Consider the following 72,089-nt stretch of genomic DNA (forward strand, 5'->3'; position numbering starts at 1 on the left):
GTGGAGTGGTGGGGGGGGGTTACTGCACGTTTGGTTTCTTCACATTTACCAGCATGAATTATCTAAAACATCAAACAATTTGCAAAAGTGCCACTAACAGAGTTAGTGAATTCAATTGGCCTAATAGTACTTTACTAGTACTACTGTCAGTCTCTCCTCTCCTCCGAGTCCTAGCCCATTATTTTACCTCCCCAAAATACTTATCTTACCTGTGATTCGTGTTTGAGAATAGAGCTAGGCACAGTGCTGGCTGTTGAGAAGTCCTGTGAGTCACTTCTGACGTTTCCTCTTGAAGCTGCAAACTCCCAACTCCCTCAAGGATCAATTAAAAAATCCCTCCAGACAGAGAACCCTGCTCTAGTTTCATCCAACTCCTGACGAAGCGTTAGGTTCTCTAAACGTAAATTCTCCATCTCCACTGTCATTTTCTGCACTAACTGTGACAATTGCGAGACATCCATGAGGGTGAGTTTACCAATTCAAGAGGAAACGATTAAGGTAAGGCTTCGTCTACTGTTGAGAAGTCCTGTGAGTCATTTCTGACGTTTCCTCTTTAAGCTGCAAACTCCCAACTCCCTCAAGGATCAATTAACACAATCAGGAATACAACTCTGACTGAATCAACTTTTCCCTAAGGGAAAGGGGAAGTGGACAGAGAAACTAACAACATATAAATAAACATTGTCTTCTGCTGTTGTTTCTCGAAAAAGTGTTCCAGGCCGTAGACCTTTCTTAGTTGCGCTTCACAGGTTTTCACGCAATTCTGTTGTTTAAATTTAACATTTGTTTAAAATCTCAAACCAAACTTCTTAACACAGAATTATATTTAAAACTTCTGTAACTGACCATTGGTTTTGGTGGCCCTTGTTCACACTCTACTAGATATCAGAATTTGCTCAGTCTTTTCTCTATACCTTTTTTAAAAGGGGAAAAAAATCCACATTAGCAAAAGGCTTCACCTAATTAATGGGTTAGTTTGTTAATTAGTTTTAGTGAACCAAACAGGTTTTAAATCATGCAAACTTGTACCTGAAGACTTCAGCAACTCTTCAACTTGTTTGGAATCTGCAGTTAGGAGATAGTTAAAACAACAACCTACTCCTTTAAACTACTGCAAAAGGTTCTGAACTCAGGAAGTTATCTCTAAAAGAATAACCCTACTTAACAGAGTCTTTTGCTGGATACTATTTGCAACTTAATGAAATTACTTAACAGTTTTAAATTGCCTTTACTATAATTCCTTGTCTTAGCTTAGGCTTGTTTTTTCTTTCACAGGAGAAAAACTCTTCCCAATTGAGAAGCCTCAAACGCTAAAACCTCTCAGTCAGTTAATGAAATCTCCTTGCCTTTGCCAAGGCTTGTTTCTTCAGTCTGCTTAAATAACTGAATGTCTTTTTCTTAAATTCGTTGTACTCAGATTCAATTACCTTCTCGTAGAACTCTAGAAACGTTAAGGTCTATGACTTCTCCTTCAAAAGAGTTAATTAGCCTTACTGTACATTGTACTCGCTTCACCGTGCAGACCGCAGCCTCGAACTGCCTTCCAGCAGAGATAAACGTAACTTGATCTTCTTTCTTGCACGGTGAAAGGGACTCGGGTTCTCGGCTTCTGCGAAGCCACGAATCACACAGGAACTGACAGCTAGGGTGATGGCTCGAGGTGGGGCCAATAAATCAGGTTGAATAGAGGGCATACAAGAAGTCAAGGACTAAATAACGGCTTCAGGCGCACCGTCATAACAGGAGCAGAAGCGCTCGCCAGGGCAGCAACACGAGACAAAGCGCCAAACCGTTGGGCTTCAGTCTATTTATAAACAAACGCAGTCACGAGAGCAGCGCGAGCTCTCTCCTCATGTGGATTCTAATCTCGAGAGCCTGCGCGAGCCTCTCTCGAAAAATGAGCGCACAATCTTGATTGTTAACCCCTAAGACCTAACACAAGACTAAAAGTAAACAAGCATTGTTAATTGCAATTTCCTAAGCAGAATTTACATTGACCTAAAACAGAAAATCACCTACTTAAATATTTCCTAAATTACATACTAACATTAAATGGAACTGACAGTTTATTAAACACATGAACAGAACCTAAATCCCACTAGATGAAGTAAGACGACCAGTAGCACCCCTAACAGTTCCTCCCCCCAAAGGTCGTCTTATAGGTCGAGGTTTGTCAGGATGTAAAGCATGAAAAGATCTAACAAGTCTAGGGGCATGAACATTCTTTTCGGGTTCCCAAGATCGCTCAGAAGGATCATAACCCTTCCAATCAACCAAATAAAACAGAGAACCTCGAATCCTTTTAGAATCTAAAATAGATTTAACCTCATATTCAACATGATCACCAATCACCACTGGTGGAGGTGGATTATCAGGTCGAGTAGAAGGTTCAAAAGGTTTCAAAAGAGAAACATGAAATACTTGATGAATAGCATATTCCTCAGGCAAAACTAATTTCACAGACACAGGATTCAAAATTTTCTCAATTTGAAAAGGCCCTAGATACCTGGGTTTCAACTTCCTAGGACCCTCTAACTGAATGTTTCTAGTAGAATGCCAAACCAATTGACCCTCCTTGTACAAAGGAGAAGGTCTACGATGGGAATCGGCTGTTCTTTTCATAGTTTCCTTACTTTTAATCCACTGTTTTCTTGCCTTTTCCTGAATATCCATTAATGAAGTCAACCTGTCATTAACTGCTGGCATGAATTGCTGTTCCTCAGGTAAGAGAATAGGGAGAGATCTTGGATGTTGACCAGTGAGAAAATAAAAAGGAGAACAACCCAAAGCCGAATGAGTGGTGTTATTATAAGAAAATTCCGCCCAGGGCAAAACTTCATCCCAAGGCCTAGAAGAAGTTGTCAACAAACATCTTAAACCCTGTTCTACATGTTGATTAACCTTTTCAGTTTGTCCATCAGTCTGTGGATGAAAAGAAGAGGACAGAGCTAACTCAATTCCTAACTGTTTACTAAGCTGTGACCAAAATTTTGATATACATTTAGGACCTCTATCTGAAATAATCTTTGAGGGAAGACCATGAAGTTTTACAATATTAGATAAAAACACATTACTAAATTCAGCAGCAGATGGAATCTTGTGTAAAGGAATAAAATGTCCCATTTTAGATAACAAATCAACCACTACAAGAACCGTAGTATAACCATTAGATTTAGGAAGATCCGTAATAAAATCCAAACTGATCGTGTGCCAAGGTTGAGGAGGTATAGTCATTGGACGAAGTAAACCCATAGGAGCTGCATGTAAAGCCTTTTGTCGCGAACAAACTGGACAAGCCTTCACAAATTGCTGAATTGCAGGAATCACCTTTTCCCACCAAAAATGACGCTGACATAAATCCAAGGTTTTATTAATACCTGGATGAGCAGCAATTGCCAAATCATGATTCCATTGCATAACTTTAATTTGTAAGTCTTTTGTGGGAATAAATAATTTATTGTTGTGATAGAAAAGACCTTCCCTGATAGAATTCCCTTCCTTTGATAACCATTCATGAAAATTAAAAGTTTTCAAAACCTCCTTAACAGAGTCTAAGAAATTTTCAGAATGAACCTCTGCAGCAATTTTTTCCATGGGCAAAATACTTGGTGGTTCTTTAACAGAATTAATATTTTTTTCACAAACTAATCGAGAAAGTGTATCCGATAATAATTGCTTATTACCAGGTCGATACATAATTAAGAAGTCAAATTCACTAAAAAACTGTAACCATCTCATCTGTCTAGGAGTGAAGGCCTTAACAGAGGAATAAAATTGTAAATTTTTGTGGTCAGAATATACAGTGATAGTATGTTTAGCCCCCAAAAGATGATGTCTCCATTCCTGAAACACATCTTTAATAGCTAACAGCTCTCGTTCTGCAACTGTATAATTCTGCTCAGCTAATAATAACTTCCTAGAAAAAAAAGCGATGCGATGTAAATGACCAGAATTTGCATCCTTTTGAAGCAACACACCACCAACAGCTGTTTAAGAAGCATCAGCTTCCACAAAAAATGGCTTATCAGGATCAGGATGAATCAAGATTGGAGCAGAAGTAAAAGCCTTTTTTAACAAAGAAAAAGCTTGATCAGCTTCCTCAGACCAAGAGAAGGCTTTCCCTTTTTTTAATAGTTGAGTAATGGGAGTGACGATTTCAGAAAATTTGGAAATGAATCGCCTATAAAAATTGGCAAATCCAAGAATTCTTTGTATATCTTTAATTGAAGCAGGAATTGGCCAGGTTAAAATTGCATCTACCTTCTTAGGATCCATATGAATCCCCTCAGGTGACAAGCATTAGCCAAGAAAATTCACCTTGGAGGCATTAAAACACATTTTTCCAATTTAGCAAATAATGAGTGATCTCTCAGCCTCTGTAAAACAGATTGAACATGCAGTACATGCTCTTCAGTATTCTTAGAATAAATTAAGATGTCATCAATATAAACTATGCAACAGACATCCAACAAATCATGCAAAACCTCATTGATAAAATATTGAAAGCTGCTGGGGCATTGCAAAGACCAAATGGCATAACAGTATATTCAAAAAGAGCAAATTTCGGACAAAAAGCGGGCTTCCACTCGTCACCCTCCTTGACTCTAATCAAATGATAAGCTCCTCTAAGATCCAGTTTGGTATAAATACTGGAACCCTTAATTTGATTAAAAAGCACAGGAATCAAAGGTAACAGATATCTATTTTTTATTGTCGCTTTGTTAACAGCTCTATAATCAATACAAGCCCTCAAATCACCTGTCTTCTTCGCAACGAACAAGAGAGGAGACAAGACTGGGGAAGTGGAATGACGGATAAAACCTAATTCCAACAGTTCATCCAGATACTTCCTTAGATAATCATTTTCTGGTTCCGTTAAAGCGTAAATCCTACTACAAGGTAGAATAGCACCAGGTACTAAGTCAATCCTACAATCAAATATTCTATGCGGTGGTAATTTAGTTGCTTCAACAGGATCAAAAACCCTTGTAAAATCCCTATACTCAACTGGAAGTTTATTAATTTCAGGATTCAAAGAAGCACAAAAAAGAGGCATTACCGGGTCTCTGGTCTCTTAATAACAATGCAACTTACAAAATGAAGACTCTAAGGTAACAGTTCTTTTAACCCAATCAATTCTTGGATTATGTAATTCTAACCAAGGAATACCCAAAATCACTCCAAAGGTAGGTGCATCTATAAGATCAAAAAACACCTTTTCAGTATGCCCATTGTCTGCCACTAAAATTAATGGTTCAGTATTAAATTGAATCATCCCAGAAGACAGAACCGAACCATCAACAGCTCTTACAGACTCTGGTTCCTCCTTGGCAACAAATTTCAAATTTAATTTATGGGCAAACTCAATATAAAAAAAATTCCCAGTGGCCCCTGAATCCAAAAGTACAGGAATGCTATGTGTTTGAAGAGTAGTTAAAATAAAAACCATCCGAATAGTAAAATGTTTAGGAATATGCGTAGTTACATTTGTGACAAATTGGGAGATCTTAGAAAAAGATTTACTCGAAGAAACGATCTCATCTTTCCTCGAGAATTCTAGTTTTCCGACGGATTAGACGAAAAAGTTTCTATCACAAGGGCCTTCTTTTTAGCAGGTTTAACTGTACAATCCTTAGCAAAATGACCAGGCTTGCCACAGTACAAACACAAGTTACCCTTACGTCTTCGTTCTTTTTCCTCAGGGGTTAAAGGTCCTTTAAACCCTCCCGAAAGAACAGGTTCAACTAAGGTATTCTTAACTTCTGACTCTTTTTTCTCAACTCTAACTTGTGAACTTCTAAAATCACTTCTTGTTTTCTCATTTTTACGTTCACCTAAACGGTGATCAAGCTTAACCACAAGGTCTTGAAATTCCTTAAAATCCCCAGGCTGCTCAACAATGTGTGCAAGAGAATCTTTCAAATCATCCCTCAGACCTCTATAAAACAAAGAAATTCTTTTCTCTTCAGGCCAATGAGTTTCAGTCAAAAGTCTATTGAAAGTAGTGATGTAAGAAATGAGATCCTTGCTCCCCTGCAGAAGACTCAATAACTCATTATCTGAAGACTGAACAAAGGTATGCTTAGCAAATAAACTGGACATGGCTATTTTAAAATCTCGCAGATTATGAAGCAAGGGATCATCATTATCTATCAAAGGCATAGCCCAATTTGCAGCCACCCCTCCCAAATAAGAAATAATAAAAGCTACCTTAGCTGTGTCAGAATAAAAAATCTGATGTTTACACATGAAATGCAATTGACATTGGCTAAGAAAAGTTGCAAATCTACTATTATCTCCGGAAAATCTTTCTGGATTTGCTAAAGGGACAGGTGTCGGGGTGACTACTGTGACCTGACGTGGTTGACTTTCAGTCTGATCACCTAAAGCATGTGACTGACGAACCTCAGTTCCAAACCTAGTTGGCGCTAAGACTGGCTTTTTCTCCTTAATAGGATCCCTGTTATGTTATGTTATGTTATGTTAAAAGAATTTATTGAGCACGACTAACACCATTAGGTTTCTTGGCGCTTGTGCTGAGAGAGCGGTGAAGGAAACGTGAAATAGAATCTAAATATAGGACTCAGAGAAGAGGAGGGTTTTAAGGAGTGATCTGAACTCGGAATATGAAGGTGACAACCTGAGGGAGAGGGGAAGGGAATTCCAGAAAGAAGGAGCCAGAAATGAAAACCTAAGGCCACCGTGTTTCTTCCTCTTAAATCTGGGAACTGATAACAAGGCCATCTGAGATGACCGAAGATTACGAGGAGGAACATACGGGTGGAGGAGAGAAAGAATAAAGAGGGGGCCTTGGCCTGCAAGAGATTTTGAAATAATGCAGCCAAGCTTAAACTTACAGCGAGCGGATACCGGGAGCCAGTGGAGACTTCTTAGGAGAGGATGAACATGTTGATCTCTAGGTTGGTGGTAAATCAGGCGAGCAGCTTGATTTTGGATCAACTGGAGTCTCTTCAGTTGGTAATCAGGGATGCCTACATACAATGCATTTGCGTAGTCAAGCCTCGAAATGACTAACGCAAGCAAAGCCAGAGTAAGGGCTTCGGTAGTGAGTAGGCGGGAAATTTTTCGGATTTTCCTGAGTTGAAAATGGCTGGCGGACACTACTGCGCTGATCTGGGGTGTCATAGAGAGATCGTTGCTAATGACAACACTCAGGCTTTTGGCGCAATTAACTGGGGAAGGAGAACTACCCAGACTGGCAGGCCAATAGGAAGGCTGCCAAGGATTGGAAGGTCCCCCGACAAGAATTAGTTCAGTCTTGTCGGGGTTGAGCTTCAGATGGTTTGAGCTCATCCAATTACTAATGAAGCAGAGCGTATTTTGGAAAGTGGTAATGGAATCATCAGAGGAGTCAATAGTGAAAACCAGTTGAATGTCATCCGCGTAATTAAACGCGGTGACACTCAACCCGCGGAGGGAACGAAGTAAAGGGGCCAGGTACAAAATAAAAAGGAGGGGGGACAAAGAGGAGCCCTGCGGGATACCACAGGTCAGACCGACCTGGGTAGCAGAGAACTGGGACAACCTGACGGCTTGTTGGCGTTCAGTCAAAAAAGACTGGACCCAGGCCAGGGCGGTACCCTGGATACCAGCCTCTCTGACACGGTCGACCAAGATACCATGGTTGACCGTGTCAAAGGCGGACGATAAATCCAAGAGGACCAGGGCCTGACGGATGTTAGCGTCGGCCCCTCAGCGCAGTTCATCCATCACGGAGAGGATGACTGCCTCCGTGGAATGCGCAGGTCTGAACCCGGCCTGCTGGAAGTCCAAGACACATGAGTCTTCGACGAAAGTGCTGAGTGTGTGAGTTACATGCGATTCCAAGACTTTGCTAAGGAAAGGGAGAAGGGATATAGGGCGATAGTTGCTCATGATGGAGGGGTCTGCCGAGGGTTTTTTCAAGATAGCGACCACCTCGGCCTGTTTAAAAGAACAAGGGACCTCCCCAGTGGCCAGAGAGTTGTTTAGAAGGGCCAAGGGGGGTACAGGGCAGGAAGTGAAAGCTTCCCGGAGGGCCGAGGGAGGGCAACAGTCGCGGGGAGAGCCAGAAGAAACTTTGTGCAAGAGCAAAAGAAAGTTGGCTGTCAAGATGGAGAGGATCTGGGTTAAGATATGGGAATTGAGATAATTGGTGGGGTCGGTGAGCGAAGAGGGGGCTAACGGGGCTTGGGCAGAAATACTGGTTTTAATTTTAGCAATTTTTTCAACAAAAAATCCCTCCAGACAGAGAACCCTGCTCTAGTTTCATCCAACTCCTGACGAAGCGTTAGGTTCTCTAAACGTAAATTCTCCATCTCCACTGTCATTTTCTGCACTAACTGTGACAATTGCGAGACATCCATGAGGGTGAGTTTACCAATTCAAGAGGAAACGATTAAGGTAAGGCTTCGTCTACTGTTGAGAAGTCCTGTGAGTCACTTCTGACGTTTCCTCTTTAAGCTGCAAACTCCCAATTCCCTCACGGATCAATTAACACAATCAGGAATACAACTCTGACTGAATCAACTTTTCCCTAAGGGAAAGGGGAAGTGGACAGAGAAACTAACAACATATAAATAAACATTGTCTTCTGCTGTTGTTTCTCGAAAAAGTGTTCCAGGCCGTAGACCTTTCTTAGTTGCGCTTCACAGGTTTTCACGCAATTCTGTTGTTTAAATTTAACATTTGTTTAACATCTCAAACCAAACTTCTTAACACAGAATTATATTTAAAACTTCTGTAAATGACCATTGGTTTTGGTGGCCCTTGTTCACACTCTACTAGATATCAGAATTTGCTCAGTCTTTTCTCTATACCTTTTTTAAAAGGGGAAAAAATTCCACATTAGCAAAAGGCTTCACCTAATTAATGGGTTAGTTTGTTAATTAGTTTTAGTGAACCAAACAGGTTTTAAATCATGCAAACTTGTACCTGAAGACTTCAGCAACTCTTCAACTTGTTTGGAATCTGCAGTTAGGAGATAGTTAAAACAACAACCTACTCCTTTAAACTACTGCAAAAGGTTCTGAACTCAGGAAGTTATCTCTAAAAGAATAACCCTACTTAACAGAGTCTTTTGCTGGATACTATTTGCAACTTAATGAAATTACTTAACAGTTTTAAATTGCCTTTACTATAATTCCTTGTCTTAGCTTAGGCTTGTTTTTTCTTTCACAGGAGAAAAACTCTGCCCAATTGAGAAGCGTCAAACGCTAAAACCTCTCAGTCAGTTAATGAAATCTCCTTGCCTTTGCCAAGGCTTGTTTCTTCAGTCTGCTTAAATAACTGAATGTCTTTTTCTTAAATTTGTTGTACTCAGATTCAATTACCTTCTCGTAGAACTCTAGAAACGTTAAGGTCTATGACTTCTCCTTCAAAAGAGTTAATTAGCCTTACTGTACATTGTACTCGCTTCACCGTGCAGACCGCAGCCTCGAACTGCCTTCCAGCAGAGATAAACGTAACTTGATCTTCTTTCTTGCGCGGTGAAAGGGACTCGGGTTCTCGGCTTCTGCGAAGCCACGAATCACACAGGAACTGACAGCTAGGGTGATGGCTCGAGGTGGGGCCAATAAATCAGGTTGAATAGAGGGCATACAAGAAGTCAAGGACTAAATAACGGCTTCAGGCGCACCGTCATAACAGGAGCAGAAGCGCTCGCCAGGGCAGCAACACGAGACGAAGCGCCAAACCGTTGGGCTTCAGTCTATTTATAAACAAACACAGTCACGAGAGCAGCGCGAGCTCTCTCCTCATGTGGATTCTAATCTCGAGAGCCTGCGCGAGCCTCTCTCGAAAAATGAGCGCACAATCTTGATTGTTAACCCCTAAGACCTAACACAAGACTAAAAGTAAACAAGCATTGTTAATTGCAATTTCCTAAGCAGAATTTACATTGACCTAAAACAGAAAATCACCTACTTAAATATTTCCTAAATTTCATACTAGCATTAAATGGAACTGACAGTTTATTAAACACATGAACAGAACCTAAATCCCACTAGATGAAGTAAGACGACCAGTAGCACCCCTAACACTGGCTGCATGGCAAATGGCGATTATGGTTGCCCATCCATCCAGGACAGAAATTCCATTGTTGTGGCGGTAGTAGGAGTGGTACCGGCGGTAGTAGTAGTGGTACCACACTAGCAGTAGCAGCATATAAAAAAAAAGGAAAAAAATGAGACATTGAGTGGCCTGAGAGGAGTATTAGAAGGAACAGTATATTTGTAGCCTAAGCAATGCTGAAGATAAGTATGGGGAAAAAAATTTGCATGGATGATTATGGCTACAACAAGAACAGTGACACAGCAGCATAACAAGTCTTGACATGTAGGAGGATGATGTTGACGATGGATCCAATCGATGGTGGGCATGAAAATCAGAATTTATTTGAAGATACTTACTCATTGGTGTTTTTTTAAGCAGAATTACAATATCCTAGGATTCATCTAGCTGCCTTAAAATTGTTTTGAGGAGGTTGCTTGCACCTTATCCTCCCCAGCAAGTGTGTGGAATTATTGCTGTCATTTAGTCACACCTCAATGAAAACCACACAGCCCGGGGGAAGAGGGTTAGGGTTTGAAAATTGGATGGTAATGGGCTTTTTTGGGAAAGGTTTGTGGAGAAAGGAAAAAAAACATGGCATGGCAAACAACAAATGAAGAAAAACAAATCTTTGGATAAGAAGATATCCATAAATCTTTTAAGGGACATAAAGGAAGTGCATGCATGAAGTTGTTTGCTAAATGGATGGTTCGGTTACTGAAAAGTAGTACTAACTACAACTTACTAAGTAGTACTAAACTATTAGACAGTACAGGGCTGCTGTAATTACGCAATTTCACCCAGAGAGAGAATGACTTAGTAGTACATCACATTAGTTTTAAAAATAGCAAAGAAAGTTATGAAATAGCTGTAGGGATGAATTTGAAGCAGAGAGTCGCACTCATAGAAGTTCACAACAATAAGTTATTTAAAAGATAAGGAGAGGTGAAGAGGAAAGGATACTGTAACTGTATGTTGTTGTTGTCCTGTTCAATTTGGGAAGTTGCATGCATCCAGCCATTCCTCTTATTCGCGGTAGTCCTCCATTCCATCTGACGCTCCGTCGATCAATCTTGGTGACCAGACACACTGTCCACTGCCTGCCTGGCGGATGCGGAATTGCGAATTAATGTTGTTCCCATGGCACAAGGTAAAAGCCGACCTGCAATTGTTGATGGAAAAACAGGAAGGGATATTAAAAGAGCACTGAGAAAAAATATAAGGTACGGTGTGTAATGCAAAAATAACACTTTCAGAGGCGACAGTATTACATACAGGCATCATTTCTAAAGTGCGTACTCTGAGTCTCCTTTTCAAGGATAGTAATTGCACACAGCAAGCCAGGGCCATGCAGATGGGCAAGGCAGGCACCACTGAGTGAACCACCCTGAGGATGTAGCATACCTCTTTTACACAGACAGACAAAGCATATCTGATTTTACATGAACTGCTGTGTGGTCTCTGGCATATACTACACTGGCTCGACCACTCCCATACCACGACTAGACAGACATGTAGATCTGCTGTGGTTGTTGTTGACTTGTTTACCTGTTGTTTGCCACTCACGAAACGGCCATATTTCTTCCATAAACCGACAATGATGATGATCCATCCATCCCAGTGAGTGACTGTGTAAGAAATAAAGATAATATGTAACTTTAATCATCAAGACTCATCATCATCATGGTATGTTATTGGCAAACTCAATGTTGTCTACACACTGAGTCCAAGGACATTTTCCATACTGAAAAATGCAACGTAGTGGCTGGCCCCTGCAGTAGAAGTACAATTTGTATTATACAAGGTTACAGAGTACACGTGAGTTACATTTCGTGTGTTAAAGATTAAATAATAATAACAGAACACAGATAGGATTCACTTCATGCACAACAAACAAACAACAATTGCTTTCATCAGAGCCAGAGAGCCAGTGTTGTCCATCACTGCATGCCATCTTATCATTCATTACCTGTTCCACTTGTCATCATCTTATTTAAGTGAAGGGCCAAAGGGCAGCCTCTCGTGTCAATTTCAGAAGGTGCAGTCAGCATAGTGAGTCATTCCAGTCCCACTTCTTTTGAGGGGACTCGTGTATGGACTGAAGCGACAGTTTCTAGATTCTGCGTAATCCCGCCATCTGCCTTGAGGGAAATAGATAAGGGAGTCTGGAGGAGGAGGATAGAGGAGCATGACTGAGTTGTGAACTTCAGGAATGAAGACAGCGGCACCTTCAATATGGAAAATAAGACAAAGACAGTGCTGCAGATGGATTTGTTGTGATTAAGGTGTTGTTGTGCTAAAAGTTGCAAATCAAAGAAAGACACACAGAAATAAAAGTCAAAAAGGACGGAAGAAAACAAAAAGTAAGTTTTTCAAGCCTCGTTGTCAGGGAAGTAGAGCTCGTCCTCAAACTCTGTGAATTGAACATGGAGTAGGTCAGCAAACAGACACAAAATTAGACCTTTCCAGCAGTGCTCCCAGACCCCTAAACCCACTCCCAAAAATCTAGAACACCCCCAAACAGCCCCCCAAAAACACGCAATACTGCTACCTTGCAGGCTGCCAATGTAAGCCAATGGCAATAATGCACCTCAGAAACAGCGCCTAATTCCCCTTTCCCCTCAACCTAGACCAAACTGCTATTTAGACACAAAATTAGACCTTCCCAGCAGTACTCCCAGACCCCTAAACCCACTCTTAAAAATCTAGAACACCCCCAAATAGCCCCCCAAAAACACGCAATACTGCTACCTTGCAGGCCACCAATGTAAGCCAATGGCAAAAATGCACCTCAGAAACAGGACCTAATTCCCCTTTCCCCTCAACCTACGACCAAACTGCTATTTTGACACACAATTAGACCTTCCCAGCAGTGCTCCCAGACCCCTAAACCCACTCCAAAAAATCTAGAACACCCCCAAATAGCCCCCCAAAAACACGCAATACTGCTACCTAGCAGGCCGCCAATGTAAGCCAATGATTCAGAAAAGGGGGTGGTGATGAACAGAGTGTCTGAATTAAGCAGACATCTCTTACCCAGTCCAAAGATCAGGGCTTGATCCATCACCGTTATTTAGCTCACTGCCCCATCCAGCTCAGAACCTGGCTATATGCAAATTAGTCTGTCCCTGGCCCAGTGCATCATGGGAACAGGGCAGACCAAACTACCAAGCCAATTCTTCACCAGAAAGGAGACAAGCTTCCGGGGACCGGTTTCTGCCATATCAGGCGTCGTCGGCCCGGCTTGCTTGAATCCTGATGGAGCAGTGAGCAAGGGACTCATGTCTGAGTATACCCTTCCACGCTTATGGTGGACAAAATGATTCAGAAAAGGGGGTGGTGATGAACAGGGTGTCTGAATTAAGCAGACCACTCTTACCCAGTCCAAAGATCAGGGCTTGATCCATCACCGTTATTTATCTCACTGCCCAATCCCAGCTCAGAACCTCGCTATATGCAAATTAGTCTGTCCCTGGCCCAGTGCATCATGGGAACAGGGCAGACCAAACTACCAAGCCAATTCTTCACCAGAAAGGAGACAAGCTTCCGGGGACCGGTTTCTGCCATTTCAGGCGTCGTCGGCCCGGCTTGCTTGAATCCTGATGGAGCAGTGAGCAAGGGACTCATGTCTGAGTATACCCTTCCACGCTTATGGTGGACAAAATGATTCAGAAAAGGGGGTGGTGATGAACAGAGTGTCTGAATTAAGCAGACCACTCTTACCCAGTCCAAAGATCAGGGCTTGATCCATCACGTTATTTAGCTCACTGCCCCATCCCAGCTCATAACCTGGCTATATGCAAATTAGTCTGTCCCTGGCCCAGTGCATCATGGGAACAGGGCAGACCAAACTACCAAGCCAATTCTTCACCAGAAAGGAGACAAGCTTCCGGGGACCGGTTTCTGCCATTTCAGGCGTCGTCGGCCCGGCTTGCTTGAATCCTGATGGAGCAGTGAGCAAGGGACTCATGTCTGAATATACCCTTCCACGCTTATGGTGGACAAATTGATTCAGAAAAGGGGGTGGTGATGAACAGAGTGTCTGAATTAAGCAGACCACTCTTACCCAGTCCAAAGATCAGGGCTTGATCCATCACCGTTATTTAGCTCACTGCCCCATCCCAGCTCAGAACCTGGCTAAATGCAAATTAGTCTGTCCCTGGCCCAGTGCATCATGGGAACAGGGCAGACCAAACTACCAAGCCAATTCTTCACCAGAAAGGAGACAAGCTTCCGGGGACCGGTTTCTGCCATTTCAGGCGTCGTCGGCTCGGCTTGCTTGAATCCTGATGGAGCAGTGAACAAGTGTAGGAGAGTAGGGTCTGCAATCCTATGATCACCCAGATTTTTGCTTTTTGCTGCACTGGTTTGCGACTTTCCCTGGCTGTGGGCCTGCTAATCAGACCCACAGCCTAGCTGTTCTCTCTATCCAAATTGTACTCAGGTACTGAATTGGCACGGGGCCCTCTCCAAGTCCCTGTACCCAGGGCTGAGGTGCACCCAGAAGTCTCCCAGGGGCTGAAGCATGTATTGTGCCACCCCTGGACTGACTAACTAAACTGACACAACTGGCTGCACGACAGCTGGGGCAAGGTGGTGTACTCACCCTTTGCTTTAGATATAGTATACCTATATCTAACCCTAAGATGGACACACAGATCTCCTATCAGTCACTCCTATGGCAGGCCTTAACAATCCTGAAGGCAGAGTGCTTGGAATCGTGTGAGATGGTGCTCTGGCATGAGCTGAGCCTGTCTGCGGCTTTCGGGATCTATCCCTTAGCCGTTTCCATGATATCGCATACCATATACTCTTAAGTGCATTATAATCCTCGCGGTTATATGCCAACTCTGGTATCGCTTTATCAAAACATGTCGAGTAAGGTGTCATACGAATTGGAATACTAACCCCTCGCCAATTCTGGCGACGGGGTTAGCATTCCACCCTTCTAGAGGGACACGGCATGTATGTAACCCCTAACCCCGGTTAAAGTCAAACAGAGCCTCAGCTCCACAAAATGGATGCTGCCACCGAGACACAAGTCTGCCCTCCTGCTGCTGGGAGTCCTCCCAGAGCAGGAGATAAGGACAAAGGGTTTCCTGCCAGGGGCGGTGCCAGCACCGTCCCAGATAGGATTTTGTGTATCCTAGGTAGGCAGGGCTTCAGAGGAAGGTGACTGCAAGTGGCACCCCGGTGCTCACTATGCATAGGCCGGCTTGAACCAGTTCCAGGGACACTCCAGACACTGAGCTGGGGAAAAGCCCGCCAAGGAAGTGGGTGTAACCACCCCCCTCCTGGTCCCACCCATAGGGCAGGACTTAGTCGCGTGCCAGCCCCCTTTTCCCAGATAAAGGTAGGAGCAGGCCCCCTTCCAAATTAGATCATCTTTGGAATCAAGACACGACTTTCTGCGAAAGGACTTCAAGATTTCCTTCTTCAAGATTCTCCCTTGTGACTAAGGAGTAGTCACCCTGCATCCGCAGGCACCATCGCAAGAACACTGCGGTCTGCTGTAAGTCCTTCCTCCGGATTCCGACTGCCCAGCTCGACAAGACCCGGCTTCCTTGGCACCTCCGACCTCTACTCACCTCTACAGCCAAGCTGAGAACCGTGAGTGCGACGAGACCTCAAGGGACCGACTATTGCCAAGACTGCACGACTTCTGCACAGCAAGCCCGCCGAGGAATTTCCTGGCGAGTGCTTTGGGGTCCGAGAAGCCCCGACCCTGAGCAGCTCCAGCACCGAAGAGCAGCCCCCCAGCATCTCCACGATCGGCGTGGGGCCCTTCTGCTTTTTGCTGCTCACCGCGTTGTTTGGCTACTAGCCCGCTGGCTTGTGGCCTTCTGAACGACGCCCGACGACATCACTGCTGCTGGTCTGGTTGCTCCAGACTGGCCCTTGCTCCCTTCCAGAAGAGGAGCACCCCGGACCCTCCTGGTCCACTCAAGACGCCATTTTGAGTCCACCGCGTGGGCTTGAATTAGCCAAGGCTTTGTTGCCCAACCCTGGGTTCTTCGACGCCGACAGCTTCATCCATCGTGGGACAGCTCGCCTCTCCATCCTGGTCGCCGACAACGCCTCCTGGTCCGTGAGATCCGCAGAGCCAGCGTCGCCCACTCACCTAGTCGAGGTGACTACCATCCGGTGCCCTCCTGGTGCCCACTGACTACCGGCTAGTAGTCACGAACTTGGTCCCCTCTGCTTTCAGGTGTCATCCATCTTCCAGATCCAGGCTTGGATCAACTCGAACTATCTTCACTGGTCGCCTGCCAGCATCTTTCTTCCAGGCTCCAGGTCCGGCAACGAGGATTCCCGACGTCTTTTGAGACATATGCAGCTGCAGCCCCTGGGCTAGGTAACTTCGGCATTTCGGTGCCCCAGCATAGCCTCACTATCCAAGGGTCAGGATCCACTTTTGTTTTCTCCCTACCAGGTCAGGTTCGCCCGCGAACACTAACTTTAGCGTTACTAGCTACCATAGACTTTGTCCCGCATCCCGCGTGAGAGTGCACACTCTGCACCCGAGTCCCCTAGGCCTCCTAGAAGTAATCTAACGATTCCCTAGTCAAGTCCTAGCGATTCCAAAGCCTATTAGTACTGTACTTACCTGCTAGTAATTTCGCATTCCACTTTTAGAGTATATGGTTTTTCGTGCCCCTCGGGCATTTGTATATACTGTGCTAACTTAAGTATTTTCGTAGGAGATTTGTTGTGTGCCTAGCACCCTGTCCTCATAAAGAGTACAGGGTTGTTGTGATTCTAATAAATACACTGTTTATTTTCATAACACTTGTGTGGTGTCCTTTCACTGGGTGTTCAAGGGGTAATGTGATGGTAAAACAGCTGGCTTAACACGCCCTCTAGAGTCTTAGCCTTAGACTGCTCGTATCCATGCTACTAGGATAGCTGGTCTATAAGGTTGACTTACAACCAATCATCAATAAGGGTTGTTTGGACTGATACATAGTGATCACTAGAATAGTGAGCACTGCATATCAGGCCAACTTCTCACATTGGTGAGCAGCGGTTGGGATTTGAGCTTGCTGTTGTTTTACCACACATATCCTAAGAATATCTTGTGAAAGATCACATAAGTACTAAAGGTACATATAACTTAGCTTAGAATACTCTGAGTTCTACTGAACCAGCTGTTGTAGCTCCTAGGGCCTAGCACACCCTAAACTACAACTCTAGCAAGGGATCAGTAGGCAAACACATAGTGTAGGTAAGTGCACCACTTACACCTCACTAGAAAAGCATGTCTACCCAGGGAGAATCTACTGAGACTCCCCTGGTCAGTGTTGACCCTCCACAGGTCACTTCAAGATATGCAGCTCTCAGTTTCCAGGAGATGAGACAAGTCTGTACCTCCAGGAAACTGAAGCAGGGGTCTAACCCCACCATTCCCTTTCTGATAGGTCTCTTAGAGACATATGATGCCAGAAAGATTTCTCAGTTACATGAGAATATGCCAGCCTTAGAGGGAACCTCTGGGGATCCAGACCTCCCCAACACTGCTACTGCAGTTGAGGAGGAGGATCAAGAGGAACTCTCTGGGGATGAGGTAGACAAAGGTCTTGAGGTAGTCAGAAGGCTAACCAGGGCCAACTTAGACTTACTTGGGCTAGGATCTGGGGGACCCCCAGTACTAACCCGAAGTGGGCCTAACCTTGGAGTTAGGAGAGATAGATCTCTTTCTAGGGACTCCAATAGATCTCTGCACTCTAATGCCTCTTCCCAGAGGAGGAGGAACTCTCCACAGAGGAGAGTGACTTCCCCTCAGAGAATAGAGCATGAAGCTAGAATGAGACAGGCTGCTCTGAGGATTGAAAGGGAAGAACTTGCCCTGGCCAAAGAAAAGCTTGCTTTTGCTAGAGAGCAGCAGATGAGTGGGCTAGCTCCCACTGGTGGCAGCAATCTCCCAAGAGATAGAGAGAAGGGTTTAGATACTAAACACCTGACTAAAATAGTGCCCCCCTTTAAGCAAGGGGATGATATCCAGAAATGGATGGCTGCTCTGGAGAGGGCCTGCACTGTGCAGTGCATTCCCCGAAGTCAGTGGGCAGCTATACTGTGGCTCTCCTTTGATGGTAAAGGTAGAGATAAGCTCCTCACTACAAGAGTGGAGGATGCTAATGATTACCAGGTCCTGAAAAATGCACTGGTTGATGGGTTTGGTTTAACCACTGAGCAGTACAGGTTGCTGTTCAGAGACACCCAGAAAACTCAGTCTCAGGACTGGTCTGACTTTGTGGATTGTGCCACTAAGGCTTTGGAGGGCTGGTTGCTGGGTAGCAAGGTTACAGATTACACAGGATTGTATAATCTTATGATGAGAGAACAAATTTTGAACAATTGTCAGAACCAGTTGTTGCACCAGCACCTTGTTGATTCAGATCTGACCTCTCCCCAAAAATTGGGAAAGAAGGCAGACAAATGGGTCAGGACAAGGATCAAGCAGAACCAGAACCAGAACCAGGGTGGTCAGAAGAAAGCAGACCAGAAGGGTAATGCAAAGAATGAGCAAAATGCCCAGAAGTCTTCACCAGGTCCCCAACAAACCAAAGAGGGTGGGGGTCAGGCTTCCCAGAAGAAGAAGACTCAAGAAGGCCAGTCAAAAAGGTGGTGCCAGTACTGCAAAAGTAAGTCTCACTGGTTTAGTGAGTGCACCAAAAGAGGAGGACAAACTCCTGCCACTACAGCCCTTAAGGCAACTGCACCCCCTAGTACAGTCAGTAGTGGTAGTGTACCTCCCAAGGCATTAGTTGGGTTAACCTTGGGTACTGAGGGGTCTGACAACTTAGTTGGCACACTCACTCAGGCTGTCCTTGTCTGTAAAGGGGATATAGATATGTCCCCTGAGATAAGTCCCAATACTTTGGGCAAATACAGGCAGACACCTTTGATTAATGGCAAAATGGCTCAGGCCTATAGGGACACTTGTGCCAGTGTCACCATGGTGACACCTAACTTTGTGGACCCTGGACAGATCATGCCAGGTACTGATTTCCTGGTGACCAATGCCAGCAATGTCACTACTAGTCATAGTGTGGCAATTGTGGCTTTCTCCTGGGGTGGAGTGAAGGGACAAAAGAAAGTTGTAGTCAGTTCAGACCTCCCAGTTGATTGTTTGTTGGGCAATGATTTGGAGTCATCACAATGGTCAGAAGTGGAGCAGAGGACTCACATGGAAATGTTAGGCTTGCCAGCACATGTGCTTGCTGTGACTAGGTCACAGGCCAGAAGGTGCCCCACTGAACAGGTGCTGGATCCTGAAATTATGGACCAGACACCTTCCAAGAAGAAGAGCAGTAGGGTTAAGGATTTGCCTTCCCCCTTGCCCCAGGTTGAGGATCAAGTCTCTGAGGAGGCTGATCTGAGAGAACTGAGGGAAACTGAGCCTAAAGAGCTTGAACTTGATCAAGTTGAGTTTCTGGGCTCAGGGGGACCCTCCAGAGCAGACCTGGGGAAGGCACAGTTAGACTGCCCTTCCCTTGAACCCCTCAGACAGCAGGCTGCTGCTGAGGCTGCAGGGAATGCCACAGGTGCCCACAGGGTCTACTGGGAAGATGGACTCCTGTACTCTGAGTCAAGAGACCCCAAGCCTGGTGCAACCAGGAGGCTGGTCATCCCCTTGTCTCTGAGAGGTTTCCTTCTCACCTTGGCCCATGAAATTCCCCTTGCAGGTCATTTAGGTCAGACAAAGACTTGGGACAGGCTTGTCTCACACTTTCACTGGCCCCATATGAATGAGAATACCAGGGAGTTTTGTCGCTCCTGTGTCACTTGCCAAGCCAGTGGTAAGTCAGGTGGCACAACAAAGGCCCCCCTCATACCACTACCTGTGGTGGGGGTTCCCTTTGAAAGAGTGGGGATTGACATTGTTGGTCCAATGGAACCCCAGACAGCATCAGGGCACAATTTATACTGGTGGTAGTGGATCATGCCACCAGGTATCCTGAAGCTATTCCACTTAGGACCACTACAGCACCTGTAGTGGCAAGGGCCCTAGTTGGAGTGTTCTCCAGAGTGGGCTTCCCTAAGGAGGTTGTTTCTGACAGAGGTACAAACTTCATGTCAGGATATCTGACTGCAATGTGGAAGGAGTGTGGTGTGAACTACAAGTTCACCACACCCTACCACCCACAATGCAATGGGCTTGTTGAGAGATTCAACAGGACCCTCAAAGGGATGATTCATGGGCTACCTGAAACTCTTAGGAGAAGATGGGATGTCCTGATCCCCTGCCTCTTTTTTGCTTACAGAGAGGTCCCACAGAAGGGGGTTGGCTACAGCCCTTTTGAGCTTCTGTATGGGCATCCTGTAAGAGGACCCCTGTGTTTGGTGAAGGAAGGATGGGAGAGACCTCTCAAAAAGCCTGCCACCAACATAGTGGACTATGTACTTGGTCTCCGCTCCAGGATGGCTGAGTATATGGAAAAGGCATCTAAAAACCTTGAGGCCAGCCAAGAACTTCAAAAAGCTTGGCATGACCAAAAGGCTGTTCTGACTGTGTACCAGCCAGGGCAGAAGGTGTGGGTGCTGGAGCCAGTGGCCCCAGCAGCTCTGAAAGACAAATGGTCTGGGCCCCACACCATCATTGAGCAAAAGGGAGAGGTTACCTACTTGGTGGACCTTGGAACTCCCAGGAGCCCTCTCAGAGTGCTCCATGTTAACAGGCTCAAAGCATATGTTGACAGGAAGGACATGAGCTTGCTCATGGCCACAGATGAGGGACAGGAGGAAGAGAGTGACCCTCTCCCAGACCTGCTCACTCAGAATCCTGATGATGGATCAGTTGATGGTGTTGTCTTTTGTGGCAGCCTCACTGAAGATCAGCAACAGGATTGCAGGCAAGTTCTGCAATCCTTCAGACATATGATCTCTCTGACACCCAGCCAAACTGATTGGTGTACCCATGATGTTGACACTGGAGACAGTCTGCCTGTCAAGAGTAAAATCTACAGACAGCCTGATCATGTTAGAGACTGCATCAAAACTGAAGTGCAGAAAATGTTGGAGCTGGGAGTCATTGAGCCCTCAGATAGCCCTTGGGCTAGCCCAGTAGTTCTAGTGCCAAAGCCTCACACCCAGGGTGGTAAGAAAGAGATGAGGTTTTGCGTAGACTACAGAGGCCTCAATGCAGTCACTAAGACTGATGCCCACCCAATACCAAGAGCAGATGAACTTATAGATAAATTGGCTTCTGCCAACTTCTTAAGTACATTTGATTTGACAGCTGGGTATTGGCAAATCAGGTTAGCTGAGGAGGCCAAACCCAAGACAGCATTTTCTACCCCTGGTGGGCATTATCAGTTTGTGGTAATGCCCTTTGGTTTGAAAAATGCACCTGCCACCTTCCAAAGGTTGGTGAATCAAGTCCTCACTGGGCTGGATGACTTCTGTGCAGCATATCTTGATGATATTGCTGTCTTTAGCTCCACCTGGGAGGATCACCTGGTCCACCTGAGGAAAGTGTTAGAGGCTCTGCAAAAGGCAGGCCTCACTATCAAGGCCACAAAGTGCCAGATAGGGCAGACACAGGTTGTATACCTGGGCCACCTTGTAGGTGGAGGCCAGGTTCAGCCACTGGAGAGTAAGATACAGGCCATCAAGGACTGGACTCCTCCAATCACCCAGACACAAGTTCGAGCTTTCTTGGGCCTGACTGGGTACTATAGGAAGTTTGTCAGAAATTATGGGTCCATAGTGACCCCTCTTAATGACCTGACAAGCAAAAAGATGCCAAAGAAAGTTCAGTGGACAGCAAGCTGTCAGAAAGCATTCAATGACCTAAAGCAGGCCATGTGCACAGCACCTATCCTAAAGAGTCCAGATTACTCCAAGCCATTCATTGTCCAAACAGATGCTTCTGAGTTGGGTGTGGGGGCTGTTCTGTCTCAACTGAATTTTGATGGTAATGATCAGCCTATTGCTTTCATTAGTAGAAGGTTGACACCCAGAGAGAAAAATTGGTCAGCTATTGAGAGGGAGGCCTTTGCTGTGGTTTGGGCCCTGAAGAAGCTGAGGGCCTACTTGTTTGGCACTCACTTCACCATTCAGACCGACCATAAGCCCCTCTTGTGGCTAAATCAGATGAAGGGTGAAAACCCCAAACTGCTTAGGTGGTCCATTTCCCTACAGGGGATGGATTTTACAGTGGAGCATAGACCTGGTACTGATCACAGCAATGCTGATGGGCTCTCCAGGTATTTCCACTTAGAGCAAGAAGACTCACCTGGTCAAGGTTAGTTTATTGTCCCAAAGTTTGGGGGGGGGGTCATGTAGGAGAGTAGGGTCTGCAATCCTATGATCACCCAGATTTTTGCTTTTTGCTGCACTGGTTTATGACTTTCCCTGGCTGTGGGCCTGCTAATCAGACCCACAGCCTAGCTGTTCTCTCTATCCAAATTGTACTCAGGTACTGAATTGGCACGGGGCCCTCTCCAAGTCCCTGTACCCAGGGCTGAGGTGCACCCAGAAGTCTCCCAGGGGCTGAAGCATGTATTGTGCCACCCCTGGACTGACTAACTAAACTGACACAACTGGCTGCCCGACAGCTGGGGCAAGGTGGTGTACTCACCCTTTGCTTTAGATATAGTATACCTATATCTAACCCTAAGATGGACACACAGATCTCCTATCAGTCACTCCTATGGCAGGCCTTAACAATCCTGAAGGCAGAGTGCTTGGAATCGTGTGAGATGGTGCTCTGGCATGAGCTGAGCCTGTCTGCGGCTTCCGGGATCTATCCCTTAGCCGTTTCCATGATATCGCATACCATATACTCTTAAGTGCATTATAATCCTCGCGGTTATATGCCAACTCTGGTATCGCTTTATCAAAACATGTCGAGTAAGGTGTCATACGAATTGGAATACTAACCCCTCGCCAATTCTGGCGACGGGGTTAGCATTCCACCCTTCTAGAGGGACACGGCATGTATGTAACCCCTAACCCCGGTTAAAGTCAAACAGAGCCTCAGCTCCACAAAATGGATGCTGCCACCGAGACACAAGTCTGCCCTCCTGCTGCTGGGAGTCCTCCCAGAGCAGGAGATAAGGACAAAGGGTTTCCTGCCAGGGGCGGTGCCGGCACCGTCCCAGACAGGATTTTGTGTATCCTAGGTAGGCAGGGCTTCAGAGGAAGGTGACTGCAAGTGGCACCCCGGTGCTCACTATGCATAGGCCGGCTTGAACCAGTGCCAGGGACACTCCAGACCCTGAGCTGGGGAAAAGCCCGCCAAGGAAGTGGGTGTAACCACCCCCCTCCTGGTCCCACCCATAGGGCAGGACTTAGTCGCGTGCCAGCCCCCTTTTCCCAGATAAAGGTAGGAGCAGGCCCCCTTCCAAATTAGATCATCTTTGGAATCAAGACACGACTTTCTGCGAAAGGACTTCAAGATTTCCATCTTCAAGATTCTCCCTTGTGACTAAGGAGTAGTCACCCTGCATCCGCAGGCACCATCGCAAGAACACTGCGGTCTGCTGTAAGTCCTTCCTCCGGAATCCGACTGCCCAGCTTGACAAGACCCGGCTTCCCTGGCACCTCCGACCTCTACTCACCTCTACAGCCAAGCTGAGAACCGTGAGTGCGACGAGACCTCAAGGGACCGACTATTGCCAAGACTGCACGACTTCTGCACAGCAAGCCCGCCGAGTAATTTCCTGGCGAGTGCTTTGGGGTCCGAGAAGCCCCGACCCTGAGCAGCTCTAGCACCGAAGAGCAGCCCCCCAGCATCTCCACGATCGGCGTGGGGCCCTTCTGCTTTTTGCTGCTCACCGCGTTGTTTGGCTACTAGCCCGCTGGCTTGTGGCCTTCTGAACGACGCCCGACGACATCACTGCTGCTGGTCTGGTTGCTCCAGACTGGCCCTTGCTCCCTTCCAGAAGAGGAGCACCCCGGACCCTCCTGGTCCACTCAAGACGCCATTTTGAGTCCACAGCGTGGGCTTGAATTAGCCAAGGCTTTGTTGCCCAACCCTGGGTTCTTCGACGCCGACAGCTTCATCCATCGTGGGACAGCTCGCCTCTCCATCCTGGTCGCCGACAACGCCTCCTGGTCTGTGAGATCCGCAGAGCCAGCGTCGCCCACTCACCTAGTCAAGGTGACTACCATCCGGTGCCCTCCTGGTGCCCACTGACTACTGGCTAGTAGTCACGAACTTGGTCCCGTCTGCTTTCAGGTGTCATCCATCTTCCAGATCCAGGCTTGGATCAACTCGAACTATCTTCACTGGTCGCCTGCCAGCATCTTTCTTCCAGGCTCCTGGTCCGGCAACGAGGATTCCCGACGTCTTTTGAGACATATGCAGCTGCAGCCCCTGGGCTAGGTAACTTCGGCATTTCGGTGCCCCAGCATAGCCTCACTATCCAAGGGTCAGGATCCACTTTCGTTTTCTCCCTACCAGGTCGGGTTCGCCCGCGAACACTAACTTTAGCGTTACTAGCTACCATAGACTTTGTCCCGCATCCCGCGTGAGAGTGCACACTCTGCACCCGAGTCCCCTAGGCCTCCTAGAAGTAATCTAACGATTCCCTAGTCAAGTCCTAGCGATTCCAAAGCCTATTAGTACTGTACTTACCTGCTAGTAATTTTGCATTCCACTTTTAGAGTATATGGTTTTTCGTGCCCCTCGGGCATTTGTATATACTGTGCTAACTTAAGTATTTTCGTAGGAGTTTTGTTGTGTGCCTAGCACCCTGTCCTCATAAAGAGTACAGGGTTGTTGTGATTCTAATAAATACACTGTTTATTTTCATAACACTTGTGTGGTGTCCTTTCACTGGGTGTTCAAGGGGTAATGTGATGGTAAAACAGCTGGCTTAACACGCCCTCTAGAGTCTTAGCCTTAGACTGCCCGTATCCATGCTACTAGGATAGCTGGTCTATAAGGTTGACTTACAACCAATCATCAATAAGGGTTGTTTGGACGATACATAGTGATCACTAGAATAGTGAGCACTGCATATCAGGCCAACTTCTCACAGCAAGGGACTCATGTCTGAGTATACCCTTCCACGCTTATGGTGGACAAAATGATTCAGAAAAGGGGGTGGTGATGAACAGAGTGTCTGAATTAAGCAGACCACTCTTACCCAGTCCAAAGATCAGGGCTTGATCCATCACCGTTATTTAGCTCACTGCCCCATCCCAGCTCAGAACCTGGCTATATGCAAATTAGTCTGTCCCTGGCCCAGTGCATCATGGGAACAGGGCAGACCAAACTACCAAGCCAATTCTTCACCAGAAAGGAGACAATCTTTTTGTCCACCATAAGCGTGGAAGGGTATACTCAGATGTGAGTCCCTTGCTCATTGCACCATCAGGATTCAAGCAAGCCGGGCCAACGACGCCTGAAATGGCAGAAACCGGTCCCCGGAAGCTTGTTTCCTTCCCAGTATAAGAATTGGCTTGGTAGTTTGGTTTGCCCTGTTCCCATCATGCACTGGGACAGGAACAGACTAATTTGCATATAGCCAAGTTCTGAGCTGGGATGGTGCAGTGAGCTAAAAAACGGTGATGGATCAAGCCCTGATCTTTGGACTGGGTAAGAGTGGTCTGCTTAATTCAGGCACTCTGTTCATCACCACCCCCTTTTCTGAATCATTTTGTCCAACATAAGCGTGGAAGGGTATACTCAGATGTGAGTCCCTTGCTCATTGCACCATCAGGATTCAAGCAAGCCGGGCCGACGACGCCTGAAATGGCAGAAACCGGTCCCCGGAAGCTTGTTTCCTTCCCAGTATAAGAATTGGCTTGGTAGTTTGGTTTGCCCTGTTCCCATCATGCACTGGGACAGGAACAAACTAATTTGCATATAGCCAAGTTCTGAGCTGGGATGGTGCAGTGAGCTAAAAAAGGGTGATGGATCAAGCCATGATCTTTGGACTGGGTAAGAGTGGTCTGCTTAATTCAGGCACTCTGTTCATCACCACCCCCTTTTCTGAATCATTTTGTCCACCATAAGCGTGGAAGGGTATACTCAGATGTGAGTCCCTTGCTCATTGCACCATCAGGATTCAAGCAAGCCGGGCCGACGACGCCTGAAATGGCAGAAACCGGTCCCCGGAAGCTTGTTTCCTTCCCAGTATAAGAATTGGCTTGGTAGATTGGTTTGCCATGTTCCCATCATGCACTGGGACAGGAACAGACTAATTTGCATATAGCCAAGTTCTGAGCTGGGATGGTGCAGTGAGCTAAAAAAACGGTGATGGATCAAGCCCTGATCTTTGGACTGGGTAAGAGTGGTCTGCTTAATTCAGGCACTCTGTTCATCACCACCCCCTTTTCTGAATCATTTTGTCCACCATAAGCGTGGAAGGGTATACTCAGATGTGAGTCCCTTGCTCATTGCACCATCAGGATTCAAGCAAGCCGGGCCGACGACGCCTGAAATGGCAGAAACCGGTCCCCGGAAGCTTGTTTCCTTCCCAGTATAAGAATTGGCTTGCTAGTTTGGTTTGCCCTGTTCCCATCATGCACTGGGACAGGAACAGACTAATTTGCATATAGCCAAGTTCTGAGCTGGGATGGTGCAGTGAGCTAAAAAATGGTGATGGATCAAGCCCTGATCTTTGGACTGGGTAAGAGTGGTCTGCTTAATTCAGGCACTCTGTTCATCACCACCCCCTTTTCTGAATCATTTTGTCCACCATAAGCGTGGAAGGGTATACTCAGATGTGAGTCCCTTGCTCATTGCACCATCAGGATTCAAGCAAGCCGGGCCGACGACGCCTGAAATGGCAGAAACCGGTCCCCGGAAGCTTGTTTCCTTCCCAGTATAAGAATTGGCTTGCTAGTTTGGTTTGCCCTGTTCCCATCATGCACTGGGACAGGAACAGACTAATTTGCATATAGCCAAGTTCTGAGCTGGGATGGTGCAGTGAGCTAAAAAACGGTGATGGATCAAGCCCTGATCTTTGGACTGGGTAAGAGTGGTCTGCTTAATTCAGGCACTCTGTTCATCACCACCCCCTTTTCTGAATCATTTTGTCCACCATAAGCGTGGAAGGGTATACTCCGATGTGAGTCCCTTGCTCATTGCACCATCAGGATTCAAGCAAGCCGGGCCGACGACGCCTGAAATGGCAGAAACCGGTCCCCGGAAGCTTGTTTCCTTCCCAGTATAAGAATTGGCTTGGTAGTTTGGTTTGCCCTGTTCCCATCATGCACTGGGACAGGAACAGACTAATTTGCATATAGCCAAGTTCTGAGCTGGGATGGTGCAGTGAGCTAAAAAACGGTGATGGATCAAGCCCTGATCTTTGGACTGGGTAAGAGTGGTCTGCTTAATTCAGGCACTCTGTTCATCACCACCCCCTTTTCTGAATCATTTTGTCCACCATAAGCGTGGAAGGGTATACTCAGATGTGAGTCCCTTGCTCATTGCACCATCAGGATTCAAGCAAGCCGGGCCGACGACGCCTGAAATGGCAGAAACCGGTCCCCGGAAGCTTGTTTCCTTCCCAGTATAAGAATTGGCTTGCTAGTTTGGTTTGCCCTGTTCCCATCATGCACTGGGACAGGAACAGACTAATTTGCATATAGCCAAGTTCTGAGCTGGGATGGTGCAGTGAGCTAAAAAACGGTGATGGATCAAGCCCTGATCTTTGGACTGGGTAAGAGTGGTCTGCTTAATTCAGGCACTCTGTTCATCACCACCCCCTTTTCTGAATCATTTTGTCCACCATAAGCGTGGAAGGGTATACTCAGATGTGAGTCCCTTGCTCATTGCACCATCAGGATTCAAGCAAGCCGGGCCGACGACGCCTGAAATGGCAGAAACCGGTCCCCGGAAGCTTGTTTCCTTCCCAGTATAAGAATTGGCTTGGTAGTTTGGTTTGCCCTGTTCCCATCATGCACTGGGACAGGAACAGACTAATTTGCATATAGCCAAGTTCTGAGCTGGGATGGTGCAGTGAGCTAAAAAACGGTGATGGATCAAGCCCTGATCTTTGGACTGGGTAAGAGTGATCTGCTTAATTCAGGCACTCTGTTCATCACCACCCCTTTTTCTGAATCATTTTGTCCACCATAAGCGTGGAAGGGTATACTCAGATGTGAGTCCCTTGCTCATTGCACCATCAGGATTCAAGCAAGCCGGGCCGACGACGCCTGAAATGGCAGAAACCGGTCCCCGGAAGCTTGTTTCCTTCCCAGTATAAGAATTGGCTTGGTAGTTTGGTTTGCCCTGTTCCCATCATGCACTGGGACAGGAACAGACTAATTTGCATATAGCCAAGTTCTGAGCTGGGATGGTGCAGTGAGCTAAAAAACGGTGATGGATCAAGCCCTGATCTTTGGACTGGGTAAGAGTGGTCTGCTTAATTCAGGCACTCTGTTCATCACCACCCCCTTTTCTGAATCATTTTGTCCACCATAAGCGTGGAAGGGTATACTCAGATGTGAGTCCCTTGCTCATTGCACCATCAGGATTCAAGCAAGCCGGGCCGACGACGCCTGAAATGGCAGAAACCGGTCCCCGGAAGCTTGTTTCCTTCCCAGTATAAGAATTGGCTTGGTAGTTTGGTTTGCCCTGTTCCCATCATGCACTGGGACAGGAACAGACTAATTTGCATATAGCCAAGTTCTGAGCTGGGATGGTGCAGTGAGCTAAAAAACGGTGATGGATCAAGCCCTGATCTTTGGACTGGGTAAGAGTGGTCTGCTTAATTCAGGCACTCTGTTCATCACCACCCCCTTTTCTGAATGTAAGCCAATGGCAAAAATGCACCTCAAAAACAGGGCCTAATTCCCCTTTCCCCTCAACCTATGACCAAACTGCTATTTTGACACAAAATTAGACCTTCCCAGCAGTGCTCCCAGACCCCTAAACCCACTCCCAAGAATTTAGAACACCCCCAAATAGCCCCCCAAAAAAATGCAATACAGCTACCTTGCAGGCCGCCAATGGCAAAAATGCACCTCAGAAACAGGGCCTAATTCCCCTTTCCTCTCAACCTACGACCAAACTGCTATTTTGACACAAAATTAGACCTTCCCAGCAATGCTCCCAGACCCCTAAACCCACTCCCAAAAATCTAGAACACCCCACATTACCCTCCCAAAAACGTGTATTACCGCGACCTCGCACAGGCCTTAAAATAGTGCCAAAATACACTCTGAAACTAGGCCCAAAACACACCTTTTCCACCATGGATTTTTTTCAACCACTTGCAATCAAAACTACACATTCCCAACTCTCATCCCAGCTAAGCAAATCCACTAAGAACCACCTACAACACACTCCAATCGTACCCTGAAAACACACAATAATCAAAAATTTACTTGGGCGCATATGGCAGCGGATTCCCTTCCTCGACTTTGCCTAAACACAACCTTCCCATCAATCGATTCCTCCCAAATTTCCTGCACAATCACCAATTCCCCTCCCTACCACTCACAGAAGCCCTGTTCCCCTACCTCAACTGGAACACCCCAAACACACTTTCTCCTTGCGCCCCCAAACCGCCCATTAGATAACATGGCAAATCGCGCCTTTACCAAAAATTGCTGTTTTCAGCACTTCCACTACTTCGATCCTCTTGAAACTTACCTGGACACTTGTTCCAGCAATTCCCAAGAATCTCAGCAAGGCAGAACAAAATCAATCCACTGGAAGGTGTACGACTTTTCACCCAAACACACGCGCCCGCAAAAGACCAAAAAATGCCACAATTCGGCCAATTCTGGACCAAGAAATGCCAAACCCCCCTAAAACCTTGCCAACATCATTATGAACATGCCTGCATCGGGCCCTGAGCCCTAGACTCCGTAAAGCCTCCCAAATTCAACCCAAAAACCCTAGTAAACCACACTGAACCCCCAAAACAGCCCTAAACTCTAAATATAATTAGCACACAGCAGGCCAGGGCCATGCAGACAGTCAAGGCAGGCACCACTGAGTGAAGCAACCTGATGTAGCATACATAAGCTCTTCGACACAGACAGACAAAGCATATCTAATTGTATGCAGCAAGCCACATAGCCCCAATTTTGCATGAACTGCTGTCTGGACTCTGCCTGGCATAACAAAACTACACTGGCTCGACCACTCCATACCACGACTAGACAGACATGTAGTTCTGCTGTAGTAGTTGTCCAAGGACATTTTGCATATTGGAAAATGCAACGTAGTGACCTCTGCAGTTGAAGTACAATTTGAAATAAACAAGGTAAAAAAAAGCAGAGTAGACTTGAGTTACATTTAGTGTGTAAAAGATTAAATAATAACAGAAGACATATGATTCATTTCATGCACAACAAACAAACAGCAATTGCTTTCATCAGAGCCAGACAGCCATTGCTGTCCACTGCATGCCATCTTCTCATTATTCATTACCTGTTCCACTTTTTGTCCGCATCTTGTTCTGAAAGTGAAGGCCCACAGGGCAGCCTCTCCTGTCAATTTCAGAAGTAACTGTCAGCAATCAGCATATAGTCAGTAATTCCAGTCCCACTTGAGGGGACTCGTCTACGAAGACAAAGTCTCTTGATTCTGCGTAATCCAGCCATCTGCCTTGAGGGAAATGGATAGGGGGAGTTGGGAGGAGGAGGATAGAGGAGCATGACTGAGTTGTGAACTTGTGAACCTCAGGAATGCAGAATGCGCCACCTTCAAATCAATAAGGAAATAAGATGAAGACAGTGCTGCTGATAGACATGTTGTGATTAGGTGATCAGAGTTTTGTTGTGATAAAAGTTGCAAAACAAAGAAAGACACACAGGAATAAAAGTGAATAAGAACGGAAAAAAAAGGAAGTCATTTTCAGGCCTCGGTGTCAGGGAAGTAGAGCTCGTCCTCAAACTCTGTGAATTGAGACAGGAGTAGGTCAGCTAACAGAGAAGAACTTCCGTCACCTAAGTCGGTGTCCTCTTCTTCCTGCGTGGATTCACGTCTTTTGTAATCTGGTGGTATGAAGTGCTGATTCATCTTGATCATTGTTAACCTCTCCATATTTCTTGGTGAGAGGCGGGACCTTTTTGAAGTGACAATGGCATCAGCAACACTGAAAACTCGTTCCGAAGACACGCTTGCGAGTGGGCAAGACAAATAATTTATAGCCAGCCTGCTGAGCAGTGGCCAGTAAGGCCTTTTCCCATACCAATACACCAATGGGTCACGATCAATGTAGACCTCTTTTGGGTCATCCAGATAGGACTGCACCATCCACTCAAGGGCCTCCCTCGGTGGTGCTCCACTTTGCGTACCATGTGTTTCCTTTGCATCAACACTGGAGCGAGTAAACCCTTGCTGAGTTATCCAATCTGCTTCCGACAATATTATGGCTGGGCCTGGTGCAGGTGATGACGAGGATACTGTTGCTGCTGTTGGTAATGGCTGTGAGGGAAAGTGACTGCCTTCGGCCACAGAAGGGGACCTTGGCGCCGGATAGCCTGCTGCTTCAGTAGTACTTGTGGTGTTTCCTTCAATTTCCTGCCGCTCTTTTTCGAACCGAGTGGCTGACACAGCTAGCCAATGTTTGTACTTTGAAACATCTTCTTCATCAAAAGGAATGAATACTTTGCTGGTCAGTGCCTTTTTGTACCGTGGATCCAGAATAGTGGCACAAATGCAATGTTGTTCTGAATGTATTTTTTTAAGCCTTTCATTGACAAGTAGGCAACTTAATAAGCTCTCTGCCAACCGATATGCGGCTTGTTTGTGAACATCAGCTTTGAACGTTGAAGACACCGCCTTCAGTTGTTGCTCTTGCATGAACAACAATGGGATAGCTTTGCCCAAACTACAATCCTCCCTGCTAACTTCACGGGTGAAGCCCTCAAAAGGGCAAAGCATGTCTGTCAGGCTTTGAACTAGGTCCCATTCCTCCGGCTCTAGCCTCATGCCTTTCATAGGAGGAGACCTATGTTAAAGCTATTGACATACTCATTGATTACCTTGTAATGCTCAAACAGACGTTCAAGCATGTAGAAGGTTGAGTTCCAACGTGTTGCCACCTCCTAGATGAGTCCTTTGACGGGCACTCAACGGCTACGTTGAATGATCCTCATCTCCTTCCGGGCCTTAAAAGAATGGCAGAAATGTGTGCAGATTCTTCAGCAGGAGGTCAGTAAGTTGCTGACTGTGTTTTTTTCTTTGCAAGAAATCTTGCACAACAATGTTAATGCAGTGCGCCAAACACGGCACTCTGAAGTAGCCACCATCATGCATGGCCCTAACTATATTACTGCCATTATCCGTGGAAACATAACCAATCATGCGACTTCTTGGCACCAGCCACTTAGAGACCTTACTCTTAAACTCATCCAAAATGTTTAATGTAGTATGAGATTTCTCCATGGCAAACATGGCTACTGTTGCATGTTTCCGACTTGCTTGAAAAATTGTGGCAGGGGCAACACCTGTAAACATCTTTTCTCTAACCCTTGCAAAAGAAACCCAGTGTGCAATGAAGCACATGTAATCCACGGCTTGGCAGCTGGTCCACATGTCTGTTGTCAGGTGGATAGTGTGAACAGCACATTTCTGAAAAGCTGACCCAATCACTTCCAGCACATCTTCAAGTAGTGCTGAAACCGTAACTCTGGCAAAATAGGACCGGCTAGGAACCTTTCATTTAGGGCAGACTGTTGCCACAAATTCTAGAAAACCCACCCCTTCCACGAAAGAAAAAGGGAGAAGGTCCAGCGTTAACGTTTTAGCCAGGTTTGCGTTATACAGACGTGCCGTTGGGTGGTTGCGTTCAAATGGCGCCTCAGACCAAAACATGCTTTTAATGGTGGTCTGGACCGTTTTACGTGATGATGATGATCCAGATTTCATCAACCCATTTAGGCTCATTGATGTACTTTTTCGCATTGGTGTCTCTCCCAGACTCTTACTGTGCCTCATAGATGTTGCTGGGGTAGAGGGTGTGGACGCTACCACTGCAGTGCTGCTGCCAGGGGTACTGTGTGTACCAGAAGAAATATCTGTCACTTCTTGACCTCCCCCCTGCACGATCAGCCCCTCGTCATCATCAGATGCAATATCAATGGGTACATTTGGATTTCTTGTACTTTTGGCGTCGTGGATCTTACTTAGGTGTGCCTCCCAAGGAATAGTGTGGTGTTTTTGGAGATGACCTCTCTGGCCTCCAGTACCATAGTTCATACCAAGCTTACCCCACCTAACTACAGCTTTACAAATCAAACAAATGACTAGGTTTTCCCCTTTTTGCTAACACAAAAAAAGTCCCAAACTGGGGACTGGAGATGTCTGCTGGTGGTGGAGGTGCTACTTTCAATGCCAGATGAAGTGGAGGATAGGCGTGGCCGAATTTGACTCTGTTGTGCTCTTACAGCACCACTACTTGAGGTAATGGAGGTCGAGCTGATGAGAAAATAGGGAAGCTGTAGGTCGTGTTGGTGTAGTAGTTAACTGCATTGGTGGTGGTACCAGTGCCACGCCGCCCACATCACCCTCAGCAGCAATTCGGGATAGGGTAAAAATGTCTGTCTGCTGCATGCCCGCTGGGCCTGGAGTGACAACTGTGATGACTGGGTCGTCGTCAGACTGTTCATCAGCAGCAAAATACAACACTTCTTGTTCGTCGTCATCACCCATAAGTGGAAGCCTTGCGGGAACCTTCTTTTTAGGCTTAGCAACTTTTGTCGGCTGATGGCGTGCCTCACTCTCAGACTGCATTGGTGGGTTCCAATCAACATCAAGATCATCAGAAGGAAGGGGGCTTGAAGAAGAACTTGTAGTAGCCCTCCTTGACCTTTTCCTTGCTGGGGATCTGGAAGACAATGGATCATCATCAGGAAGAGTGGCTTCCTCGGATGATACCTCAGCTTCAATCTCGATTTCCTGATATGTCCCTACTTCTGGAGGAACAAGCATTGGGGGCAGTTGTGCAGCTTCATGCGCCTCTAGTTGCGCCTCTCCATGCATCTCTCAATGCGCCTCTCCTTGCGCCTCTCCTTGTGCCGCTCCTTGTGCCTCCACTTGCGCCTCCACTTGCGCCTCCACTTCCGCCTCTCCTTGTGCATGTACTTGCGCTTGTACTAGTTGCACCTGTGGCTGTTGTTGCGGCTGTGGTTGTTGAACATTCGTCAGATGAGTTACACCCTGCGTTGATTGGATGCTACTTTCTTGCGATGAGCCAACATCACTGGTCGATGGTGATTGAACAATTAAAGTGGCTGCCTCTGCAGCACTCATGGTCTTGGACCTAACTTGGCATGGTGGCACTGAGCCCAATGAAGCGGAGGTGCAGCTCCCAGCTTGGTCCACGGCAGACCCCGCTGCTGCAGGCGTAGTTTTGTTTCCCCAAAAAAGTGTCTGTAGGCACACCACTCTCCTTGGTCAGTGGCGCCACTTGCTTCTACTGCTCCTTCTTACTGGCAGTGGCACTGGCAACTTTCTTGGTGGAGGAGCTACGGCCACCTTTCTTTGGGCCCATCTTCTTCAGATCTCAGAACAGCAGGCCGCAGTTGCACGAGTTGCAGAGTTGTCTGTGGCCACACGTGACGTCACCTGACGTTGTGCTGCACACACCGCAGCAGGTGTGCAGCACAACTTCTTCCTTGCACTGATGATGAACGATGACTGATTTGTGGTTCTCTTGTGCACCTAAAAGCAAAGAAATCCAGAGGAACATCAGTTAAATAAATGTTGCATATGTCGTGCTTCAATTAATATTTGCAACTAGGCATTTATTTTTACAACACACCCAAAAACGGAAAGACCCAAAATAAAAATTGCAATTCTCATCAAAAATGGAAGTTTACATTAATAAAGGAGACACCCCACAGAAAGACTTGGTACATGCACCACTGAGTACACCTGGGCATAATGGATGAAAGCAAGGCAAACTGGGTGCAGGCCTGAGCACACTGCCTGGCTTCAAAATGGCTCCTTGAGCCTTGACCCCCAGCACATGGTCAGGCACTGCCTGTACCAGGCCTCAAAATGGCCCCCACCCACATGGTCAGGCCCCAACAACACCCCAAAAAGTCGAAAAACACACAAAAATCACCCCAATCCAATGCCATCCATGCCCTCAATGATGTTTAAATTCAAGACACCCCACAGAAAGACTTGGTCCATGCACCACTCAGTACACCTGGGCATAATGGATGAAAGCAAGGCAAACTGGGTGCAGGCCTGAGCACACTGCCTGGCTTCAAAATGGCTCCTTGAGCCTTGACCCCCAGCACATGGTCAGGCACTGCCTGTACCAGGCCTCAAAATGGCCCCCACCCACATGGTCAGGCCCCAACAACACCCCAAAAAGTCGAAAAACACACAAAAATCACCCCAATCCAATGCCATCCATGCCCTCAATGATGTTTAAATTCAAGACACCCCACAGAAAGACTTGGTCCATGCACCACTCAGTACTTCTGGGCATAAAGGATGAAAGTAAGGCAAACTGGGTGCAGGCCTGAGCACACTGCCTGGCTTCAACATGGCCCCTTCACCCCCAAAACATGGCCAGGCCCTGCATGTACCAGGCCTCAAAATGGCCCCCACCCACATGGCCAGGCCAAAACAACCCACCAAAAAGTCGAAATACACACAAAAACACCCCAATTCAATGCCATCCATGCCCTCAATGATGTTTAAATTCAAGACACCCCATAGAAAGACTTGGCTAATGCACCACTGAGTACCCCTGGGCATAATGGATGAAAGCAAGCTAAACTGGGTGCAGGCCTGAGCACACTGCCTGGCTTCAAAATGGCCTCTTGACCCCCACCCACATGGCCAGACCCTGCCTGTACCAGGCCTCAAAATGGGCCCCCACCCACATGGCCTGGCCCCAACAACCCACCAAAAAGTCGAAAAACACACAAAAAACACCCCAATCCAATGCCATTCATGCCCTCAATGATGTTTAAATTCAAGACACCCCACAGAAAGACTTGGCCCATGCACCACTGAGTACCCCTGGGCATAATGGATGAAAGCAAGGCAAACTGGATGCAGGCCTGAGCACACTGCCTGGCTTCACAATGGCCCCTTCACCCCCACCACATGGCCAGGCCCTGCCTGTACCATGCCTCAAAATGGCCCCCACCCACATGGCCAGGCCACAACAACCCACCAAAAAGTCGAAAAACACGCAAAAAACACCCCAATCCAATGCCATCCATGCCCTCCATGATGTTTAAATTCAAGGCACCCCACAGAAAGGTTTGGCTCATGCACCACTGAGTACCCCTGGGCATAATGGATCAAAGCAAGGCAAACTGGGTGCAGGCCTGAGCACACTGCCTGGCTTCAAAATGGCGCCTTCACCCCCACCACATTGGCCAGGCCCTGCCTGTACCAGGCCTCAAAATGGCCCCCACCCACATGGCCAGACCCTAACAACCCACCAAAAAGTCGAAAAACACACAAAAATCACCCAAACCAATGCCAACCATGCCCTCAATTATGTTTAAATTCAAGACACCCCACAGAAAGGCTTTGCCCATGCACCACTGAGTACCCCTGGGCATAATGGATTAAAGCAAGGCAAACTGGGTGCAGGCCTGAGCACCATGCCTGGCTTTAAAATGGCCCCTTCACCCCCACCACATGGCCAGGCCCTGCCTGTACCAGGCCTCAAAATGGCCCCCACCTACATGGCCAGGCCCCAACAACCCACCAAAAAGTCTAAAAACACAGAAAAGATTAAAGTGGCTGCCTCTGCAGCACTCATGGTCTTGGACCTAACTTGGCATGGTGGCACTGAGCCCAATGAAGCGGAGGTGCAGCTCCCAGCTTGGTCCACGGCAGACCCCGCTGCTGCAGGCGTAGTTTTTTTTCCCCCAAAAAAGTGTCTGTAGGCACACCACTCTCCTTGGTAAGTGGCGCCACTTGCTTCTACTGCTCCTACTTACTGGCAGTGGCACTGGCAACTTTCTTGGTGGAGGAGCTACGGCCACCTTTCTTTGGGCCCATCTTCTTCAGATCTCAGAACAGCAGGCCGCAGTTGCACGAGTTGCAGAGTTGTCTGTGGCCACACGTGACGTCACCTGATGTTGTGCTGCACACACCGCAGCAGGTGTGCAGCACAACTTCTTCCTTGCACTGATGATGAACGATGACTGATTTGTGGTTCTCTTGTGCACCTAAAAGCAAAGAAATCCAGAGGAACACCAGTTAAATAAATGTTGCATATGTCGTGCTTCAATTAATATTTGCAACTAGGCATTTATTTTTACAACACACCCAAAAACGGAAAGACCCAAAATAAAAATTGCAATTCTCATCAAAAATGGAAGTTTACATTAATAAAGGAGACACCCCACAGAAAGACTTGGTACATGCATCACTGAGTACACCTGGGCATAATGGATGAAAGCAAGGCAAACTGGGTGCAGGCCTGAGCACACTGCCTGGCTTCAAAATGGCTCCTTGAGCCTTGACCCCCAGCACATGGTCAGGCACTGCCTGTACCAGGCCTCAAAATGGCCCCCACCCACATGGCCAGGCCCCAACAACACCCCAAAAAGTCGAAAACCAAAAACAAAAATCACCCCAATCCAATGCCATCCATGCCCTCAATGATGTTTAAATTCAAGACACCCCACAGAAAGACTTGGTCCATGCACCACTCAGTACTTCTGGGCATAATGGATGAAAGTAAGGCAAACTGGGTGCAGGCCTGAGCACACTGCCTGGCTTCAACATGGCCCCTTCACCCCCAAAACATGGCCAGGCCCTGCCTGTACAGGCCTCAAAATGGCCCCCACCCACATGGGCAGGCGCCAACAACCCACCAAAAAGTCGAAAAACACACAAAAATCAACCCAATCCAATGCCATCCATGCCCTCAATGATGTTTAAATTCAAGACACCCCATAGAAAGACTTGGCTAATGCACCACTGAGTACCCCTGGGCATAATGGATGAAAGCAAGCTAAACTGGGTGCAGGCCTGAGCACACTGCCTGGCTTCAAAATGGCCTCTTTACCCCCACCCACATGGCCAGACCCTGCCTGTACCAGGCCTCAAAATGGGCCCCACCCACTTGGGCAGACCCCAACAACACCCCAAAAAGTCGAAAAACACACACAAATCACCCCAATCCAATGCCATTCATGCCCTTAATGATGTTTAAATTCAAGACACCCCACAGAAAGACTTGGCCCATGCACCACTGAGTACCCCTGGGCATAATGGATGAAAGCAAGGCAAACTGGGTGCAGGCCTGAGCACACTGCCTGGCTTCAAAATGGCCCCTTCACCCCACCACATGGCCAGGCCCTGCATGTACCAGGCCTCAAAATGGCCCCCACCCACATGGCCAGGCCAAAACAACCCACCAAAAAGTCGAAAAACACACAAAAACACCCCAATTCAATGCCATCCATGCTCTCAATGATGTTTAAATTCAATACACCCCACAGAAAGACTTGGCCCATGCACCACGGAGTACCCCTGGGCATAATGGATGAAACAAGGCAAACTGGGTGCAGGCCTGAGCACACTGCCTGGCTTCAAAATGGCCCCTTCACCCCCACCACATGGTCAGGCCCTGCCTGTACAAGGCCTCAGAATGGCCCCCACCCACATGGCCTGGCCCCAACAACCCACCAAAAGTCGAAAAACACACAAAAAACACCCCAATCCAATGCCATCCATGCCCTCAATGATGTTTAAATTCAAGACACCCCACAGAAAGACTTGGCCCATGCACCACTGAGTACCCCTGGGCATAATGGATGAAAGCAAGGCAAACTGGATGCAGGCCTGAGCACACTGCCTGGCTTCACAATGGCCCCTTCACCCCCACCACATGGCCAGGCCCTGCCTGTACCAGGCCTCAAAATGGCCCCCACCCACATGGCCAGGCCACAACAACCCACCAAAAAGTCGAAAAACACGCAAAAAACACCCCAATCCAATGCCATCCATGCCCTCCATGATGTTTAAATTCAAGGCACCCCACAGAAATGTTTGGCCCATGCACCACTGAGTACCCCTGGGCATAATGGATCAAAGCAAGGCAAACTGGGTGCAGGCCTGAGCACACTGCCTGGCTTCAAAATGGCGCCTTCACCCCCACCACATTGGCCAGGCTCTGCCTGTACCAGGCCTCAAAATGACCCCCACCCACATGGCCAGACCCTAACAACCCACCAAAAAGTCGAAAAACACACAAAAATCACCCAAACCAATGCCAACCATGCCCTCAATTATGTTTAAATTCAAGACACCCCACAGAAAGGCTTTGCCCATGCACCACTGAGTACCCCTGGGCATAATGGATTAAAGCAAGGCAAACTGGGTGCAGGCCTGAGCACCATGCCTGGCTTTAAAATGGCCCCTTCACCCCCACCACATGGCCAGGCCCTGCCTGTACCAGGCCTCAAAATGGCCCCCACCTACATGGCCAGGCCCCAACAACCCACCAAAAAGTCTAAAAACACAGAAAAGATTAAAGTGGCTGCCTCTGCAGCACTCATGGTCTTGGACTTAACTTGGCATGGTGGCACTGAGCCCAATGAAGCGGAGGTGCAGCTCCCAGCTTGGTCCACGGCAGACCCCGCTGCTGCAGGCGTAGTTTTTTTTCCCCAAAAAAAGTGTCTGTAGGCACACCACTCTCCTTGGTAAGTGGCGCCACTTGCTTCTACTGCTCCTACTTACTGGCAGTGGCACTGGCAACTTTCTTGGTGGAGGAGCTACGGCCACCTTTCTTTGGGCCCATCTTCTTCAGATCTCAGAACAGCAGGCCGCAGTTGCACGAGTTGCAGAGTTGTCTGTGGCCACACGTGACGTCACCTGATGTTGTGCTGCACACACCGCAGCAGGTGTGCAGCACAACTTCTTCCTTGCACTGATGATGAACGATGACTGATTTGTGGTTCTCTTGTGCACCTAAAAGCAAAGAAATCCAGAGGAACACCAGTTAAATAAATGTTGCATATGTCGTGCTTCAATTAATATTTGCAACTAGGCATTTATTTTTACAACACACCCAAAAACGGAAAGACCCAAAATAAAAATTGCAATTCTCATCAAAAATGGAAGTTTACATTAATAAAGGAGACACCCCACAGAAAGACTTGGTACATGCATCACTGAGTACACCTGGGCATAATGGATGAAAGCAAGGCAAACTGGGTGCAGGCCTGAGCACACTGCCTGGCTTCAAAATGGCTCCTTGAGCCTTGACCCCCAGCACATGGTCAGGCACTGCCTGTACCAGGCCTCGAAATGGCCCCCACCCACATGGCCAGGCCCCAACAACACCCCAAAAAGTCGAAAACCAAAAACAAAAATCACCCCAATCCAATGCCATCCATGCCCTCAATGATGTTTAAATTCAAGACACCCCACAGAAAGACTTGGTCCATGCACCACTCAGTACTTCTGGGCATAATGGATGAAAGTAAGGCAAACTGGGTGCAGGCCTGAGCACACTGCCTGGCTTCAACATGGCCCCTTCACCCCCAAAACATGGCCAGGCCCTGCCTGTACAGGCCTCAAAATGGCCCCCACCCACATGGGCAGGCGCCAACAACCCACCAAAAAGTCGAAAAACACACAAAAATCAACCCAATCCAATGCCATCCATGCCCTCAATGATGTTTAAATTCAAGACACCCCATAGAAAGACTTGGCTAATGCACCACTGAGTACCCCTGGGCATAATGGATGAAAGCAAGCTAAACTGGGTGCAGGCCTGAGCACACTGCCTGGCTTCAAAATGGCCTCTTTACCCCCACCCACATGGCCAGACCCTGCCTGTACCAGGCCTCAAAATGGGCCCCACCCACTTGGGCAGACCCCAACAACACCCCAAAAAGTCGAAAAACACACACAAATCACCCCAATCCAATGCCATTCATGCCCTTAATGATGTTTAAATTCAAGACACCCCACAGAAAGACTTGGCCCATGCACCACTGAGTACCCCTGGGCATAATGGATGAAAGCAAGGCAAACTGGGTGCAGGCCTGAGCACACTGCCTGGCTTCAAAATGGCCCCTTCACCCCACCACATGGCCAGGCCCTGCATGTACCAGGCCTCAAAATGGCCCCCACCCACATGGCCAGGCCAAAACAACCCACCAAAAAGTCGAAAAACACACAAAAACACCCCAATTCAATGCCATCCATGCTCTCAATGATGTTTAAATTCAATACACCCCACAGAAAGACTTGGCCCATGCACCACGGAGTACCCCTGGGCATAATGGAGGAAACAAGGCAAACTGGGTGCAGGCCTGAGCACACTGCCTGGCTTCAAAATGGCCCCTTCACCCCCACCACATGGTCAGGCCCTGCCTGTACAAGGCCTCAGAATGGCCCCCACCCACATGGCCTGGCCCCAACAACCCACCAAAAGTCGAAAAACACACAAAAAACACCCCAATCCAATGCCATCCATGCCCTCAATGATGTTTAAATTCAAGACACCCCACAGAAAGACTTGGCCCATGCACCACTGAGTACCCCTGGGCATAATGGATGAAAGCAAGGCAAACTGGATGCAGGCCTGAGCACACTGCCTGGCTTCACAATGGCCCCTTCACCCCCACCACATGGCCAGGCCCTGCCTGTACCAGGCCTCAAAATGGCCCCCACCCACATGGCCAGGCCACAACAACCCACCAAAAAGTCGAAAAACACGCAAAAAACACCCCAATCCAATGCCATCCATGCCCTCCATGATGTTTAAATTCAAGGCACCCCACAGAAATGTTTGGCCCATGCACCACTGAGTACCCCTGGGCATAATGGATCAAAGCAAGGCAAACTGGGTGCAGGCCTGAGCACACTGCCTGGCTTCAAAATGGCGCCTTCACCCCCACCACATTGGCCAGGCTCTGCCTGTACCAGGCCTCAAAATTACCCCCACCCACATGGCCAGACCCTAACAACCCACCAAAAAGTCGAAAAACACACAAAAATCACCCAAACCAATGCCAACCATGCCCTCAATTATGTTTAAATTCAAGACACCCCACAGAAAGGCTTTGCCCATGCACCACTGAGTACCCCTGGGCATAATGGATTAAAGCAAGGCAAACTGGGTGCAGGCCTGAGCACCATGCCTGGCTTTAAAATGGCCCCTTCACCCCCACCACATGGCCAGGCCCTGCCTGTACCAGGCCTCAAAATGGCCCCCACCTACATGGCCAGGCCCCAACAACCCACCAAAAAGTCTAAAAACACAGAAAAGATTAAAGTGGCTGCCTCTGCAGCACTCATGGTCTTGGACCTAACTTGGCATGGTGGCACTGAGCCCAATGAAGCGGAGGTGCAGCTCCCAGCTTGGTCCACGGCAGACCCCGCTGCTGCAGGCGTAGTATTTTTTCCCCAAAAAAAGTGTCTGTAGGCACACCACTCTCCTTGGTAAGTGGCGCCACTTGCTTCTACTGCTCCTACTTACTGGCAGTGGCACTGGCAACTTTCTTGGTGGAGGAGCTACGGCCACCTTTCTTTGGGCCCATCTTCTTCAGATCTCAGAACAGCAGGCCGCAGTTGCACGAGTTGCAGAGTTGTCTGTGGCCACACGTGACGTCACCTGATGTTGTGCTGCACACACCGCAGCAGGTGTGCAGCACAACTTCTTCCTTGCACTGATGATGAACGATGACTGATTTGTGGTTCTCTTGTGCACCTAAAAGCAAAGAAATCCAGAGGAACACCAGTTAAATAAATGTTGCATATGTCGTGCTTCAATTAATATTTGCAACTAGGCATTTATTTTTACAACACACCCAAAAACGGAAAGACCCAAAATAAAAATTGCAATTCTCATCAAAAAAGGAAGTTTACATTAATAAAGGAGACACCCCACAGAAAGACTTGGTACATGCATCACTGAGTACACCTGGGCATAATGGATGAAAGCAAGGCAAACTGGGTGCAGGCCTGAGCACACTGCCTGGCTTCAAAATGGCTCCTTGAGCCTTGACCCCCAGCACATGGTCAGGCACTGCCTGTACCAGGCCTCAAAATGGCCCCCACCCACATGGCCAGGCCCCAACAACACCCCAAAAAGTCGAAAACCAAAAACAAAAATCACCCCAATCCAATGCCATCCATGCCCTCAATGATGTTTAAATTCAAGACACCCCACAGAAAGACTTGGTCCATGCACCACTCAGTACTTCTGGGCATAATGGATGAAAGTAAGGCAAACTGGGTGCAGGCCTGAGCACACTGCCTGGCTTCAACATGGCCCCTTCACCCCCAAAACATGGCCAGGCCCTGCCTGTACAGGCCTCAAAATGGCCCCCACCCACATGGGCAGGCGCCAACAACCCACCAAAAAGTCGAAAAACACACAAAAATCAACCCAATCCAATGCCATCCATGCCCTCAATGATGTTTAAATTCAAGACACCCCATAGAAAGACTTGGCTAATGCACCACTGAGTACCCCTGGGCATAATGGATGAAAGCAAGCTAAACTGGGTGCAGGCCTGAGCACACTGCCTGGCTTCAAAATGGCCTCTTTACCCCCACCCACATGGCCAGACCCTGCCTGTACCAGGCCTCAAAATGGGCCCCACCCACTTGGGCAGACCCCAACAACACCCCAAAAAGTCGAAAAACACACACAAATCACCCCAATCCAATGCCATTCATGCCCTTAATGATGTTTAAATTCAAGACACCCCACAGAAAGACTTGGCCCATGCACCACTGAGTACCCCTGGGCATAATGGATGAAAGCAAGGCAAACTGGGTGCAGGCCTGAGCACACTGCCTGGCTTCAAAATGGCCCCTTCACCCCACCACATGGCCAGGCCCTGCATGTACCAGGCCTCAAAATGGCCCCCACCCACATGGCCAGGCCAAAACAACCCACCAAAAAGTCGAAAAACACACAAAAACACCCCAATTCAATGCCATCCATGCTCTCAATGATGTTTAAATTCAATACACCCCACAGAAAGACTTGGCCCATGCACCACGGAGTACCCTTGGGCATAATGGATGAAACAAGGCAAACTGGGTGCAGGCCTGAGCACACTGCCTGGCTTCAAAATGGCCCCTTCACCCCCACCACATGGTCAGGCCCTGCCTGTACAAGGCCTCAGAATGGCCCCCCACCCACATGGCCTGGCCCCAACAACCCACCAAAAGTCGAAAAACACACAAAAAACACCCCAATCCAATGCCATCCATGCCCTCAATGATGTTTAAATTCAAGACACCCCACAGAAAGACTTGGCCCATGCACCACTGAGTACCCCTGGGCATAATGGATGAAAGCAAGGCAAACTGGATGCAGGCCTGAGCACACTGCCTGGCTTCACAATGGCCCCTTCACCCCCACCACATGGCCAGGCCCTGCCTGTACCAGGCCTCAAAATGGCCCCCACCCACATGGCCAGGCCACAACAACCCACCAAAAAGTCGAAAAACACGCAAAAAACACCCCAATCCAATGCCATCCATGCCCTCCATGATGTTTAAATTCAAGGCACCCCACAGAAATGTTTGGCCCATGCACCACTGAGTACCCCTGGGCATAATGGATCAAAGCAAGGCAAACTGGGTGCAGGCCTGAGCACACTGCCTGGCTTCAAAATGGCGCCTTCACCCCCACCACATTGGCCAGGCTCTGCCTGTACCAGGCCTCAAAATGACCCCCACCCACATGGCCAGACCCTAACAACCCACCAAAAAGTCGAAAAACACACAAAAATCACCCAAACCAATGCCAACCATGCCCTCAATTATGTTTAAATTCAAGACACCCCACAGAAAGGCTTTGCCCATGCACCACTGAGTACCCCATGGCATAATGGATTAAAGCAAGGCAAACTGGGTGCAGGCCTGAGCACCATGCCTGGCTTTAAAATGGCCCCTTCTCCCCCACCACATGGCCAGGCCCTGCCTGTACCAGGCCTCAAAATGGCCCCCACCTACATGGCCAGGCCCCAACAACCCACCAAAAAGTCTAAAAACACAGAAAAAACACCCCAATCCAATGCCATCCATGCCCTCAATGATGTTTAAATTCAAGATCCCCACGGAAAGACTTGGCCCATGCACCACTGAGTACTCCTGGGCATAATGGATGAAAGCAAGGCAAACTGGGCGCAGGCCTGAGCACACTGCCTGGCTTCAAAATGGCGCCTTCACCCTCACAACATGGCCAGGCCCTGCCTGTACCAGGCCTCAAAATGGCCCCCACCCACATGGCCAGGCCCCAACAACCCACCGAAAAGTCGAAAAACACACAAAAAGTACCCAAATCCAATGCCATCCATGCCCTCAATGATGTTTAAATTCAAGACACCCCACAGAAAGACTTGGGCCATGCACGACTCAGTACCCCTGGGCCTACTGGCTAGTGTGGCTTTAACACGTACCCCAAAATTACAAAAAACATCCACATAGATATAATAACAGTGAGCTATTCATTTCCTTGCCATCCATGCTGTAAATGAGATTTAGGTTCAACCAAACTCACAGAAACAGTTGTATCTTGCACCCATGATTAACCCTGGGCCTACTGGATACTGTGGCTACCAACAATATATATTTTTTTAAAGTTATGAAAAAGTTTTAAAATTGTAGTTGCGGCAACTGCAATGCCCCAAAGAAACAACACCAACTTACTTGTAAAATCTCAAATCTAAAAGTGATCCAAACTCCAAAGTCCTAAAAGTCCTCAAATACAAATATCCAGCAGCAGCCACAAAAAGTAATCCTTCCAGCTCCAGATCCAAATGAAAAGTGACCAGGACAGGGACAAAGCACTGGGAGGAGCCTGAAGACAGAAACAGGAGGTTGGAGACTCTGATGTACTTTCTTCCTCCCACCCCCTCAAAAATCGACTCCTTGCACAAAAAAGTGCAGCCAAATGTCAATCTGAGGAGTTATTCTGATCAAAATCATCATTTTCAGAAGGTTTTTGCTGCCTGCGGTGGATTTTTTGTGCAGAATTGCAATTTTTGCAAGTTCGGGAAAGCGAGCTGTTCAAATTTCCCGCCGGAAGAAAGCTGTGCGTGGCATCTACGTGTTCGCAATTGTTTACTACCGCGATACGTGATCGCGGGGCCTTATGATATACTCGCGTTGTCAAACTCTCGCTGTGCAAGATGGCGGGCCACGATGGCGTGCTAGCGGTTGAAAAACTCTTGCGCAATCACGCAGCAAGATCCAAAATGGCGCAGCACAGGCAAACCGGGAGAAAAACAACTCAGAGAACTCAGAATCACGGTAAGTCAACGCAGCACGCGCAATATTGTATTTTTCAAGCGCGACCAAATACGCCAGCTTGCAAATTGTGGTTTATCGGGCAAATTCGCGTGATTCGCGAACAGCGAAATTGCCAAAAATCTGCAAATTCCGCAAGTGGAACGGATTTTACGCCCATACTTAGTCCTGGGATGAACGAGGATAACGTCGATCAGGGACCTGGAACCTATCAGTAGTCTTAATTTTCACGCGATTGGGCAAGTCTTAAGTACGCTCACAGGTGTCAGGCGTAGGTGAACCAGCACGCGAACCTTGCTTCTGTTGTTGCTGCCCCTGTTTTTTATTTTTCCAGTTCTTTTTTTAGGAAAGACTGGATGCCCGTCTTTATCAGACTGAGCTTTTTGTTGTGTTTGAGCTTGCGTTTGAGTAAAAGGCTTAACTCCCAAACTATTGTGGCATATGGTTTTATAAGCCTTTGCAAAATTCTTTGGTAATTTGTGTGGTTTGTCTGCATCAGGGACAGCCTCCAAGTGGTTTGCCACTTAAAAGCTTCCAGCATCTCCCTTGACATTGGCAAGGATCATATCAGCAACCACGTTGAACACCCCCAGCAGTCTCATCCACAGCTTCACAGCCGCTTCTGCTTCATGTTCATCTTGAACAGGTTTAATCATGGAGGGGAGTACAGTCATGGATTGAGTGCCGAAACACTTCGAATGCACTCCTGCAAACACCCTGCCCCAGATGTTACAATCATCTACCTCAGGAAGTAAGTCTTTAGGCAGACTTATAGTCAATATCCTGTGTTCTCCACAGGACTGGTATTTGGAAAGACAGCCTTAGGTTGTCTAAATTTTTCAGCAAGCGTCACTGTTATCAGCGGACGCAGGTGAGGTGTATACCCAGCCAAAACGGGCCACGTGGCCCCATCTATTGATAAAGGGCCTAAACGGACCGGCGTTATTTGGTGAGGAAGGGTTCCATTAAACCAAATCAGGTGTTGCCTAGCTGTAAGTTGAATTTCCAGAGCCTGATAGGGCTGATAAGCATTAGAAAGGGCCGTGGCAGTGTATTCATGAAACAGATTATCTGCTCCATCCACCACCGAAAAGCTGACCCAAGAATAGAACACTTCGAAGCGGTATACTGTATCTGCTTCTACCACAAATATCAATCCAACACCAGCATCAGGGACTCCATATTGAGTCAAAAAGGCTCTGAGAGCTGTGGACTGTGAGGTGGCATATTAACCACCATCACAGAAAACAAAGAACAACAACGTAGAGTGCAGCAGCGCAACAATGGGTTATGAATAACAAGGAAAACCTTTTTAAAACTTTAAGCTTGAAAGAACCTATAAAAACATCAAAATGGGAGGTTACACAATCACAGCTGTCTCCAGAAACAGAAGTGAGTGTTTTGTGGACAGCCACAAGCACTACTCAAACGTCTCGCAGATAAGAACCAAACCAAATGTTGGTGGAGCCATGTTGCGGGGATTCTGCACATATACAGAACTATGCACAAGAAACCAGGACCTTGGTAGATAGCGGTGTACCAAACTATCACCTCAGTATCCAAAATTGGTCCATTGTCCTGAGAAAAGAGTTTAAAAAACATACAGGGGCTGGCTAGGAAGACCCTCCACCCCTAGGCCTGGTTGGGGGGTACCAGAGGGAATCACCATGGCGTGAAAAAGCATATTTTATTTTTAATTTTACTACAAATCCATGGGATGAGCCAAGGCCCTGGATCGCAGGCAAATGTTTTTAATGGAGAGGGGGTCATGCAGCCTCCCTGCCCCCAGCATTTTATAGGCATTGGGGACCCTGTTCCCAGATCTGATTCATTTGAAAAGCGGAGGGTGCATGCAGCCTCCCTACCCAGGCAAGTTCCAGGTCTCAGGTTTTATGGGAAGAAGGGCATGGTTCCCCTTCCCCGAACCATAGTATGCCCCTAGGAATCCCACTCCCCAGGGCCAGCTCAGTGACTGTGTCCTGGTGAATCCATTCCTGGGTAGCAGCTTTTCTTTTTTTTTGCTCAAGCTGGGGGTGAGCAGTTATATGTCCCTCTACCTGAAAGAACACAGCAGGTAAGTCTTCTGAGATTCCACCTAGGACACAGGGTATGGGTCATAGCAGTGGAGCCGGTGGGGCCGCTGAGGCCTTGGACTACTTCCTGCAGCCCCCAACAATGTTGTGGACTGCCACGGGTAGGCATCCGGGCCCCCTAATGGCACAAAAAAATAAATAAATAAATATAGTGTACCCGGTTCCTTCCCAGCCCCATTGAAGGAGGTCACGTGTAGGGAGCCGATGAGAGCAGGGTCCATTGGGTTGCCCCGTGTTCCCTCATATTAACAGTGTTGCGGGGTGCCCTGGGTGAGCACAATGGTAGCCCAGTGATAAAAAACCTATGGTGTTGCCAGCTCCTGCATGGCTCCATGGAATGAGGCTGCCTCCCAGTGTTGAAAAAATAAATATAATGTGTCTGGCTCCTGCGATTCCCCATGAAATGGGGTAACTTTCAGAGAGCTAGGGGGCCTAGGAGGACCCAGGGGCCACTCCTGTGGACCAGAAAAAAAATCCTCTGGGTGTCCTCAGTGGCACTGGGACACCTATAACAAATGAATAAAGAAGAGCAATAAATAGGGGACCAGAGCTACTAATCATTATTATTAAAAGCTCTTGGGAATGAAGGAGGGCTCCATAATTTCCTTTCAGTGCTGATATACATACATTTGGCTGCATGGTGGTGCCCAAACTTGGGCAGGGGCACCGCTAGTGTATTTTTCATGCATTTGTGGGAGTGCAGGGAGTGCATAGGCCCTCTAAAAATACTTCACAAAAATAACCTTATGTTTCCTAGGGTCTATAGAAAATAATAGCAAGAAAAGTTGTTTGGTGTTCAGCTTGGGAATGCAGGGATCCCTTGGGGTTAATCATAAAGCGGCATTACATAGACTGAGTAGTGTAATAAAAAAGCTCTAACGCCTGTTTAACTTCATTTTAACTTCAACATTTTATTGACAGACATTTCAATTATCCCTTGACAAAGCCAATTGGCTTGCCTTTTAAATACTGACAGTGACTTACAGTAAAAGAACTCTTGAACTTCACTGAAAAAAAAAGTTGAAGGGATGCTATAATTAGATGAAAATGTCAGTTAAAGCATACTATTTCAAATTAACAAAACCACTGCAATTCATCAGACATAGTTATCGCAAGTAACTATAACTAGTGCTCTAAAGTACCTCTAAGTTGCACCCTTGCCATGCGCTGTTAATTTACTCCTGACATGTTCTATGACATTCTTGATATCACTGCAATATCGGAAATGACATTATTGATAACAACACTCTGCCTGGTGGAGGTGCATGGTATAGTTACTTTTGAGCACAATATATAGTTACTTGAGATAACTATATTGTGTACAGTTCTGTAGTTTTGTTCGACAAAAAATACACAAAAAAGCTTTACATTTGCTCACAATTTGTATCTGCTGGTTTCATGCCCATATTTACATCTCAATGCTAATTTACTTCAGCTTGCATCTCATGAACTGCTTTAAACTCAACAGCTTCTATTCAAATTAAATTATGTTAAGGAGTGTCTCACTTTTGAATTAAAACACTTCTTTATTTGGGTTTCAACTTCAGTTGCATTTTAACTAAAGTACGAGATATATACATCCATAAATAAATATAACAGACATAACAACATTTTAGTGTGTATATAGGTTAGAACAAGTTCACGTGCATCAGCAAGTTATAGGGATAGTTGGGAAAAGGTAGAGAAAAGGGAAGGAGGAGAGGTAGGGAACAAAGAAGAATAGAACTAGGGTTCAAAGGAGTTATTATGCCCATCGGGCCACATTTCTAGGTGTGCTGTCAGATATGCTGATGTGCTTTCTATATGAACTTGGGTGAATTTAGGTTGTTGGTTAAGTGGGGTGTTAACCCTACTCAAGCAACAGCCACAATTCCTGTCAGAGTGAGCCACTAAAGTCACTAAATTAACCTGTGCTTAACCCTCTTGTTGCTTGACACATCGAAGTCAGGGCGGCTAGTGATGCATATTGGGAGATAGATAAGCAGGTTGGTCTTGACTCCTCTCAGAGCAGTTTTTAACCAACAATGTATTAAGACTCAAGTTTTGAATTTTGGCTATCTCAACACCTTTGGCCCTACCACTAAGGGTACAGGACCGGATAGGCAACACTTGGTGGGGTTAGGTCTCACAGAGGCTAGGTACAGGTGTGGGTTCAAGATGGTTGGAGGCTTTTTAGTCCCCTGAGGCTTTGATCAGGAGGCTAGCCATCTAGCTCTTGGAGTCATTTCTCCAAGTCTTAGGTTCAGAGGAGGCTTAAGGCAGCAAAGGAGTCCTCTTCTTGATGCAGCAAAGCAGTCCTTATGATGTACACATTAGTTCACAGCAGCAGGCAGTCCTCTGGTAGTCATAATGAAACTGAAGAGTGGATCAGAGGGTCCCATGTTTATACCTGGTACCTTATTTGAGTGGGAGAAACATCTGGAGGATTCCCTCCACAAAAATGTCTGGAATTTCATGCCTCCATCCCCTGGGTCTAGCCTAGCTACAGGGACAAAAGGCTAGGGTGAAGTTCTTTAAAAGTGAGCAGGGCCTAGCCCATTGATTTGTGAGCATGGCTGTGCACAACTACAGCCCCCCATCTTGTCTAAAATGGCACATTCAGGCACACTTAGGCCTGTTTACGATATTGTTCAGAGTTGCCTCTGACTGACAATGCTGCAGATGGGGAACCGATTGCCCTCAGGCTGGCAGTTTCAACCAGTAGCGGCCCGTGGAGGGAGTTCTGTGTGGCGGTGAGGCGGGGCGGGGTAGGTACAGGGTGGGGGGTAGTAAACACCGGAATATGGAGGAATGAAGGTAAGTAAACATTTAAATAAATAAAATGAATTTCGTTGTGCGTGTTGTATCACAAAATGCAATGTAGAGCACGCAAAAAATGTGTTTTATTTATTTAAATGTTTACTTACCTCCGTTCATCCATATTCCAGTGTTTACCACCCCCCACCCAGCCCCGCCTCACTGCCCCACGGAACTCCCTCCACGGGCCGCTACTGGTTCCAACACCATAATTAGGTTGCAACAGCACCCTATGCAGTCATAAACTTTCATTTTTCAATGGGAGCTTGTGTAGCAGGCCGGAACTGCCCACAGCACGAGCTCCCATTGAAATATGGAAGTTTCTGAACATCCCTGCACTGTGCAGCAGGTACCTCAGGGTGCCTGCCACACGGTGCAGGAAAGTTAAGAGGGCAAAATAGGTGCACCCCAGGGCCACATGAGGAGGGCGAGAAGGAAGGGGGCTCTGCTAGGGGCCTCAAAAGTCACTTTCCAAAAGCTTTTCCATATTGGAAAGGATGACAAAGAAAGGCTATTGGAAACTGACATCATAATCTCGCCAATGGAAACGCTGTCCTTAAGGGACTATGAGGAGATTCCAACCAATCGACTTGAGCCCAACGGATTGTGCCAGCAAGGGTGTACTCTTGCACCAATGCTTTTGAACCTGTACCTCGCGGATCTTCCCGAATGGTTGTCACGCATTTGTGCTTTCCCTCCAAGAATAGAGTCAAGAAAGATCAAAACTCTTCAATATGCAGACAACACCATTCTGCTAGACCAAACCCAGGTTGGTCTCCAGAGACTGTTCGACTCCCTCGCTCAGTACTGCAATATGAACCTGCTTGAGATAAACGTGACGAAAACTGAAGCAATGATAATATCATCTGGAAAAACCAAAAAGACCACGTGGTACATTGAAGGGAAAAGAATGGAAACTGTCACTGCCTATAAGTACCTGGGGGTGTGGATTGACCACAAAGGGAGACCCTCGGTGCATACAACCGAAATGCAGGCCGTGGCCCGTAGTCTGGAAGGGGCCTTTATAAGAACGAAAAGTGCTCTGCACTCTCAAAATCTACTACCATTAATAAAACTGATTACTGCAAAACTACTCCCCACTATCTCCTTTGGTGCAATAATATTCAAGGACAAAATGAATAATTGATTGGACAGAGCACAATCGTCTTGCTACCGTAGGGTTTTTCGGCTGCCAAATTCAACTGCCCACGCCCAAATTCAAAAAGAATTTTCATTGTCTTCCCAGAGGTGGATAATGAGTGCACGCTACATTAACTATTGTTTAAAAACAAAGCATGCTAGCCCTCACTCCTTAAAGAGCTGTCTATGGTTAGTCCTCAGCAACCACAAAACACCGTGAAAGAAATATCTGACATCATGTCTAGAATCCCTCAAAGCAAAGGACATATGGTTATCCCTGTTGCCCATTGCGGCAAAAACAAAACTTCTAATCAAACAAGCAAAAATTCTATCAAGCGACCACGACGAGCAACGGGTCGCTCAGCTCTCTCATGGCCCCTGGTTTTCTAAATTATACAACCAGAAAATTCTTCCTTCATATCTGGCAGCTCCTATGAAAGCTCACATAAAACGTCAATTAATGCGATTCCGTTTTGGTTTAATCCTGCTGATGGCATACAAGTTTGGCCAGGGGTTCAGGAAAGAGGCATCGTCTCAATGCTGTTTTTGCAAGCAGGATGAGGAAAACCTTATCCACATACTGCATTTGCCAAAAACTCAGAGTCCAAAGAAACTTCTGGTTGCGTCCTATTTGGCTTCTTCGTAACATAAGGACCTGCCAGGAAGCACTAGACACTTGCATGAGGGGAGACTCGCCGCAGTTGGCGGCCCGTTTTGTTAAGTTTATTCTAGAAATTAATTCCCCTAATTTGTTTTCTGACCCAGCTTGAGTTTTTTTCATCTCCCGGTGACATTAGTGCACGCCTCTTTTATTAATTTATAATTTCTCTGTTTTTAACTGTTCTGTGCATCTTTTCACCCTTAATATGTAACGGTCAACCTTGTGTGTGTACATTGCAATGATTTGAATTAATTGCTCAATAAAAAACTTTATTTACTTACTTGGTCCCTACGCGACTGCTGTCTCCAACCGCACGCATCCTAATGCAATTGTTGGACCACAGCAGTAGATGCGGTTCACACTGCAATCTACAAGCTGTGGGTTGCAGTCCAAACCACATAGAAATCAGGCCCGTAGTCTTAACATTACTTGTCCAGCCTCTTAATTACAATGCATCCTGCTCTATGGGCTGTCTAAGGCCTACTTTAAGGGTGAAAGATATGTAATAAGTGGGAGTTTTAGGTTTGGCAAGGAGTTATTTTTCCAAGTTGAATTGCCAGTTTAAAACTGCATGCAAGCTGCAATGGCAAACGTGGGGCAGGTTTTAAGGGGCTACTTAAGAGGGTTGCAAAATTAGTGCTACAGGCCCGCTGGTAGCATTCCATTTTCCAGCCCTGGGTATATAGTTCACCTCTTTACTAGGGACTTCTTAAGTAAATTAAATATGCCTATCAGATGTAAGCTAATTTTAGCGTGTTTTAGGGTGTGAACATAAGCCCTTTAGCACAGGTTTGTAGAGGCAACCTGCACAGAGTCCTAAGGACAACAAAAACAAAGTGAGAAAAATAGGGGGATTAACAGTCTAACTGAGAGAGGAGGAGGAAGCAAGTGAGGGGGTGAGGGAAAGTGAACAGGACTGAAATACAAGACAGAGAGAGCAAGAAAGCACATACACACAGATTAAATTCTTGAAGTCAAAGAAAAAAATGTTCACTGAATGCTAAGAAAGTAAGAAGTGCATGGACACAAGTCAACAAATTAGAACAATGCAAGACCAAAATGCCCCATCGCCGGATACATAAGAACAGAGAGATAAGATATTGAATCAATAGGAAGCAACTTTGATAAACAACAAATACATTGAGTTAGGAGAAACAGCATGATGGAAACCCCACTGTATGGGGACAATTCACACACTGCATTTTCTAGTTTATTTGATAGTACATTAGTATTGCAAAATTCTACAAATTGATATGCACACCCCGATAAGAGCAAATCAACACCTCGCCTATCTTTTCTATAGGCAGTGCACAATAGGGATACATGTTGTGATTAATTTACCTAGTGAATTTCTATGTTATTAGGTCATGTATTAAAACTGAAACGGATTATTCAGAGTGTTTCTGAGGTTTTAAAAAAAATATTATTGATGTGTTTTGCCAAAGAAAATATTGTACTGGAAAGAGACTGCTACAAACATTGTTTTGCATGCTAAAGTTTTCACCAACTGCCTCAAAATAATAGCACACCTTATAGGCATTTCTCAGAGTAAGACAAAATTGATCTGAAGATACTGAAATCCAACAAAGTAACTGAAAAATGATAACATTAAATTAATATCAACATATTTCCAGGAGAGAAATTAAATTAAAAGAATTTCCCCAAAGTATTGGAATTCGATCAAAGTTTATCAAGTATTGGTAAACTATTAGATCAATATCCAGTTATAGTATCAAGGACAGTTCCATCATCAAAAGCCATTTAAAGGAATTTGAAAAAGAGCAGGCTTGGTTAAAGTAAGACAAAAAGGATTCAAGAAACCATACATCATTATTTTGTTATTTTACACATGGTAGCACTGTTACCTCAAAGATATAATCTTATTATTAGTGTTTAGTTAAAGTCTGCTAATTATTCAGCAAATAATGGATATGTAGAAAATGTTTCAAATCCATAATTACAAAGAAAATGTTGTGGCTGCCAAATCGCATAATTCCCTTGGCTTTGTGTATATTAAAGTATAAGCACTACAGACCTTCAGTAAGAACTACAGATCTACACTATGAATGCAACTCACATTATAAGGCCTACCCCTGGACAGTACCAATCCTTGAAGTGTCCCTCTTGCGACAGGCTTCCTGTCATCAGATACTGGGCTGTACAAGATGGCAGTCTCAAACACGCAGCCCGCATGCTTTCATATGTGATTGCTCATGTCTTCCTCTTACCCCAGCTGCACAGCGTGACCTCATCTTAAAAGGCAAACACGTGCAGTTATCACTTTCAGTCCATTCTCCTTGAAGTTCCCATCTGTGAGACTCGGGTAGTGAGACTCAATCACAGTAAAGGTCCAAAAACCGATGGTGAAAGATAGAAAATACTGGGTGACTAAATGGACAGTGACCATGTCCTACACCCACCCACTGGAATATTCTGCGCTATACAAGAAACCAACCGAATAGGTAAATACAATAAAAAATGCATCAACCGTGCCTCATACAATATACATATGCATAAATCCATTCAAAAGATCATATTTTTACATCTTTCGCCATTACACAACTCTCATTTGTTCAGCTGATTGAAGTGAAACCCCTGGCTAACAGTCGAGCTACCCTTTGGGATCGGCGTCTCGGCTCATGATGCTTCTGTGAAATGTTAATAAAAAATCCATAGGCCAATCTTTCACAAGCTTACCCACATAATAGAGTGAATAATAACGAGCCGAATACCCTTTTTTTATGGAAAACAAAACTGATATAATTGATGAGACGCTTTTCAAGCTAGAAGCGAGACTTTGTATGTAGAAGATGAAACATGGCTCAGAATAAAAAATTAGGGAACGGCGATGAGCTTGCAGAGTCGATCCATCCCGCTGTGCTGCTTGTCAGCACTTGGCTTCAGCGTTTAATAGAACAGAACACATTTCCCTTCTCCTGTTCTCGGGAAGAATTGCCATTCACTTTGCCTCCAAAATGCGCATTATTTAACATATAAAAGATTAAATGTAAGCAACCAACGCCACCGGGGCACTTTTGCCTTCTTCAGGTGGATTTTGCCATTACGTCAAACCCAGTTTTTCTTTTCCAATATAATTAAAGAAAAACAAAGGATAGTAAATTATTAAGGAGGTGATAAAAGGCAGTCAGGATGACTTGCAGCAGAATTCTTCACAGATACATTTCCTAAGTGATAAAAAATTTGAGATAGTGCATCATGCTCACAGATGTATGATCAAGGCTGGCAAGTAATGGTATTAATTCGAGTTTATAAATCTGGAACTCTTTTATTAATTTGCCTCCGGTATTCGGAGGACCGCTGGCATTTCAAATTTGGGATTATCTTCATATTTACAATCGGGGACCACTGGACCGTGATTACCATGTCTAATTTGCCTTAATCATTATCAGATTGCTATAGATATAAAATTCCATGTTGATGATTCTGAGAACTAAAACAGTCATGATCTGGTGAAACTGCACGAAGGATAGCACTGGGTGGGGCTATACTAACTTGCTGTTCGACCATTCGCATAAGATGGCAGGCTTTTCTGTCAAATGGTGCCTGTTAAAGCATATTTGGCCATATACATTTTTATTTCTTACTGTGCCTTGTGTGTATTTTTGTTCGTAGTCCGTCTAGACTTCTTACCTGAATTCTGTTTGTTTACTGAGGAATCTGTAGGTCCTTGCGGCATGGAACGACATACATTAAAAACGGCGCATCCATCCTGCCGCAAAGAGGGCGAAATGAAAACTGTTGCATCGCTGTTTTCACACAGCAATGCAACAGTTTTCATAAATGAGGCCCTCTATGTGGTGGACCAAGATCTTTATTTTCTTTCCCACTACATTCACACACTGGAGGTTATTTACAAACCCCTTGCGGCTGAGGCGTCACTTTTTGTGATGCACGGCGGCGCCTTTGTTGGCCCTATTTACAAGGACAGGAAAAACCAACCAGAGTGTCTTTTACTTCCCTCTGTGGCTTTACCTGTCCATGTAAATATGGCCACTTTACACACAGCACTTTGCGTGAAAGCGGCATTCCATGGGTGTTGTATTCATTTCTCCTCGTTTTCCCCTCCTTCTATGTGTGCTGCATTCTGCAGCACACATAGAACTTGCAAAACATCATTTTTGTTTAATGATTGTTTATGTGCAGGAAGGTACCCCTTCCTCCACATAAACAATCATTAAACAAAAATTATGTTTTGCAAGTTGTATGTGTGCTAATGCAGCACACATAGAACTTGAAAAACGCCATTTCAGATTGTTTATGTGCAGGAAGGGACAGCTTCCTCCACATAAAAAATCATCCCAGTGATGCCGGCATGCTTGCACCATGGTGCAAAGGTGGCTGCATCGGCGCATGGCAGCAAATTGTGCCCTGTGCAGGGGAAAGCAAATGGGTCATATCCTTGTAGATATGACCATCCCTGTGCTTTGAAAGTGCAGCAGTGTGGCGCAGACAAATGACTTGCAGTGCTGATCTGCAGTACTTTCTTGTAAATGAGACCTGCTCCAAAACTGCCTCATTCTTTTTGTCTCCTCCTTACTCTATACACTTTTTCTTACTTCCATTCACAGGTCCGGTTTCTTCGTGTGTTCCCTTCCTCCATTTCACAATTTCTCTCCCCGTCTCCCACATCTTCATTTTGTGACCATTTGTCTCTCTTTCCCTCATAGTTTCACATTATATTTACACTTCGTATACACCCTTTCCACTCTCAACATTGTGATGTGCTTTTTAATTTTTCCAGTTTAGAAGTTTCCCAATAGAGTTCATATAGTCAAATTCCTTATACATGATTTGTTTATTTATTATTTCATTGCTTACTTACATTCGTTTCATTGCGATGCTTCGATTTAGGTTGATGTGTTTTCAGTAGTGTGATTTATTAAGTGCATTGTATTTGGGCAACTATTCAGCAGAAATCAGCATGTTTCTTTTTCATGTCATACATCACATATCACTGGCCTCTTTCCCTCTTTACCGTGCAGAGAAATCACATTTAAGTTGAATGCACAGGCTTCTCGACACAGAGGATCAAGCAAGCATTCAAGGTAGAAACACCCTGAATGAAGGTCACTCACTGCCCTGAGCTAGCACTATCGGTTGGTTTATGAGCGAATAAGCAACTACACAAATACAAAGACTGGCCTCGCTTGTTGCAGACTGAGACATCGAAACGACTATGAGGGAATCTGTGTAATAAGGGCTTGAAGTAAACTCATTTGTATGGCATCTTTAGTACTAATGTAGCTACTTATGCTAAAGGCTACGAAAGGTGGGATTCTGATATAGACTGAGTCTATCAATGATCACCAACAAATATGTTGTCATTTTTTCTCCTGCTTACATTTCTTGTGTTTTCCTTTAAAAATACTCATCGGCATATTAGCAAGAACCTCGTTAAAATTATCGCTGTTTTAGCGGCAGGAAACAGCAGCTAAAACGGCGATATTGGGCTTGCTAATATGCGTTATAGAATTCCAAGAGAAGCCCTGGTTAGATGTCCTGCACATCTAACTTGGGCTTCTATTGGAATTTTAACGAGATTCTTGCTAATATGCCCCTCAGTTTGTATTTTTTGTGTGTTTATATTTTTCAGGGAAAGAGGTTCCAGAGCTCACTATAAATAAAATCATGCAGTCTTCGACAGGAATGGTTATTATCCGATGTGTATAATCTCCATGTAAATTGTACCGTTGCGGGCGTCGCAGCCTGTCTGACTTTCAAGCTTGTGTTGGTAAGTTGGTTCATACTTGTACTTGCCAGGGGGGTGTGAGGATCCGTCTGCACTATGTTGGTATTTGAAAAAAGTATCATCTATTTGCACTATCCCTTTCCCGCATTACATAATTTTCTTAATTTCCAGATCCTTGCATCCCTTTTAATATCTGCCATCACCTCCAACCTCTCCCATGAATTAGAACATTCCTACATATATAAAAAAATAACTTGTGCAACAATTAGTGAGCTTCCTCATTTTTTTTTAACAAAAGATTGTGCTGTCTAATAATGTAGCATGGCAGCAATACCTGGGAAGCATCTGCTGAGCCAAAAGAGAAAAGTTCTTCCTTTAGTAAGTAACACCCCTATGGTCAGTGGCTCCATATGACAGTGCAACGGCACTTAGCAGCAGCACAGTGCTGAGACTGGTGAGGAAGATTCTACACTTGTTAAGTAGCACAACACTTCAATCCCTGCCGTACCTGGAATTATACTGATGTCAGATACATTCCTAAATACAGGACAGCGTCACAAAGTATGACATGGCTGAGCATCTCAATTCATTCAAACGACACTATCCGATTGTTGGTTATCTGTTTCTCACAAAAGCTACTGTGACAGTTATGCAGTTATGAGATTCTTTGATTTTTTGATTTTGTAACAGCAATCCATGTTAATCTGGGTTCCTTGTTTCTCAGCAACGTTATTGCTACCCTTGAGGTGAGACCCCTTCCCTTAGATGGGTACTCCACTGTCAACAACAAATACATACTTGAGCACCCATTACCTTGCAATAGGTTGAACTTGTTCCAAAGAAGCTTAAAATAAACATCAAACACACTCATTTTCATGAAAAATGTAGAACAATTAAGAAAAACGTCATAAAATAAAGAATACAAACATGGTTATGTCGAATTTTACAGATTTAAGCCAAAAATGCATGAAAAAACATTAAACTTCCAATTAAGGTTATTTCAGACTGACAGTGCTGGAGCAGGAGTTGGGCAAGCTTGTGGGGCACATAGGTCAAAGGAATAACATTAAGAGCCTCATTACATGTTTGGTGGTCCTCCTGTTGGCCCGCCACCACTGTGCCAACAGGAAGACTGCCAAGCCTGTCATACGCTCATTTGCTGACTTATGAGTGTAATCAATGGCAGGCGGTCGTGCTGCAGGGGTCTCAAGGCGGTGACTGTGTGAGGCTCAGAGGAGATCCTTAACTGCAGACCATCTCCATGAAAATGCCTGCAGCACATTCTTGCATGGTGTGTTATACATGCCACACTGGGTAGGAACGTGGCTGCAATTCCAGGAGGGCACAGCATGTGATCCCCTGCAGTTACCCCCAGGTCCAGAAGTGCCAGGTGGCACTGTTAGGGCCCTCTTAGTTGCCTCTCTGTCATCCAGCCCGTCATGAAAAGGGTGGTGGAAATCTAACCTGTAATATGCTTGGCCATGGCAGCATTGCCACTGGGAGTACATTGAGGCTGGTTTCAGACCGTCGGCACAGCTGGATCCTTGATCCAGGTGGAGCCTGCAGTTACGTGGCAGTCCAACTACCACACTCAGAATACTGTGGGAGGACCAGCAGTGGAGGTGGTGGTCGGACTGCCACGCAAGTATGGCGGTTATGAGAACCGCCGTACTCGCAAAATGGTCCTAAGAATTTACTACTTTTCTTTGCTGATGGTGAATTACTTCCAGTGGTGCTCATGAGGATGCTAAAGCCACAAGGGTTCTTCAAAGTGAATTACAATATTGCAGACCTCCAGCAGAAGCTTTCTGTGTTAGCACCAAGTGTTTAATGATATACTGTCCATGAATGATAGATGGGAAATTAAAAATATAACACCAGTCATTGACTAATACAGTAAGTCTCATATTGGAGTTGGACTATTGTTTGGGTCACAAATAAATGAGTTTGTTTATTAATGGAGGTTCAATCTACATCACACTCTATAGATTACCACTCACATTAGAAGAGCAGGGAAATTGTGATAGAATCTGCCAGCCCCGTCAATCAATTTGGGACCCCACATTGGGCAACTAGAATAACCTGTGGATTGAACACAGGTAATTTGAGATTTAAATTTAAACATTCTGTGGTCTGATTAATAAGTGGAGTAGCTTCTATACTTTTACAGTTCACTCTATGTATTCAATTGAGATATTCAAATGGGATATTGTTTTTAAACAGATGAACATGATTATTTAAAATGTGTTACAGGTTTGATTGTCAGTGGCCATTCCTCGAGCCCTCTCCTGAGGTTAATTCGAAGAGTTGTGTACTTCTTTTGCTCATAATGTACATAGTGTTCTGTCGTCTTAGTTTGCTTTCCCCTCTGTCATGTAGAGGATCCTGGGTAAATATAACGCCTTCTATTCAGCCAGTACCTTTCAACCCTACCCCCAAACTGCTTATGCCTGTTACCATAGTAACAGTTCATGGAACACTTAATTGAGCACACAGGTCACAAGTTAATCACACAAGTTGCTAATCCAAATAGCAAGTTTGCTGGACTTTTCAAATTTTTCCATAGGAACTGTTAATCGCAGCTACAGACTCTGGTAAAGAGCTGTTAAAGAGTTAGCCTCGGTATTATACTTCTAGTTATAAATATCATTTTTACTTTTGATTTTTAAATGTTCTCTAAGCATATGATTATCACACTAAATAATAGTGTAATGCTGTAAAAAAAAGAAGACATATACAATCAGTTTTTTTAATTTAATTAACTTTTATTAAAACAAAAATAAATAAATAGAAACGTAACTTTAACATAACAGTAAAATGAACTAAATGTGAGATGGACTCCAATGGTAGGAGCATAGGTAACCTGCAAAACAAAAATTAAAAGAAGTCTTTAAAATTAGATTGATGTGATTGAATGAGGTGAGAGATTACATCTTTACGAAAGCCAAGATCGTTTTTTCTCACATGCACACTCAGGGTAGTGCACCCTACCTCTCCCACAGAATCACCCTCAACAGGAGTATGTAGGGCAGCGCTGCTTGTAGGCTTTGGCCTAGCTTATGTTATAGATGGTATTTAAAATGAGACAGAGATGTGACTGAATGAGGTCAAAGATCACAGATACATCACACCCCTTTTGTAGGCCCGCGCTGAAGAGGTGTCTGTAGGGCAGTGCCTGCTCGGTCAGATCTACTGTATGGTCCAGCAGGTCTTTAAAATGATTCAGAGATGAGACTGAATTAGGTGAGAGATCACGTCATTATGCAGGACAATATCATTTATTTGCAGTGAGTTTAATTGGAAGCATTGTGTATCTAGGCCGCTCTGCTTACTTTTTGCAAACACTGCTTTTAGCAGAGCTCACAACTTAAATTCTGCTTTGGATCTATACTGCAAACAATATTGAATTCAGCCTTGATTTTTTTATCTGCAGTGTGGACAGCAGCGTTCGTAACTTGAAAAGAGAAAGAGAAACAATGTGAGAGAGAGGGAGAGAGAAAGTAATAGATGGAGCAGGAGAGGTAGTGTTGATACTGGAGAAAATCTTCGTAGCTCACCTTTTTGCCTCTGGTGTGTGTCCAAGCACGTGCCGGTTCATAGTGCACCCTCAAGTTTAGTGATCTGAAAAATAGTATCCAGTCTCTCCGCCCACAAGTGACTTCTCGTTGCTTCGGAAACAAGCTTCCTTGCTCACCTAGTGCCATTGGCGTGATTCAAAGAGGGTCCACCACGTGTCGAAGCAGCCTGCTTATGCGTTGTTACAATGGCCACGCATCATCGCAGAATCCTCAAACGTTGAGCTTTGGAGGTGTTGTGGGTGGAATGCCAATTTGTGAAACACAACCTGTTAGATAAAAAGGAAGATAAGATCATGCGTCATTTGTTTATCAAAGGAGAGAGGAAGTGAGAGAGTGACTGAAAAGAATATTCGCAGCTCACCTTTCTGTCACTGGTGTGTCTTCCACCACGTGCCAGGACATAGTGCACCCTGAAGCTCTACATCTAAAAGATAGTAAAAAAAAGATGTTATGATTGGTAATTGCTACTATCTTAATGTGGAGAATAATACCATCGCCCCTTCACACACCTTTCCTCCCGCATTAAAATACAACTATTTTTACATATCCAACTTGTTTACTGGGGTTCGATTTATGAAGAATTAGTAGAGTAGTAATGTTTTCCATCTGGTTATAGAAAAGAAGTGGTGCGCAGTGATACACATGGTTTCAATCATCACGAGCAACAGACTTTTGACAGACTATAAAAACTTTCCTGCTATAGGAAAAAAAATACAAATGCAATAAGATACGGTACATAGGACTGCGTACGCCTAAATCACTGTGTTGCCTTTTTGTATCCAGTCTGCTGCACCCCATCTACTCCCTCCGCTGCGCACCCAGGCCTCACTGATCACCTTTTCGCAGACAGGGTACATTTTACATCATGCAGTCCCGCTCTGTTACCAAGAAGTTTCACACTTGTTGCTGAGTATTGATATCGCTAAGGGAAAGGACATACTTGTGCACTCATCATCATCGTAGGTACCTCATCCGCTCAGTCCTTGAGGTACCACTAACTCAGTGATCAAAGAGGCCACGCAAGTGGTAGTGGGCCCACCTGTTCGGTAGTTCGGGCCTACATGAGGCATCCAAACCACCTGAACAGGTCACCACAGTGCTTGCGATGGGAGCAACTCTAAAATGGCATAGAGTATGTGTGCTCCATCTTTTGTATTGGTAGGGTCATGTGTGTTGTGACACATGTACTGGATGGGTGTGTTGTGGGTGTATACTAGCAAATAGGGAGTGTGTGTCTGTGTATGTGTGCCGTTCTGACACCTAGACCTGGAACAAAGAAATCATTACAATGGAAATCTGGGCCATGTAGCGTTGTTGTGTTTTCCTGTACAAGTAAGCGGAGTGGCGGTGCCTGACGTATGCCAAAGCTGCACGAGGATGTGAACGATGACTCCAGAGCTGTGGGCGTGGTATCGTTGTGAGCTATATAAGAAATGAACTGATTCGGGTGTCCGGGTTGTATTGCTGCCGTCACCCGGGTCTTAAACTAAAATGTGTCATTATGTTTGTAAAGTCCCACAACATGGCCAACATGGAAGGTACGGGGAATCACTGATCCTACATTCATCCATAGTTACACACATAAAAGATGGTGGACATGATGCATTTCTGCGAAAATGAATGTTTGTAGTACATTTAGTGGAGTGTTGTAGCTGTAGTGTTACAGGGCTATGAAAGCTTCAGGTTGCAGTTTTTGGCACATGAAGGTCAGGTAATATATATGCGTATGTGGTCATTCGGGTATACTGTCGAACTTGGTGCTGGAAATCAGTGTTCGAGGCTCAGAGTCACGTCCACATCCTGTTATTGTAGAGAAATGATATAATCAACGCATGCCTGAAAATGTACTGTAGATACGGTGCTCATGTAATTTGCTGATATAGTTTTAGGTCGACTTTGCGTTATAGATATATGCTAAAAAAAAATCGAGCAATAGCACACACTTATAAATGTACTATACACTTTGTTTGCAGTATTGTAATGATCCAGTTTTCACGTTCCTATTTGTAGAATGAGCAAGAGAAAGTTATATAATCAAAGTTTGTGTTACTGTTTACAGCAGAATATAATGTGCTAGGGTGCAGGAACAGCATTTCACAAACATAACAAATACATAGACACAGATAGATAGTTGAAGTGGGTACGGGCACGTGTGCTCGACTCCATTTTATTATGTTGCTGTTGGTAACAAGTAGAATAGTGATCATGATATCATACACAGATATTATAAAATAAATGGTTTATGACCTGCGGCATAAAGGTAGGAGCACTATATGTGAAATAATACACAGAAGATTCTATTGTAAAGGGTTCATGAGTTGTGGTGCACTAAGGTAGGATTGGTTTGTGTGGAGCCTGTGATGATGCGTGGTCCAGGCAGACCTCACTGGTAAGAATGTATTTTAACTACTGAATTTTGCCTTAACAAGGCCACGTGGCAATTATTTATGGTGCGCTGAGTTAGTGGTACGTCTGGTGCTCAGCGTGTGCGCACTCTGCGATGATGCATGGTTCGAGCAGTCTGCACTGGAAGCATTGTCTGTTGCCTATTGGACTGCATCATCTGTAATCACGATTGGAATAAAAGCTGAAACATGTATGGAATACATTGTCAAAATATGTATGTTTCAGGGACATTATATTTCAAATTGTGGCTGTCCGCAGTGTAGACTGCCATTGAGTGTGCCTTTGCACTTGCAGCGTGAATTTCATTATTCAGCTAAATCTATAACTGATATAAAAGAAGTTCTTGAAGGAAGTATACTATTATTATATAGGTTTGATAGATGTTACATTTAGTTTGGTATTGTACTCTGCAAATAATGAATCAACAGTCCATTGTGAGCTCTGATGATCGCAGTGAAGGCAGGAGGCAGCTGCTAGCAAGAGTCCACGGCCACGTGGGGTTGAGTAGAGCTGCACAGTATTGGTAATATAGCGTGTGTGCAGCCAGCGATGATAAGTGGTGCACTGAGTTAGTGGCACCTGAAACAACAAGGGTCTGTGGAGCCTGCGATGATGAGTGGTCCAGGCAGGCCATACTGATAGCAATATTTTTTGTCTTGTGAATTCTGCCTTAGTAAGGCCACGTGGCAATGATTTTTGGTTCTCTGAGTTAGTAGTACGTTTGGCGCTTAGCGTGTACATACCCTGCGATGATGCGTGGTCGGGGGGGAGGCACAGTAATTGGAGTAATGTCTTTTGTCGATTGAATTCTGCATACATTCCATTTAAAAGTGAGTATGCCTCATTGCTGATATAAAACTGTTCACTCTTCCCTGCGATGATTTATGGTGTACTGAGTTAGTAGTATCTTTGGCGCTGTGCTTGTAGGTACCCTGCAATAATGTGTGGTCCAGGGGGGCCACATTCGAACCAATGTCTTTTGTCTGTTGAATTCTGCCTGAATACAGCCATGTGGCGATGAATTATGGTGCACTGAGTTAGTAGTACCTTTGGCACTGAGCTTGTACGTAATCTGCAATGATACGTGGTCTGGGCAGGCCGCACTGTGTTTTGCCTAGTGAATTCTGCCCTAATAAGGCCAGGGGAAGATGACATGTAGTGCAGTGAGTTAGTGGTACCTAAAGAACTCAGCGTGTGCGTACCCTGCGGTGATTCGTGGTTTGGGTGGGTCGTACTGGTGCAATGTCTCTTTCTTACTGGAATGTGTCATGTGCAATCGCCATCCCACCTGAGTAGTGAGCCCTCACAATGTAGATCGAAGGCAGTAGTCAGTACAGACATTGAGGAATGTTTTTTGTCGCATCCTTTAACAAAATCTGAGGACACAGAGTACAATTGTCTCTGCTTTAAAGAAAGCAAGGCTAAATTCAATGCTGTCCATAGTGTAGGTCCAAAGCTGAATTCAAGTTGTGAACCCTGCTGTCCTCACCGTTGATCGAAGGCAGTAGTCAGCACAGACATCAAGAAATTCTTTTTGTTGTATCCTTTAGCACAATCTGAGGAAATAGAGTACAATTATCTCTGCCTTAAATAAATCAAGGCTGAATTTCATGCTGTCCGTAGTGTAGATCCAAAGCTGAATTCAAGTTGTGAACCCTGCTGTCCGCATTGTAGATCGAAGGCAGCAGTCAGCACAGATATCGCCGAATAATTGTTGTCATTTATTTAAAAAAATCTGAACATATACAGTACAATTGTTTCTGCATTAAAAAAATCGAGGCTGAATTCCCTACTGTCCGTAGTGTAGATGCAAAGCTGTATTCAAGTTGTGAACCTTGCTGTCCGCAGTGTATATCGAAGGCAGTAGTCGACACAGACATCGAGGAATGCTTTTTGTCACTTATTTTAACAAAATCTGAAGACATACAGTACAATTGTCTCTGCCCTAAATAAATCAAGGCTATATTCAATGCTGTCCATAGTGTAGATCCAAAGCTGAATTCAAGTTGTGAACCCTGCTGTCCACAGTGTAGATCAGAGGCAGTAGTCAACACAGACATCAAGGAATGGTTTTTGTCACATCCTTTAACAAAATTTGAAGACATACATTACAATTGTCTCTGCATTAAATAAATCAAGGTTGAATTCCCTACTGTCCGTAGTGTAAATGCAAAGCTGAATTGAAGTTGTGAACCCTGCTGTCCGCAGAGTAGGTTGAAGGCAGTAGTCAGCACAGTTACAGACGAATGCTTTTTGTCACATCCTTTAACAAAATCGGGAGACATATAGTACAATTGTCTCTGCATTAAATAAAGCAAGGCTTGATTCAATGTTGTCCTTAGCGTAGATCCAAAGCTGAATTCAAGTTGTGAACCCTGCCATCCGCAGTGTAGATTGAAGGCAGTAGTCGATACAGACATAAGTCTGCGGTGCTGTGGCGTTGAGTTTGGAATGGGCCTGTATCGAGTAGGCATGTGGTCATGGCGGCAGCCACGTGGCAGGGTGAGGACCTACACTGTGGCAGAGTCTTTTGTCTTTGCACAAGTGAACCACGCCCAAGGCTTAGCCTAATTATTTTTAATATTATGCTGGAGTTGCGTACGTTGGACCAGCACACTTCGCTTCTGCTTCAAGGGGGGGACAACACAGCTACATGACCGAGATATTCCCCAGTGTCTGAGATAATATGGTTGCGTCCACTGTGCAGTGCACTACACGTATCAATAGTATATCTACACATAGAAACGCTTTTAGTTTGTATAGTGAGTTGTGTATAGCATATCACCGGTAGTGTTAGCATTGTATACATTATTGTTGATGTGTGAGTTCCCTCCTTTATACATAGTTGATTGCCACATCTCTGCACATTGAGCTAGTGTGCTGTTGAGGGGATATATTATTTTGGGAACGTCAGTTGTCCTGTTTTGCGCTGCTTCTGAGGTAGTAGAGGGGGAGGGGTCAGGAGGGGTGGTTGTAGTGTTGGTGGCGCTAGGTGTTGTGATTTTGTTGGGTGTTGCAAGTGCATAATTAGCACCTCTATTACATATTCGTCTTTAGATATGGGTGTGAGATGGATGTAATTCACATAGTACATAGTCGACGTCCTTACACTAGTTACATTTTTATATTAATTTCTTAGTGGTAAATGGAACTATTTCCTGTTTTTTTAGGTAGAACTGTACATTTGGTTTGTTGTTGAAAGTATGGGGAAGTGGTGTTTTTTTTTTTTCCTACGGGTACCCCTAGTTTGCATATTATTAACGTTAGTTGTGGTTCTGGTTTGTAGCGCTTTTCTTGGAGGAAGGAATACATTGAAGAGTGGTAATATTTGAAGTTTTTACTACGTTGAAAACGGGAAGATAATTAAAAAAGAGAGAAAAAACAGATATGCTTAATGAACATTATAATTAGAAATTATCATTTAAAAATGCTTTGAAATTCACTGAAAAAACCATAGATTTCAGGCAGGTTATAGTTAGGAATTATCATTTAAAAAAACCTTTGAAATTCACTGAAAAAACCCAAAGGTTTCAGGCCAGTTATATATAGTTAGATGGGCATTTCACTTATACAAAACCATTGAAATTCCTCCGTTATAGTTAGTTGTACTAACTGTAACTCGCATGTCCGCTATCCACTTCTGATGATGTCACATATTGCATTATTCATTACATGGTCAGTGACATCACTGATGACATCACTGATGACATCTCAAATGACATCACTGATGACATCGCTGATGACATCATCCACAAGACAATCAGATACACCACATCATGTACTATTATAACCTTTCATCACTCACTGTAAAATACAGAGGACCATATTTGAATCCATTGACACACCAATACAAGTTTCTAAAAATCCACTCAGTGATTCCTTGATCTACACACACAACTAATCACTTGCCTATAGATTCACTCATACATGCTGTCAATAATCAATAGAACACTATCAAATATAGTTATACACCTATAGCGACATTACACAGTAGCACCCATCCTATTCACTTATGCAGTCATCCTACTCACTTATGCAAACAATGTATCATACTTACATTTACTCAGCTACACACTTATACAAACACCACTTCATTTATTCATATAGATAGTAACTCATACTAACTGTGTTATAAAATCACTATTACAAGTATAGAGTTATCCATACCGTCACTCATACAATCACTGAGTGTTATGTATACTTATTTATATATAACAAATGTCACATACACTGCCTTTTATTTTTCTAGTTTGTCTGACATGTAGCATTGAGAGATATATTTACTCATCACCACACCGATAAAGATATTCACTCAGCCAAACAACTGTTATACCATGTAGTCTTAACCTCATATACCTACTGAAGCAAGTTCCTAAATCCTGGGACATGACGAATATTGTTATTTTTCTTAAAAAAGGGAAGAGCGCTGATGATTGTGGGTCTTATTTCCCAATATCCCTTATTAATACTGACGCTAAAATGTTTTCTAAAGTGCTGGCAAATCTTTTGTCACCTTATATGCTGGGTTTGGTATCTGAACTCCAACATAGATTTATTACAGGTAGAGATACCACTGCTCACGTCAATACAGCCATAACTGCCTTTGATATTGCTAAAAAAACATCTTTTAGATGCTGAGAAAGCATTCAATCGGGTGGTATGGGATGCACTATGGCGGATACTACCTAACAACACATTACCAGATCGATTTATGAATTAGATTAAGGCACTATATACCAAACCACAGGCCAAACTAGTACATGCTAATCTGTATTCTAAAACATTCTCAATACAAGGCAAGGGTGCCCACTATCTCCCCTGCTTGGTGCTCTTTACATCGAGCCTTTCATTCAAACTTTAAACCAAAATGGAGATATGATTCCATTTAGTAATGGTGTGTATCAAATTAAAGCTAATGACATCCCGGTCTTTACATCAGACCCAAAAACTACTGTCGGTATTATACAGGAAGAAGCTAAAACTTGTGGGCGCTTCTCAGGATATAAACTTAACAAAAATAAAACACAAATAGTACATAATTTGTCATCCAACACAAATATCCTTGGTACTTGCACAGTGGCTACATATCTAGGTGTTCGGATTACTAAAAATGTGGACCAAATTTGGAAACTAAATTATGAAACATTACTGCAGACAGTAATTAAAAAGTTTAAGAATTGGAATGTTACCAATAACTATCATTGGTCAAATTAATATAATTAAAATGGTTGGGGATATAAGCAAGCTTGCGCTCGTTAGAATCTCTCAAATTTTCATATAAATTTGCTGGTTTGCAACTTCCTGATTTCAAATTGTGTTTTTGGGCAGCATTTACAGGGCATATACAAAGTCTTCTAACTGATAAACTCCCATATAATGGGCTTTCCTTAGCATTTTGTACCGCTTTTGGCCGCCATAAGTGTTCGGAAGCTTGTTTCCGGTCCAGGGAAGGCATGGCTTGGCAGTTCGGGCTGGACTGTTCCCATGAGGGACAGGGTCAGACTGATTTGCATATAGCCATGTCTGAACTGGGGTGGCAGAGTGGGCTAAAGAACGGTAATGGATCAAACCCAGATCTTTTGACTGGGTGTGAGTGTTTGATTGGTTCAGATGCTCCGTCCATCACCACCCCCTTTTGTACCGTTTCCTTAGCATTAGGCAATGATAATAGTATGTTTTTTCTAGGATTAATGATCCTATTATAAAAGAGTTCGATTTAAGACCATAAGGGACATTGTTCACATCGGGAAGGAAATCCTTGTTTATTTATCACTTACTTTTGAGGATTTTACTAGACATGAATATTTTAAATTATCAATCAATCAATCAATCATAATATTTGTATAGCGCGCTACTCACCTGAAGGGTCTCAAGGCACTTGGGGGAGGGGGTCCGCTACTGCTCGAACAGCCAGGTCTTGAGTTGTCTCCTGAAGGCGAGGTGGTCCTGGGTCAGGCGAAGGTGGATGGGGAGGGAGTTCCATGTCTTGGCCGCCAGGTAGGAGAAGGATCTGCCTCCGGCGGTGGCTCTTCGGATGCGTGGTACGGCGGCGAGGGTGAGGCTGGTAGACCGTAGCTGGAGGGTGGGCGTGTAGAAGGTCAGGTGGTCGTTGAGGTACTTGGGGCCCAGGTCGTGGAGAGACTTGTGTGCGTGGGTGAGGAGCCTGAACGTGATCCTCTTGTTGACGGGGAGCCAGTGCAGGTCCCTCAGGTGTCCGGAGATGTGGCTGCGTCGGGGGATGTCCAGGATGAGTCAGGCGGAGACCTTCTGGATTCGTTGGAGTCTTTTCTGTAGCTTGGCTGTGGTTCCGGCGTAGAGGGTGTTTCCGTAATCCAGTCGGCTGGTGACGAGGGCCAGGGTGACCGTCTTCCTGGTTTCGGTCGGGATCCATCGCAAGGTCTTGCGAAGCATGCGGAGGGTGTGAAAGCATGATGAGGAGACGGCGTTGACTTGTCTGGTCATCGAGAGGGAGGAGTCCAGGATGAAGCCAGGGTTGCGTGCGTGGTCTGTTGGCTTGGGAGCAGTGCCCAGGGCTGGAGGCCACCAGGAGTCGTCCCAGGCGGAGGGTGATGGTCCCAGGATGAGTACTTCCGTCTTGTCTGAGTTCAGTTTCAGGCGGCTGTGCTTCATCCATTCCGCGACGTCTTTCATCCCTTCGTGTAGGCTGGTTCTGGCGGTGTCGGGGTCTCTGGTGAGGGAGAGGATCAGCTGGGTGTCGTTGGCGTAGGAGATGATGTTGAGGTTGTGTTGGCGTGCGATGGCTGCAAGGGGTCTCATGTAGACGTTGAAGAGGGTGGGGCTGAGAGATGATCCTTGCGGGACGCCGCAGATGACTTCGGTGGCCTCGGAGCGAAATAGGGGGAGGCGGACTCTCTGTGTTCTTCCGGCGAGGAACGAGATGATCCATTCCAGTGCCTTGTCGTGGATGCCGGTGTTGCTGAGGCGTTGGACTAGGGTGCGGTGGCAGACAGTATCGAATGCTGCAGAGAGGTCCAGGAGGATGAGTGCCGCTTTTTCCCCGTTGTCGAGCAGGGCTCGGATGTCGTTGGTGGCTGCGATGAGGGCGGTCTCGGTGCTGTGGTTGGCTCTGAACCCGGACTGCGAGGGGTCGAGGGATCCGTTCGTCTCGAGGAAGCGGCAAGCTGTTTGTTGACGATCTTCTCGATGACTTTGGCAGGAAAAGGGAGGAGCGAGATGGGGTGGACGTTCTTGAGGTCGGTGGGGTCCGCTGTTGGTTTCTTCAGTAGGGTGCTGAGCTCGGCATGCTTCCAGCTCTCCGGGAAGGTGGCGGTGTTGAAGGTGGTGTTGATGATGTTCCGGAGTTGGGGTGCGATGGTGGAGTCGGCCTTGTTGAAGACGTGGTGGGGGCAGGGGTCAGTTGGAGATCCGGAGTGGATGGTGTTCATCGGGTTGGCTGTATCTTCGGTGGTCACCGTGGTCCAGGTGCGGAGGGTGGCGGTGGAGTGCGTTGGTTCGACGGTAGGGTGCGTGGATGATGTGCCGAAACTGTTGTAGATGT

This window comes from Lissotriton helveticus, chromosome 5_1 (assembly GCF_964261635.1).
Source record: "Lissotriton helveticus chromosome 5_1, aLisHel1.1, whole genome shotgun sequence".
Taxonomy (NCBI): Eukaryota; Metazoa; Chordata; class Amphibia; order Caudata; family Salamandridae; genus Lissotriton; species Lissotriton helveticus.